At 51.3% G+C, this 51,079-nt stretch overlaps 1 protein-coding gene and 1 pseudogene across 4 annotated transcripts; both read right to left on the bottom strand.

Moving 5' to 3' along the window:
• Window positions 1-10,616: 10,616 nt before the first annotated feature.
• On the bottom strand, window positions 10,617-47,484 carry Sh3bp2 (SH3 domain binding protein 2). 4 transcript variants are annotated; one of them, XM_036201653.1, is made up of 13 exons: window positions 47,377-47,484; window positions 21,085-21,224; window positions 19,915-20,017; window positions 18,577-18,694; window positions 18,107-18,177; window positions 17,061-17,149; window positions 16,668-16,736; window positions 14,374-15,025; window positions 13,596-13,704; window positions 13,300-13,355; window positions 12,914-12,995; window positions 12,340-12,399; window positions 10,617-11,808 (listed from the first exon to the last, which is right to left on the bottom strand). In XM_036201653.1, exons 2-13 carry the CDS (start codon window positions 21,218-21,220, stop codon window positions 11,671-11,673), a joined length of 1,683 nt encoding a protein of 560 aa, XP_036057546.1. In that variant the 5' UTR covers window positions 21,221-21,224; window positions 47,377-47,484; the 3' UTR covers window positions 10,617-11,670. The 4 variants fall into 4 exon arrangements, with proteins under 4 accessions (XP_036057546.1, XP_036057548.1, XP_036057547.1 ...); XM_036201655.1 differs by lacking the exon at window positions 47,377-47,484 and adding an exon at window positions 40,247-40,463; XM_036201654.1 differs by lacking the exon at window positions 47,377-47,484 and adding an exon at window positions 38,197-38,386.
• LOC118592663 lies at window positions 42,000-42,153 on the bottom strand (annotated as a pseudogene).
• Window positions 47,485-51,079: the final 3,595 nt, after the last annotated feature.

The raw sequence follows: 51,079 nt of genomic DNA, 5'->3' as shown, positions 1-51,079 counted from the left end.
TAGCCTCTGTTCTAGGAACATTTCCCCTACCTGACTGTTTTCAATGACTCTTCTGACAGAGCCTCAATTCTCTTCCATCACTTCAGTTCCCTCAGCGCCCAGAAACAAGAAGACTTGTCAGTGAAGGCTTGCTGAAGGAGAGAGGGGTGGGTGGTTGAAACATGCTGATATATGTAGATATAAAAATAAGGCATGTAAAGGTGAAAGTGCACAATGTCTGAGACAGCAAAATGATGAATGGGATCAGGAGCTGATTAGATAGCGAAGCGATTTAGGAACAAGAAGAAACTGGGAAAGATTGAAAAGCATACCAAGCAGCCATAGGACTTCATAGGCCTAATATATGTGCCACTGGAGTCCTGGAAAATGGAGGTGAGGGCTGGGAGGGCAGAAATACTGGGAGATTCAAGCTCAGAAATTCAAAGGGCTGAAGTAGGAGTCCGGGAGATGGCTCAGTGGGTAAGGATGTTTGTTGCTCAAGCATGAGGACCTCAGTTCGAATCCCCAGCACTCATGTTAAAAGCAGGGCATGACCATGCACAGACTAGCTCTAGGTTCAATGAGAGACTCTGCCTCAAGGGAATAAGGGCAGAGAGTGATGGAGAAAAGCACTGATGTCTGGCCTTTCCACACTTACACACATACATGCACATATTCCACATACAAGCATCACATTCATACACACATACAGAAAAAAGAAAATGGAAAGTTTAAATAACCTCTAAATGCTACTGAGCCCTGAAGTGGGTTCAGCCAGATCGAGAAGTACCTGATCCAGACCCCATGTCACTCACTACTATAATCCAGTGTTTCCTACTCCATATATATGTGTGCTATTAAGGATGCTCTTGTCACAATGACAGAGGAAGAAAAGGAAGTTGTCCTGGTGTGTTGGTGTAAGCTGAAATGAGTCTAGGACTGCTGTGCCCCCATTCAGCAGTTCCAATGAAAAAGATGACGGTGAGGAGATGTCTCAGTAGGAAACTTTCAAGTGGTGAATGTGGCCATTCCCACCGTGTGGAAAGGAATGTGGCTTGGACTTTGAGGCCATAGTAAATGGCTTAGCTAATTGGTCAGGAGCCTGAAAGTGACTATCTAGAAGTTAGAGGATGGATTGCTCTGAGGCTTGTGGATGTGCTTATGGGAGCCAGCACAAAGGATGATCTTTGGGTTGTTTTTTTTTTTCTGTTTTTTATTTTTGTTTTGAGACAGGGTCTCACTATGTAGCCCTGGCTGTCCTGAGGAATTCCACTTTGTTGACCACCTTGGCCTCAAACTCACAGAGATCTGCCTGCCTTTGCCTCCCGAGTGCAAGACCAGATGAAGATCTGTGTATTGCGCATTGACTAGACAGCATCCACCACCGAGGCTCTGAACAAGCAGCGCGACAGCTCACCCAGCTGGCGTGAACAGGCCTCCATCCTTCACAGTCATGAACCGGCCTCAAGAGTCAAAGTAGCCCTGGAAGCAGGGTGAAGATGGCACAAGCCATGTGATTGCATGTGATTGTTTTTCCTACATGCATGTATGTGCACCACGTGTATGGCTGGTGCCATTAGGGGTCAGAAGAAGGCATCAGATCCCTGGACCTGGAGTTACACATAGTTGTGAGCCACCATGTGGGTTTGGGAACCAGCCTGGGTCCTCTGCAAGTTCAACAAGTGCTTGTAACCTCCGAGCCATCTCTCCAGCCCCAAAGATTTACGTTTTTATTATGTTTATTTATGTGTGTGTGTGTGTTTGCATCCATTGGTGCCAGAGGAAGCACCAGAGGAGACTGTCAGGTCATGCAGAGCTGGAGCTGAGGTAGTTATGAGCCACTCGACATGGGCGCTGGAAAAAGAACCCAGGTCCTCTGGAAGAACAGCAAGAGCTCCTATGGAGCCGTCTATCCAACCCTCTAAGCACTCCTTTTAACAGAGGCTGACACAGCTATTGATACTACCAGATTTCTAACCTGTAAACATCAAAAACTATATCTGAACCCCTTGGCAAACCAACCAACCCTTGGGAACAAGGTGATTACACTGAGTCCTGTCCTAGAAGGCAAAGCTGGGTGTGGGTGTGCCTTTTCTTCCTACAGTACTTTAGCAAGTACTGTGACTGAAAAACTTACAAAAGGCGGGCTAGAGAGATGCCTCAGCAGTTAAGAGATCATAATGCGCTTGCAGAAGAGCAGAATTTGAGTCCTAGCACCCATGGCAGACAGTTTAGAATTGCCTATGATCCAGCAACAGGCTATCCCACACACTCCTCCAGAGTCCATGGGCACCTGCACTCAAAGGTGCAGAAACCCACATGTACACATACACATACATACATACTTTAAAAATCAAATAATTCAGCGGGGCAGTGGTGGTGCACGCCTTTAATTCCAGCACTCGGGAGGCCGAGCCAGGCTAGATCTCTCTGAGTTTAAGGCTAGCCTAGTCTACATAGTGAGTTCCAGGCCAACCAAGGCAACACAATGAGACTCAAAACAATGACCAAAAAATTTAAATTATAATAAATCTTTGAAAGAATTTACAGAATGTCTGATTTGCTGAAATGGAATCACGATATACATGCCTAGTATCAAAGCTTTTATGCAAAGGAGTCATTGCTATAGATTGGCACTCACTGTTCTGCCACGTACTGCACCATCCAGAAGTCATTCTGCTGGTGTAATCCCAGTACTCAGGAGGCAGAGGCAGGCAAATCTCTGAGTTCCAGGCTGGACTCCAGAGCGAGTTCTAGACAGCAAGGGCTACACAGAGAAACCCTGGCTTGAACTACCACCTCTCCCCCCCACACACACACACCCCAAAAAAAGAAAAAGAGGCAGGGTAGTGGTGGCACACGCCTTTAATCCCAGCATTCAGGAGGCAGAGCCAGGCAGATCTGTGAGTTCCAGGCCAGCCTTGTCCACAGAGCAAGATCCAGGACAGGCACCAAAACTACACAGAGAAACCCTGTCTCGGAAAAACAAACAAAAAGAAACAAAGAAACGAAAAGACAAAGAATAACTGCGTCGAGACTCAGATGAGGCGCTGACATGGAGACAACACACTTTTCTCTAGGAAGTACTACACTCCAGACCAAAAACCAACTTATGAGGCTCTCTCCCCAGTAAATGTAAGTTCCATTAAGTTCCCTTAGGTCTAGAGGTCCTCGTTACCAAAGAGGTCCTGTCTATTATGGGACCCAGTAAAGTTGAAACTGGCTGCTACCAGTAATAATTAAATGTACAGACAATAATTAAATGTATATTTTAAAAAACCTATTACAGTCAGTTATTCCAGCCAGTTTAGTTACTGTCTTCAGTGATTCAGTGATTACTAATTTACTTTTGTGATCAAGACTTTCCTTTTTTTAATTTTTTTTCTGAGACAGCATTTCTCTGTAGCATTGAAGCTTGTTCTGGAACTGACTCAGTAGACCATGCTGGCCTTGAACTCACAGAGATCTGCCTACCTCTGCTTCCCAAGCGCTGGGATCAAAACATTCACTACCACCGCCCAGCACGGATAAGAGACTTTCTAACTAGGAGAAGGGTGGCGAGGAATAGAATGATTTTTTTTTTTTTTTTAAGATTTATTTATTATGTATACAGTGTTCTGCCTGCAGGCCAGAAGAGGGCACCGGATCTCATTATAGATGGTTGTGAGCCACCCTGTGGTTGCTGGGGATTGAATTCAGGACCTCTGCAAGAGCAGCCAGTGCTCTTGACGTCTGAGCCATCTCTCCAGCCCTAGAATGATTTTTTTAAGTTGCTCAGTCTAAAAGAATAGAAAAAGAACAGCCAGGTGTGGTGGTGCACACCTGTAATCCCAGTATTTGTGAGTCATGGGAAGGAGGATCACCAACAAGTTCAAAGCTAACTCTGCCTCGACAGTAAGTCAGAGGCCAGCTTGGGTTACATAGCAAGACACTGTCTCTAAAACCAAAATCATGGGGCTAGAGAGATGGCTGTCAGTAAGAGCCTGACTACCCTGAGGATTCAAGTTTGAGTTTCTGCGTCTATATGGTGGCTTGATACCATTAGAAATCCAGTTCCAGCCGGGCGGTGGTGGTGCACGCCTTTAGTCCCAGCACTCTGGAGGCAGAGCCAGGCAGATCTCTGTGAGTTCCAGTGAGCTCCAGGAAAAGGCGCAAATCTACACAGGGAAACCCTGTCTCGAAAAACAAAAACAAAAAAAAAGAAATCCAGTTCCAGTAGATCCAGTGCCCTCTTCTGGCTCTGTGAGCACCAGGCAGGCACACACATGATACACAGACACACAAACAGGCAAAACATTCACACACATAAAGTTTTTTTAAAAAGCCATATTTTAAAAAATTCCCCTTCCTCCCCACAGAAAGAAAGAACTACACACATTGGTAGGTGCCTGTAGTCCCAGCTATGGCTACTTGGGAGGCTGAGGCAGGAGAGTTTTTTTGTTTGTTTGTTTTTTGTTTTGGTTTGTTTTGATTTGGTTTAGTTTGGTTTTTTTGAAACAGGGTTTATCTTTGCAACAGCTCTGGCTGTCCTGGAACTCGATTTGTAGACTAGACTGGCCTCGAACAGCATCTGCCTCCCAAGTGCTGGGATAAAAGGCGTGTGCTACCATGCCCACCTAAGACTCTCTTGATCCCAAGAGTTCAAGAGGAGCTTGGACGACATGAAAGAAGACTGTGGGAAAGAAGGGTAAGAAAGGAAAACACAACCTGGGAGGTGGTGGTGCACATCTGCAATCCCAGCACTCGGAGGCTGAGGCAGGTGGGGATCTACAGAGAAAATTCCAGGACAGCCTGGGCTACACAAATCCTGTCTCGAAAAAGAAAACAACAACAAAATGAGTGGGGTCAGGTACAGATGAATGAAGTCTTCCAGTTAAAAAGACATGCTATGTTGGGCTGGAGAGACGGCTCAGAGGTTTAAGAGCTCCTGTTCTTGCAGAGGAGTTGGGCTCCCAGCAACCACAGGGTAGCATAGCTCACCATCCATAACTCAGTTCCAGGGGATCCATCATCCCCTTGCAGCCTTCATAGGCATTGCATACACGGGATGCACTTGACATATATACACTCACAGACATAAAATAAGACTAATTTTAAGACAAGATACAACTTTCTAATAAAAACAAAGAAAACATTTGACAATAGACAAAAAGAAATACAAAATACCAACAGATCAAACTTAACAAAATGTAAGTAAAACCATAATGACAAGATTACAACATCTTATTTCCAAATCTTACAGACGACCCTAATGAACAGAGAGGTATTTATGACTCAGAAGACACAATATTATGAATTTTCACACTATGTCAGTTTTCCCAGGCCAGTTCATAGCTGTAATAGATTCCAATAAAAATAACAAAGAATTGTTATTAGAACTGATGAGCTGGTTTTAAACTGTATATAGAGGCTAGCCATGGAGAACGCACCTGTAAGCCCAGCAGTTGAGAGGTAGGAGCAAGAGCATCGGGAGTTCAAAGTCATTCTTAGACACACAAGTTTAAGGCCAGCCCAGGATATAGGAGACCTTGTCAAAATAGCCAAAAATACTAAGAATGGTAATAATTTGTCTGTAGACACGTGCACAGTGGCAAATGTCTACATCCCCAATTACTTAGGAAGCTGAGGCAGGAGGATCATTTAAGCCCATGATTTTGATAACAGCCTATGTAACATATATAAGATCTTATCCTTCAAACAACTTTTTTTTATTAAAATAAACTGTGCATGGTGGATTAAAGAATCCCAGCATTGAAGTAGCAGAGGCCAGCCTGGAAGCAAATTCCAGAAGCTATCTCAAAATAAATAAGCAAACAACTTAACTAACTTAAATAAATTAGTCTTGGGGGAGGGGCCCACAAGGCCTCTCCCTCTCTGAGAATCTATGCAAAATTAATGGAGGCTGGAGAAGGGTGAGAGATTTTCTTCACTGGTATAGCCACTGCCCTACCAAATCAGAGAATATACTCAGATCCTCAGGCTTGGTGGAAAGCATCCCACGGAGTCATCTCACTGGCCCTCAACTGTCTTCAAAATGAAAACTGGCTTAATCGGTAAAGTGTTTGCTATACATGCATGTGGGCCTAAGTTTAATTCCAAGAAGCCAGGCATGGTAGTATTCACTTATAATCTCAGAACTGGGGAGTGGAGAAGACCGATCTGGCTAAGAATTGAGTTGGAATGTAACCCATTGGTAAAGTGCTTGCCTAGCATGCACAAAGCTTTGGGCTTTACTCCAGGACAGAAAAACAAAAGTAAAAAATAAAACAATAAAAATAAAAACTGGTTGGGGATTTAGCTCAGTGGTAGAGCGCTTGCCTAGCAAGCACAAGGCCCTGGATTCGGTCTTCAGCTCCGAAAATAAATAGATAGATAGATAGATAGATAGATAAAAACTGATTATCAGAAGATGCCACAGTTAGTCCAGAGAAGCCAGAGTTGGAGAAGATATTTACATCACGTCACAGATAATATCAAGACTATCAGTATCAAGGTGTAGTGGTGCCCACCTTTAATCCTAGCACTTGAGAGGCAGAGGTGGGTAGATCCAAGGCTTGATCAAGTAAGACCTTTTCTCAAAAAAAAAAAAATGGAGAGGAGGGGGACAGAGATAGTTCAGTGGTTAAGGACACTAGTTGCTCTTGCTGAAGACCTGGGTTCAGTTCCCAGCACCCACATGGAGGCTTACAACCACCCATAATTCCAGTTCCAGGGATCCAATGTCCTCTTCTGACCTCTACAGGCACACACATGGTGCACATACACTCACACAAAACACTTAAACACACTGAACAGTGGTGGCACATGCTTTTAATCCTAGCACTTAGGGAGGCAGAAACAGGTGGATCTCTGTGAGTTCAAGGCCAGCCTGGTCTACAGAGCAAGTTCCAAGACAGCTAGGGCTACACAGAGAAACCCTGCCTCAAAAAACCAACCAACCAACAAACAAACAAAACACTCAAACACATAGAAAAAATAAGTCTTTAAAAAAGCCTATTGAGTAATAAGAAAAAGATGAACAGCCTGTAAAAAATGGGCAAGATTTGCATAGGCACTTCAGAGAAGTCAAGATTAGCATGGCAAGGCTAGAAAGGTGGCTCAGTGGTTAGGAGCTCTTCCAGAAGACTCAGGTTCAATTCCCAGCAGCTCAAGACTTTCTGTAACTCCAGTTCCCAGGGATCTGACACCCTCCTACAGACATACATGCAAGAAAAACACCAATGCACATAAAATAAAATTAAATAAATATTTAGAAGACTAGCATGGCTAATAAACATATGAACTTGTTCTCAACCTAATTACTATATAAATAAATGTAAAATAAAAAATAAAAAAGTTTTGCACTCCTAGACTGGCAAAAATAAAAGTCCTGGCAGCCCCAAGCACTGGCAAGGGTGTAGAGCCAAAGGGGTTTTCTCAGCAGCGTTCTTGGAAGGCAATGAAAGACCCTCAAACACTAAAGAAATTATGTTTGTGTGAATCATGGGCAAGATGGCTGCTAGCAGCACTGTCAGTAATTGTCCCAAAGTGGAAACTATCAGACATCCATCTACAGTGAAATGGCTCTGTGGCCAGTGATACAGTCATACAATGGCACTGTTTCAACAATGAACTTGAACAAAGTTAGCTATGCGTGGCAGCATGAATAAATCTGATGATGAGCCAAAGGAGTTGGATGCCAAAGATTGCATCTGTATGATTCTGTTGCTACAAAACACAAAAACAGGAAAATACTGGGATGAGTGAATAACTGGGTGGTGAAGATTCTTCAGAAAAACAAGAATATGAGATTCACCAGAGCCAGGGCTGAGGAGGGGAGGATCATGACAAGGAGGGCCCATGGGTGTTAGATACTGCTCCTTAGACGCTGTAGAGACACCCTCCGAAGTCTGCCACACTGCACATTTACATTTTCTTTACATTTCTGTGTCTTTTATTTCACAGGAAATGAAGAAGGAAAGAAGTTACCTCAGCTCGGAGCAGCTCGGGGCATGTGAGGGATATGGCTCTCAGGCAGTGCAGGGGCAGCTGTCAGGATGCTGAGCGCCTGTGAAGGTTCCTTGGGCACTCACAAAGGATGTGCAGAAGGATAGATGAGTTAGAGGTCTGCTCTACCTCTCCAGTCTCCTCCAGGGAGAGACAGGAAAGTACCTTGAGGGAACCACCACACACATGTTCTTTCACAGTGTGGTGTTGTGGCACTTCTAGAGGCCGCTACCCTGTCTCCAAGGAAAGGTTTCCTCAAAGACTCCATAGCCAGGCAGTCTTATCCAGGTGGAAGGAACAGAAGATGCAGGTAGATGCTTGTAGGATGTATGCAAGGGGTCCGGTGAGGATCAGATCTGTGATGCCTTCCTTGCCCTTCTCCAGACATGTGGATTTGGTTCACATCCTAGATCTGCTCGCTAGGCCCTGGCACTGCCGAGGTCATTTCCCTCCAAGGCTTCCATCACTCTCAAAAGCCCCTCCCCCATTAGGTCGCCCTGGCCATCTGTACTGGGGATATTGGTTCCATCAGTAGGGGACACTCACAGCAACATGGTCCAGAGTGGGAGCAACTGGTACTTGTATAAGTTTCTAGCCAGGGGGCTGGGGCTGTATGTAGCTCAGTGGTAGGGCATTTGCCTAACATCAGCAAGACCCTGGGTTCCATCAGTGTAAACAGTAAATGAAAACCCTTTTACCAATGAACAGTAAATGAAAACCCTTTTAGACAAAAATCTAAAAAAGTAAGAGAGAGAGAGAGAGAGAGAGAGAGAGAGAGAGAGAGAGAAATCCAGAAGACAGAAAGGCTCTCCACACTCTCAGATCAAACTCAGGAAACATACAACTGTTCCTCCCCAGGGTTGCTTCCCATGATGCCTCCTCCCCTCAAGCCCCAAACAGAAGCCATCTCTGAATACATCATGACAGCAGGCGAGTCAGGGAACCCGCTCTGGGCTTTGTTTTCTCTCAGTAGAAAGAAGAGTATAAGGTCTGGCAGTGGTGGTGCCCGCCTTTAATCCCAGCACTCAAGAGGCAGAGGCAGGCGGATCTCTCTCTGTAGCCTGACCTACCGAGCTAGTTCTAGGATAGCCAAGGCTATACCAAGAAACCCTGTCTCAAAAAAACAAACAACCCCCCCCAAAAAAGGAAGGAAGGAAGGGTGATATAAATTTGTCCCTGGGGCTGGACCTGAAGCTCCTGTTGCCCACACCTAAACCCTGCCTCACACATTGGGAACCAGAAGGCAAAGTAAATTTCTTCCCCCAGAGCTATGGCTCCTGGGGTGGGTGAGGGCAGCTTCAAAACTCTGAGGGTAAATAGAGCCAACCAGATTCCCATAATTAGTGGTTGCTAAGAGGTGAGTCAGGGAGCAATGAGGAGTCACGGTTTTGACATAGAGCACTAAAGCAGTGCCAGATCCACATGACAGAGAGAAATGAAGTTGGGGTTTGAACTCAGGCTTCTCTGAGCCCCAGTTCTCTCACTTAAAAATGGATCTACTTTTCCAGCTCAGTATCACAAATGCTGAAAGTGTTCAATACACGGTAACCACCACATTATGAATTCCTCTTTGACGCTGTAGGGCCATGGCCAGGACTCCCATCACCTCCTGTACACAATCTGGCAAATGAGGCCCTGGACTTGGGGCAGTTCAAAGAGATGGTCAGCTGCGCCAGCTGGTCCAGAGTCCCAAGAGACAAGTCAAGGCTGTACGGAACCCTTAGGTGGGCCTTGGATGTCCATAGACCTCAACTGTTTAGTCAGCCTAAAGGATCCATCACATGCCTCTGGGCCAAAGAACCCTCAAATCCTTTAGCCCAGGGCTTGAAAGGCATGTAAGCCACTTAGCTGGTCCCCCAAACAGTGCACTGTGCTGCAGTGCACACTCAGCAGACTCCTAGACACACGATCAAAACTCATCCAGTTCTGTTTTACATTTTACAGAAATGGACGCTGTAGTTATAGTGTACATGGCCCCAGCCCCTGACTGAGTTTAGAACGGAAGGCAGGGAGAAAAATAGCTGGTCCTCTAGGATTGTTCCATGTGCCCTAAATTTGACCATGGCATCCTGACCCTTCTCCCCCGGCAGGCTGAAAGGAAACATCTGTCAAGATGGATGGACTCTGGTTCCTGGAAGCAGATGGCCACTGGAATCCAATGTCTGTCATTCACTGCACCCCATGATGCTCTGGGGCTAAAGCCTCGTACTTCCACGAAATTGACTCACTTAGTCAGCTCTACACCTCCAAAATATAGCAGGAGTTTGGGTTCCAAACAAAAGTCTTTCTCATTAGACAGCAGTCCCTGGCTACTGGGCGCAAGCACAGTCCTTGATCTGGGTTCTATACAAAAAAAAATCTTTTCCAGGGGCTGGAGAGATGGCTCAGCAGTTAAGAGCATTGACTGCTCCTCCAGAGGTCCTGAGTTCAATTCCCAGTATCCATGTGGCAGCTCACAACCATTAATAACTCTAGTTCCAGGAGATCTGACATCCTCCTCTGACCCCCCCAGGCACACACAATACACACATACATGCAGGCAAAACACTCATACACAGAAAATAATAAAGATTGAAAAAAAAAAAAACAAAAAAAAAAAAAACCTCTTCTTCTCCAACATAAAGTACAGTGAAGGCCAGATGATGCCGAGGTCTTTGCCAGCCCTGACCTCCAGATGCATTTATTTTCACAAGAAAAGTTCAACCTAGACAGCTGTACCAAGGGTGCAGCATGACAGAATTTCATGAGGGGACCAATGGAGACCACCCAAACTACTTGGGCACCTGGATGCGACTATCCCCACCCGTCCTTGGCCCATCCAGATCCCACTCTCCCCACTTCCTGTAAGAAGTCTTCCCAGACCCGCCCCCTGGATCCCAAGCTCCTGGCTCCTTCATGCACAGCTTCCCAGACCACTGCACCATCACCAGCACCTCCTACTCACTGACCTGCTCTAGACTAAGCTCTGCCAAGCCAGATTAGGGGCTGCTCACAGCCAACAACCAGCTCCAGCACCAGGCCAGTCACACAGGAGGCACTCAGTAACTGCTAACTGGGGCTTTGAAGTTCGCAGCCAACACTGTTCCAGATGGATCCTGATCTATTATTCAGCTATGTTCCCCAGTCAGTTCACTTAGCGGCTAGTGCCCCAGAAGACTGAAGACCACCCATCAGGGCTGCTGTCAGTAGCTCTCTACCTGGACATCGGTGATGCTCAGTAGAGCCTACTGTCCCCTCAGTGCCGATCAAACCCTGGCCATTGAGACAAGTCATCTCTGATTTATTAAAAGGCGATGGTCCCTCCTTGGGCCTGTGTCTTAGCATTCCTATGGGTCCTAGGACCAGCCTTCGGCCCCCTCCGACTACCCCAGCCTTGCTTGGTCCCAGCCCCCACTACAGGGTGGGTATGCTATGGGGACCGGATTTTGTGTCGTCCAAGCCCGGGCAGCACTTAGTCGTCGGCCCTAGGTTCTTGAGAGGTGGGACATGGAGGGGCTGCATGGGCCACATCAGCCAGCCCGTCCTCTAGGAGTTTGGCCTGCTCCAGCCTGGGACCCAGCCCGTTCACTGAGGCTGGGAGTCTTGTTGATGAGGTCTGGTGTCAAGCCAATTCCTGCTCATCTTCCAATGCAAGCCGGTCTCCATCTATGTGGCAGGGCTGTGGCCCCGTGGCTGCTTCCACCCAAGAGCTGTGTAGAACGGATGTCACCTGGGCCCAGTGTAGCCGTATGGGTGCCGCAGCAACAGGCTTTGGTGGCTGGGCAGTACATGAGTGTGGTAGTGCTCCACCATGCTGCCCACACTTGTAAACAGAACCTCACCTTCCAGGTAGAACTTAGAATCCTGCAGAAGAGCAGAAGATAACAGGCTTAGCAGGGCCTGACTAGCCCATTGCTTCAAGCCTATATCCCCCTCCTCTCCTTCCCTCTCCCTTCCCCCATTTCCTCAAAGGGGAAGGTCAGCAGTAACAATGGCACTGATAGTCAGGCTTGGTCCCAGCTGTCCACATCCCTCCCCTCCCTGTCTGCCCACAACGTGACTGTGTTTCCAAGCTCTCCAGTCAGTATTCTTGCATTAACCCAAGGGTCCAATGTGAAACTTGCTCTCAGGGCATGGTCTGTGAATAAAACCAAGGGCCAAGGAGAGCTGCCTAATACTTCTTGAGTGAGCTAAGGATAAAGCAAGGTTAGGAAAGGAGGGAGGCTGAGGCCATGCAGAAGAGACAGAGGGCAAAGGACAGGGCAGGGCTGAAGTTATGCAGGTACCAGTCCGGTTCCCCACTGCCACATCTTGTGAGGGGGACTCCCTTGGCTTTTGCTAAGCCTGGAGGCCAGTGTCCCCACCCTACCCTCAGAGCAGGGCCCAGTCCCTCACCTTCTCAAAGATGCGATAGTTCCTCACTTTGTTCGAGGATTCATCCCACACGACCAAGACCTACAGGGAAGGAGATGTGGAGCAGAAGGTTTAGAGGAGGCTGCCAGGACTGGCCAGAGCCTAAGAGGATAGAAACAACTCAAGGAACAGATGCTGTAGCCCTTGGGGGTAATGGGAACCAGAGACCAGCGGCAGTCACCTGCACAGACAGCCCCTCCCCCTGGGGGTCCCGCTGCCCTTACAGAGCCCCTGGTCAGACCTAAGTAGCTGGAACCATCTCTCACATGAGTGAGGTGGGTGAGGTGTCACATTAACACTTGGACACTCAGCCTCTTGCTAGTTCCACTGCCCCACATGGCCCCTCTCTTTCTCTGCACAAACCCCATCCTAATCCACGCTCCGCGGCTCCAGTGGAAGGCAGCCAGAGTCACCCTCAACCTGTAGAAATCATTTTGTTTTGGGGACAGAGAGAGGGTGCTGCTGGGCAAGGACCCCAAAGAAAGAATTCGGGTGAGGTGCCAACTAAGAAGAGAGCAGGCTCTGGTGGTACAGCTGTCCTGGAAGAGCAGCCTACCTTCCCTGCCTTGGTGGAGGAGTTCCGAATGCAATACAGCCCATCCTGAGGCTCTCCACGGGGATTCGTCGCTTTGAACAACCTAAAATAAAATAGCTGTGTTGGCGGGTGGACCTCCCTAGACAGCCAGCTTTCATAAGTACCTTCTAGCCCCCCTCTCTACTACGCAGCTTTCGGCCCACTCTTGGTCTCAGGTTGTAATAGAGGATTTAAGCAGAGGGGCTTATGAAAACAACGACAACAACAACCCATTCAGACCCACTGCTATCACATTTCCTCATTCGGGCCACATGCTTGAGCTTGGGCTTGCCCAATACCAAAGTGAGTAAGGGGGACAAGGGACCTCACACTGTCACAGCAAGGACAAAGAAGCACCATGCACTAACCTTTCTACCTCACAGGATTCTGTGGTGTTGACAAACACGGAGTTAGGCAGCGGCACCTGAAAGAGGTCAACAGGGGTCACTGTCAAAGCATGAGTGAACCCTCCAAATATCACTGCTCCCTCAAATGGCTGCCACCTGCATCAGGATACAGGACTCTGCATGGTATCACCTCCCTCAGATCTAGAGTTATGGAGGCCCTTGTTCAGGATAGCCAGCGAGGGCCCCTGGCCTACAGCTCTCCCATGTCTGCCCATTTGCTCACTGGGTGGGACCCTGGACCCTCCACTCCGTCTTGCCTTCTCATAGTCCTCATCTGAGTCATCCTCGCCAGGGTCAGCCTGTGAGGGCTGTCGGGCCTTTTCAAAGGAGAAGCTCCTGAAACTCTGTCCATCAGGGGGGGATCGCCTGGAGCAATAAAGAGGAAGACACAAATATGATCACCCTCAGACACAGGTCACTCCTTCCTCCCCTCCGCACATATTCCTACTTAGCATCAACATCTTGGTGCCAGCTTCTCTGGCCCTGTGGCTGTACCTGCTCAGGACAGCAGAGCTCTGAGACTCGTGCTCACTGTCCAAAGGAGGCAGAAGTTATCACAGATCTGAAAGCCTAACTAGGAAATCAGGACTACCATTCATACAGGTGAGCACCTGAGCTCAGGTGTTGTCATAGAGTGGACAAGTGCAAAGATCTACTCTTGATTGTCTTTGGGACTCTGGCAAAGTCACAGTTCTCTCAAAGCTATGGGGGGGGGGGGCGCGGTGAACAGATGGAAAGAGGCAGAACAGTGCAATCTGATCCCAAGAGATACCTATGATAACAGTCCACTGCATAGGCAGCAGGTGGTCCTCTTGAGCCTAATCTTCAGGCCTTTGGGGAGAATTAACGGAAGTCACACATGGCCTGAGACATAAACACACATCATGATGGGCAAGGATAGACTTCACCTGTACCGCAGGACCAGCCAGGAGTAGGGGAGACTGGGGTGGAGAGGAGGGGTACCGGATAGAGACTAGACTAGGTTGAGGGGACCTACTGGCTGGCAGGCAGAGGCACTACCCTAGCCAGACTCACTGGAGGTTGGGGAGAGGAGTCTTTTCTGGCCTAGGCAGCACCGCAGGCCGAACTGTAGCCTCAGGGATGGGCATCTTCTGCACAGGAGGCCTGGGGGCCACAGGGGGCACAAAGAGTCCAGGCTTGGCTGCCTCTTTCGGGGAGGCTTCTTCAGTTATCTTCAGGAACTTGGGCTTATTGGCAGGCACGGGTGGGGGCTCAGATGTGGGCGGCCCTCGGGAAGACAGGTGAAAGCTCTTGAGTTTGTCACAGTTCCTTGAGGTGGCAACGGCCATGGCGGCAGAGCTGGAGACAGAGCTAGTCCCATGGCCAGGGGTCCAGGGTTCCGGGCTGGGGTTCACACTGTCTCGGAAGCAAGGTTTCCGGAGGCTGGGTATGGTGGGTGCATTGCCCAGTGGTGGGTCACTCATCCTCCGAGGGGTAGCAGGCACCCTGAGGCCAGGCTCTATTCGCCTCAAGCCCAATGGGTCCTTCTTAGCATCCTCAAGGGCAGGGCCAGCATCCGGAAGGCTTCGCTTAGGCGGTGGGGGTGGAAGTAAGGGGCTTGGGCTTTTGGAGGTGAACGAGTGGGCACGGGGCAAGTCAGAGAAGACTGGCTTCCGAGGTACGGGCACAGGGGGTGGCGGGTAGGCTGGTGGATGTGTCAGGGAATCTGCAGAACACAGACACACACAAAAAGCAAGTTGGCATCACATAGAGGCTGGACACCACAACCCTGTACTAGCAACAGGCAGCAGGAGCCAACCAGGTATGCATCCCTCATGGCCCTACCTTCAGGCGGCCAGCAGCAGCTGACTCAGTATACATCCTTCATGGTCCCATCCTTGCCCACCTAATGGCCAACATCTAGCCCTCCACCCGGCTTTCCCTGGGTCCAGACCACCAGTGCTACCTGGCCCTTTCCATCCATCCCCCTGAAGGCAATCCAGACAGAGTTCCTACAGCCTCGATGTCACATTCAGAGCTATCAAGGCTCCCACAGGGTGAAGTCTGAACGAAGAGGTGAGTAGGAAGTGTCAGAACCACTGGCATGAAGTTGAAAGCCTGCATTTACAACAAGCTGAAGGCACCGTGCGATATCTAGCCCAGATGTCATATGGGCCATCAGGAGAGCAGGCCCAGGATCAGTGGGAATGAGAGGAGTGAGGCCTGAGGCCCAGGTATCCCTCAGTCTCAACGAGGGGTGGAGGGGTGTCCCTCAAGAGGTAAATACAGGAGACAGAAGAGCAAGAAGGGGCCAGAGTGCCAGGGACATGGGGGAATGAGGCCAGTGATGAGCAGGGAGGTCTAGAGAGGAGGAGGGGGAGTGTCGGAGTCAGTGGGGGCTGCAGGGACTCTGCATGTGTCTACCTACACTCAAGGCAGAGACTCCTCCTCACTCTCCTACTCTTTGGTGGTCAAGTTGAGGCCTGAGGCAAGAAGGTGTGGGAATAGGAAATAAAAGGCATGGTCTGATACCTGAAGGAGTGTCACTAGAGTGGACCCCAGGGAAGGGAGTAAGGTCCAGTGCCTACAAACCAGCCGGAGGAAAGTGAAAGGAGAGCATGGGGAAGCAAAGGTCAAGGCACTGGAGGATGGGAAGAGAAGGTGGACGATCGCTCCCAAGACATAAGGATGGACAAGACAAAGCTGGAGTGTTCTAAGAGGAGGAATCGTGGAAAGTACAAGGTAGAAAGAGGTAAAGGTCAGAGGGCAGGACAGAGACACACCCTTCCCACTCAGGCCTGGCCTTCCCTGTCACTCCTACATATGACTGTCCGTACACTCATCTGCCCCAGGACTGCTTCAGGTGGTGCAGTGGACACTGCTCTATAGCTGTGGTCCACAGGGAACTTGTTGCCATGGCAACGGACCTGCCTCAGACCAACCCCCTTCTCGATGTTCCTTTATTTTCAGTCTCAGCCTCCAGGACCACCCACAGCTTCACCTGACCCTCCATCCACACAGAGTTAACCAGGGCGGTGGCAGGAACGGACAAGCAAAGCCAAGCATCCCTGAATCCTGAGTACCTGGGTCACGGAAAGGAAGCAGAGACCACCCAGAACAAGACCCACAGCCTTTGTAGGCATGGTGGTACAAGACTTTAATTCCGTTCTCAGGAGGCAGAGACAGGCAGATCTCTGAGTGTGAAGTCAGTCTGGTCAGATTCAGGACAGCCAGGGCTACAGAGAGACCCCCCCATCTCAAAAACCAACCAAACAAAAAGACCCACCAGCGTAAGAGAGGCTCCGTTCTTAGTTCCAGTTCCCAGTCTCTACCCACCAGAGACCCCCAGACCCAGCCACCCTACCTACCCTCAAGCTTCATGGGCCCCGGGGAGTCAGGTTCCAAGTACGAGTCATCCTCATCTTCATGCTCATAGTCTACACGTAGTGAATGGAAGATGAGACACAACATAGCCCAGGTCCGTGGCATGCAGAACAAGATGGCATGGCCCACTGTGCTTTGGCACAGCGCTCCACTCATGAGAACAGGGCACTCAGGAGGCATGGGGTTGAGGACGAGGAGGAGGTAGGATTTGAAACCTGAACTCACACTGCTGGAGGTCAGAGGCAGAGAAGCCACATCGCTCTGCCAGGGGACAGGGCAGGGAGCAAAGCTCAACCATGCATTTCTCTGCTTCTAGGCAGCCCAAGTGGGTTCACTGTCAGCAGTCAAGTGGATACATGGTGCAGAGATGGTCTTACCTTCATTGTCTGTGGGGTATGGAGAGAGGCTGATATCTATAGGTCGTTCAACTGCACCATAGAAGCTGTCAGTGTCTGAGCTAGAGTCACTGAAACCCAGAGCAGGGAAACAGGTAATGAGCACTAGACTAGTGGTCTCCTTGCACTCACATGTAGTGAGTGACCTGTGCACACACATACACTCCCAACAGACACCACAGATGTTGACATCCATTTGGGGACCCATGGGCACATATAAATATGAGCACATACAGATACAAGGACAACCCCTCACACACCTCATATAGACAAAAGAACACAAATATCATATAGACAGACATTTGGATGCATATACACAGGTGGTTCAAGGACAGACATAGGGACTGGAGCTTGGGACCACTTATGGGTGCCACCTTCCTGCCTCGCCGTGGTTTCTGCAACCCTGACTGGCTAGGTGTCTGGGTCCACATGTCTACCTCCTGTCCAAGGAGGCTCAGTCAACCCTGGGCTGAGATGTTACAAGATGCCAAGCTAGACTGACAGCCAGGAGCTCTGGATTCAGTCCAGAACCTCAGGGCAGCCTTGGGAATGCCCAACCCTCTTTGGATCACAGTTTCACTGGCTATGATAGGACTGGTGTATGTCCCCTAGAGAGTCCCTGTTGTTTGCTGGGCCACCTCACAGGTGAGGATGCAGAGACCAGGACTGACTGAGCTCCCAAGGGACAGAGTGGACACAGGGAGTTGGGAATCCAAAGCTCTGAGCTGGAAATGCTAGGCCTCCATAGTAGGGAGGGAAAAAAAGCACACGTGAGCCCCAAATAGGAGTTACAAGTACAACAGAGTGGGACAAACAGTTAGAGACTAACAAGAACAGAGACGGTGCAATGCACACCATGCACACAATATGTCAGCAGCATGTACTTCCACACACATGAAGCTTGCCTGGCACCTCCCAAAAGCCTTTATGGAAGTGATTATAGGCCAAGCCCCCAGGGACTGGAAGGGAGTCCTAGGAGCCAAGAAGCCCTAGGGCCTATCGCCCACCCATCACATCCCTTGGTGTACCTGGTTTCTAAAGGTAGCTCCTTCTTCTCGTGGAAGTGGCCGATTTCCTTGCGTAGCAAGGCCATCCAGCTCTGTGGATCAGGAGCAGCCATAGTAAGAATGACGCTGCCCAGAATGGGGTCCCACTTCACTCTCCTCCCGCTGTCTAGCTGCTGTGCAATAATCACTAAGGTCCAAGGAGAGGAGCCTAGCTAGGTCCAGCCTAGACTGTGTGGCTCAGAGTTGAAATCACCCTCCTGGGGCTGCAAGCTGCCCCTCAGCCCTTTTGGGGCTCTACCCTGCTAGCACATTCTCATGGTGTGTACAGGCACCAGGCTGTGGGCCTAATCCATCTGGCCACCCACACACCAATCAAGCCTTTTCTCCTCTAGGTCCTAGCCTAGAGGTGATGGGAGGCCAGATCCTGGTAATCAGTGTGCCACTTCAGGCAGGTCCTGCCAGGCCCCTGAGGCCCTGCTACACTCAATCACCTTGCGCTCATCCTCAGAGGAGGCTGAGAAGAACCACGTGCGATGCTTCTTGCTGATGTGAATGATCTTGAATGGGAAGACGTTGTTGGATGTGGTCTCCTCGGCTGCCCGCATCACTCTGAGGGTACATTGCCAAAAGTCACCGGATTGTCCACTCTCAAGAAATGGGCTCATCAACCCCACCCCTGAATTGATTTCAGCACTCAGCATCATGCCCTGGAGAATATGGGCAAATCTGAACAGTCTCTGCCTGCTTATGCTCTCAGTAGCATATAGAGATGCAGCCGGGTGGTGATGGCGGCGGCGCACGCCTTTAATCCCAGCACTCGGGAGGCAGAGCCAGGCGGATCTCTGTGAGTTTGAGGCCAGCCTGGTCTACAGAGAGAGATCCAGGGCAGGCTCCAAAGCTACACAGAGAAATCTTGTCTTGAAAAACCAAAATCTAGATGCTTCAGAACAGCAGTGTACGAGTGAGCACCGGAAGGTGCTGGGTCTGTGAGGACTTCCCAGGGGAGCAGTGTGCAGAGCTCAGAGACATGATCCCATCATTCTCATTGCTCACCAGTGTCATTTCATATAGATACTACTCCCCAGCTCTGTCCCATGCAGCCCCTGGACTGCCTCTCGGCTCTGTGGCCTGCTCCTGGGTGCAGGGCTTTCTCAGACATCAGTCTACATGGCGGAGTCCTGCTGGCTGAGCACTTGGGCAGGGTACCTGCCTGGCCTATCACAGGTCCTGGCCAGGACCCCCCAGGCTCAGCCTACCAAATGGGTTGGACAATCCTTGGGGCCCAGTCACATCTGTCAATGGGCTGAGTTCATGGCTTGGCTGGCACAGCAGGAGGGCCACCAGTCTGGGCAAAGTGACTAGGGAGAGAGCTTTGATTAGCTAGTGCCTAGGACTGGACTAGGGACCTGGCTTGGCTACTTCAGCAAGGCTAGCTCATCAAGGCTATAGTCAGGGGGAAGCAGGAGCCCAGAGCAACTTCAGAATAAACAGAAGTGACTGGGCCCTTTATGGGGTAATGAAAGGCTCAGACTAAGGCTACAGGGCATAGAACCTGGCTCCCTACAGCCCCCAAGGCCACAAGATAAACTCAGGATGACCAACAGGCCAACATGTGGGCATTAGCTCAGGGTATACCTGCCCGTTAGTCTAGAAGCCCTAATAAAAGCCTACACATATTATCCCACCCCCTGCCCTCAGCAAAGGCCAGAACATGAGGTGACATCCCGCAAACAGATGAAAGCCATCTCAGGAAAGCCAGGAGGATGAGAGGAAAAACAATCGGCATGGGGGTTGGTCAGCAGACGGGATGGACACTCATGGACACTCACCGGTTGTAGCCACTCAGGGAGAAGGCACCCTGTGGGGAGGCAGATGTGCTCGTCTTGAAGTAATAGATGCAGCGTTTGTGGATGATCACAAAGCGTAGGGGCCCTGGGGACAATGCAGCAGCAGGGGTGAGCCACAGAGCCACCAGTCAGCTCCACTCTGGGGCTCTCCCCAGAGGCCCTAGACAACTTTCGACCAGCCCTCTGAGACTGTAGAGGGGTAGAGCAGGAAGCTGGGCTAGTGTGCTGCCCCTCCCTAGGGTTTTCTGTGGGGTCAAATACAGATAAGTTCACTGGCCCACTGGCCAGTCTTGGGACACCACTCTGGGGAAGGCCTGGCCACACAATGAAAAGGGGTTGATTGAGGTCTCAAGGGACAGTAAGAAAGGGTGGAGCCTGGACCAGAGTCCTAAGGAGGCTACGGCAGCCTTGCTTAGAGCAATAGGGCTGTTGGGGGAGGCAGGAACTGGCAGGACAAGGAGAGCAGGGCTAAGGTACCCAGAGCTGGCTGATGGGAGCCAGGTATGGAGCTGGGCTCTAGCTCGACTGTTCCTGTCCAGAACACACCCACCTAGGCCTGGGGGAAGGTTAGTTATGGCTCTTCCTTGGAGGCTGTCCATACATCGTATAATTGATGTGCACAGAGTCCAATGTCCAGCCTAGAGCATCTCAGCTAGGCAACACATGGGCAGGGAGTTCCCAGCACAGGGAATTGCAGGGCCAAAAGCATGGAGTGTCTGTGGCTGACCAGAGTTGGGCAAGGCTCTAGTACTCTTTGCTTTCAGCACCCTGACACTTGTTCAGCTGGCTCCTGATCCAGCACATGGGTTCATTCTGTGCCACATGACCAATTGACTCACCCACAACACACACAAGGCAAGACCAGCATTCAGCATTGAGGGACCAGACCTATCAGGTCCCCCTGAGGTCCTCCAGGCCTTGGCTGCAGATTAAAGCGCTCATGGTCAGAACTGTATGCCAAATGCTCATCCTATCTCTTTGCCTGGCTATCCTATGTTGGATCTCTTGACAAGGTCCAGGCTAAGGAAACTGACATCGGGTTCACTAGGTGTGCCAACTACCAGAAAAGGAAAGAAATCTCAGAAGACCCATTAAAGCAGGAGAAGCAGGACTATGTCCTCCCTTGGAGATTCCCATGATTCAGAGACTCACATTTGAGCAGCTGCAGCTGGGTGCCACCCTTCTTATGCAGGTAACCAGCCTTGGTCACACCACCAGGCATGGTCAGCAGATTCTGGGCACCAATGGCTTTCATGGGGACAGGCCAGTGCATTTCCTCGGCCTCCATGAAGCTGCAAATGAGGCAAAAGAGAATGGACTCAGTTGGGGTAGGCAGCAGGAAACAGCTTGGTGGGGGATTCTGGGAGGATATTTCTGAGATCTAGAAGGCAGTGTGGAGGGGTCAGATCAGTGGAGGAGGAAACTCTTCTTAAGTCTCCAGGCTTCTGAGTGAGACTCTGGGGGTGACAGTGCTACACAGCCTGTCCCCAATCCTCTCAGCCACATACCTAACTCCAGGATGCTGAGCACTATCCCGAGCATCATGAGTTCACTGAGCTCATAGCCCCATAAAGGCTGGGGTAGTAATGACTGAACTCAGGAAACCCTAACTTGGATCCATCAGGCCTTATGCTACGGCTACCCAAGGTTCCTAGTTTGGCTTTCTGGAGGATCTCCAGGCTCAGTTGTTAGAGCTATAAAATGGGAGGGCAGAGCAGACTCCTTGTCACCAGTGCCATGAGGACCATTTGGCAGGTTTGCTGGTATCCACTTCATCAGCCCAGGGTATCAGCGCCCAGAGGCTCCTTTCTGTGAGGAACCCCAGGTACCAGTCACACCTGCCCCCTAAACTGGCACCATTTCGTCAGTACCACCACTCACCCCATGAGGTCCATCTTGGGACTCCAGAGGAGGCGCAATGGGGCAAGGTCAGTGTCTTGCTCTGAAGAAGGTGGGGTGGCTAGGGGCAGGTCCAAAAGGGCAGGCTGCTGGGACTCCTATTTCTATAGAGCCAACCCCCAAATACATACGCAGAAAACACTCCAGGCCCAGGACGGCTCAAGCCTATAAGCCCAGCATTCGGAAGGCTGAGGCAGGGAGATCCAGAGCGTTAGAAAACACAGATAAAAAGATGGAAATCAATCAAGCGCCTGTCAACTGTCAGGCTCACTCCATCAAATGTGTGTTAGGGAATTAAGTTCACAGGCTCCCTCAGCTTGGCCTCTGGAAGGGTCAGTTGGCTACCTGGCCCCCACACACCCCAGATCCATAAACACCCAAAAGCATCAGCCCGTGGTCCGGGCCAGCAGGGGCAGAGGCAAGATCAGGGCCATTGGTCCTGAAACAGAGGCGGAGGTTTGGAACAATGGCGCGACCACACCCCCTGCTCAGCGCCAGGAGGGGACCGTGGGTCCCAGCCCAGCGGTGAGGAGAGAGGAGGGTGCCCCCCCACCTCCGCCCATCCAGTGGAGGTGCTGGCAGATGGACAGACCCGGCATCAGGCTTGGAGCCCCCCGATCAGCCAGCTGTGGCGGGCCCACGCTCGCCTTTGTTCTGGGTGGAAGCTGGAGTAGCTCCTGAGGCCCCAGGGACTTGCGGTCCCGGGTCGTGGTGCAGAGGCTGGGGGCTCAGGTCTGTGGACTAGGGGGGTCTGAGGTGAGTGCGGGTGCTCAAACCCAAGGCTGGGGTCCCAGATCCCGAGCTCCGGGATCAGTACTCACGACGTCCACGCGGCGGACACAGCCGGCTTCCGGGGGGCGGCCAGCGCCCGCCTCCCTTGTGCGCAGCGACACAGTCCCGGGCCGGGCCCACCGGCCGCAGCCTCGTCCCCGGAGCCAGTCTCCCGCCAGCCCCAGCTCCGTGGCCGCGACCCCGGGCCCGCCATGCTTGTAGAGCCCCAAGGCCGGGGCGGCCGCTGGCTCCTCCCCTCGTGGGCGGCGGGGTAAGGGCTAGGGGCCAGGTGAGGAAGCGGACCCGCCCCTCTGCACGTCAGTTTCTCCACCCACTGCACTGAGGGTGGTGGGCTACAAGCACTGGAAACTTGTGCCTATACAGTCCAGAATCAAGAGCCATCTAGACGAACAAGGAAGCCACCGATGCAAATGAGGAAGTCCAGCTCACATCCCCAACACCAGAGGATCCCGAAGTTCCCACCTGTGGATCTCCATCCAGCTCACCTCTTGGATATGAGTTTCTGTAAAATGGTACCCTACTTCCTCTGCTAGAACCCCAATCATGTCACCTTGCCAATATCACTCCATGGACCTCCCACTGGACAGAACTCCCCTGAAGGAGTCAAGGGTCCAGCCCTTGGCAGCTCTCAACTACTGGGGTTACTCTACGTACCAGTGCCAGAAGAGTGTCCCTGGCTGCCCAAGTCTGGTAAAGCCCTTGGTGACCGCTTAGGCATCTTTCCTCCTCCATCTCCCACCATAATACAGGCTGTCCCCCGCCATGGGCCACCTGTGACAGAGGGCAGCACACTTGTAGCCCTGGCTGTCCTGGATCTCGCTCTGTAGACCAGGCTGGCCTCACAAAGATCCACCTGCCTCTGTCTCCTGAATGCTGGGATTAAAGGCGTGCCAGAAGGAAACTTTCTAATCCTGACAAAGGGCATCTAAGAAAAACCTACGGCTAATACTGTCGGAAGTGACAGGCTGAGCATTTTCCCTCTAAGAACAGGAACAAGGCACGGATGTCTGGTCCCATTGCTTTTCAACATTGTACTAAAAGTGTGGCCAAGAGGTTAAGAGGTGGTTGGAGACATGGCTCAGTGGTTAAGAGCACTCACTGGCTGGCTGCTCTTCCAGAGGTTGTGAGTTCAACTCCCAGCAACCACATGATGGCTCCCAGCCATCTGTAATGAGATCTGGTGCCCTCTTCTGGCATAAAGTTGTACAGGCAGATAAAGCACTCATTTACATAAATAAATAATAAAATCTTTTTTTTTAAAAAAAAGAGGTTAAGGTCAGAGGTTAAGAGCACTGGCTGCTCTTAACAGAGGTTGTGAGTTCAATTCCCAGCAATGACATGGTAGTTTATGACCATCTATGATGAGATCTGGTGCCCTCTTCTGGCATGCAGATAGAACATTGTATACATAATAAATAAATCTTTAAAAAAAAAAAGTGTAGTCAAGGTAACTATATAATAAGAAGAAATTAATGGGCTAGAGAGATGGCTCAGTGCTTCAGAGCCTGGCTATTTTTCCAGGGGACTTGGGTTGAATTCTCAGCACCCACCTGGCAGCTCACAGCTGTCTATAGCTCCAGTTGCAGGAAATCTGGCACAGTCTTCTGGCCTCCACAAACATTGCACACACATATGCCCAGATGATACATAAAGGCAAAATACCCACACACACATAAAATAAAATACAAATAAATCTAGTATCCAGATAAGAAAAAAAGAAGAAAATGAAGTAATGATTAAATGACTTTATGTAGCATAAATTCCAAGGATCTGAGAAATTATCAGGACTAATAAGTGAGTTTTGCAAAGATGGAGGATGTTAGATGAATATATAAAACTCCATTGCATTTTGTTAGATGTACTCACAACAAACAAGTCCAAGAACAAACAAGTTTCAGTGTTCCCTCAAGCAGTTACCCACGACTGGTGAAGGCTGCATGTCCCCAGCCTTCCCTCTACCTGACACTGACATAGTACGTGGTCCATTATCCCCCATACTTAGCGTTCAGGTCCAGAGTGGACATGCAGGGTGCCTCAAGTAAGAGACTGTGGCTCCTGGTGAGCAGTTAGACTAAGGATTGCTGAAGGAAGCTGGAACAGACCCACTCCCCACTCCGATCCCTCTGGAGCTGCTGTGAGATACAGCCTACCTCCTCCTGGCTCCAAGCTTGGGTGGGGTCAGGCACAGGAGCAGGCCAGTTTCAGCCCCATCTTCTTTCATCTCAGTGGCCAGCAGGAGGCCTGGCTACTACCCTACTGTGGACTGATGGGAAGGTGGCCACTGACTAACCTTGTGGGAAAGCCAAGTTACATTCCACCTTCACCTCTCCTAGGAACGTCCTCACTTCAGAGACAGAACCGACATCACAACCCCCCTCCAGAGGACAAGCCCTGCCTGACACCAAGTGGGTAAACTGGGGTGACTCCTGCTCAGCAGCCCAATGCCAGACCAGGCTGCGTGCAGAAAGAGGATGTGGCACTTGAGGGTATCGTGCTGGGATAGGGTTCTTGGAGGATGTTAGCCCAGCTTGCAGACTACACTCCACCTGTGCCTGGGAAAGCTGAAGGCAAACCAAGAAGCTTCTGTGGGCGGGATGAAGGCCCTTGGTTGGCCACTAACTGACTTCCTGCCTAGCCACCTCAGTACCCAGAGCACTACTCTGGTCCCAGGGACCTGGTAGTTAAATTCAATTCGTTCATGCTGGGGAACTAACAGCTCATGGGACGGGAAATCATCATGGTCCTCTTCTCTGTAGGAACAACAGCCTCAGTAGGCTGAGCCACTGTGGATGGGAGCTTTGAGAAAGAGAACGGAGACATAAGAGTAAATCTCACTTAGCCCTCATCTTCTGATGAGTCCCCATAGGCAGAGGAGCCATGGAACAGTCCACTCCTCAGACTCCTCAGGGAACCTAGCAGCAAATCCCCTCCCTGAGTGGGAGGCTGAGGTAGCAGGGTCAGGACTCATTTGCAAGGCTCACTGTACATCATGGGCCCTTTAGCTTGTAGCTGTAGGCCTCTGCCTGCACCAGGACTTTGGATACGTGTGGGCCAGTGTCAGTGGTTGTGGCTAGAGTGCCTGAGACCTTATGGAAGGTGTGTGATCATTGTGTGTACACATGTAGACATGCATTTGAGCCTGTAAATGTGCTTGTATGCACACCAGGGAGGCTGGACACCTGTCACACATTCTCCAGGTCAAGCCTCTCTATTCCTGCACACATCTTCTCACCTTCTCTCGTGGTTGATCTTGATTCAGGCGCCTCTGCTGCGAGAGGCTGTGGTGATATTTTGTTTATGCTTGGACAAATAAAGCTTGCCTGAAGTTCAGAGGGCGGAGCTAGCCACTAGATAACCACAGGCAGGCAGGCAGGCAGGTAGGCAGAGGCAGACGGATCTCTGTGAGTTCAAGGCCACCCTGGGCTACACAAGATTGATCCAGTCTAAAAGAGAAACAGAGCCAGGCAGTGGTGCCATACACCTTTGATCCCAGCACTAGGGAAGTGGAGACAGGAAGTGATATGGCTGGGTGGAGAGAGGAATATACGGCAGGAGGAGACAGGAGCTCAGCATCCTCTCAGTCTGAGAATTCCTAGAGCTTACTTCTTTCTAGCGGCTGACTGCTCCGCTTCTCTGATCTTTCAGCTTTCATCCTGATATCTGACTCTGGGGTTTTTATTATTAAGACCAATTAGAATTCATGCTACAAGAGGCTGTGGGAGGATATGGACAGAGCAAACAAATAAAAACCACTCATGCCAGGAAGTGGAATCACATGCCTTTTTGACCCCAGCACTCAAGAGGCAGAGGCAGGTGGATCTCTATGAGTTCAGGACCAGCCTGATTTATTCAGCAAGTTCCAGGACAGCTGGAGCTATTACACAGAGAAACCCTGTCTCCAAAAACCAAACCAAACCAAACAAACAAAACAAAAAAACCACTCAGTGCCACAAAGGCAGCCTGAACAAGTTCCACTAGATGTAAGTTCTGTGGCTGTACCTGCCCTAGGGCTCTGTGAACATGCAGAGGTGAAGGGTCATCTCCTACAAGGATCCATACATAAGCTGTGGCAGTGCACACCTGGTTAACATCACAGGCATTGTACTCACACGATGTACATGTGTGCACATTGGTACGTGTGCATATACACATGCATGTATGATCTTATACATGAATTCAGGATGTGGCCTGTGAAGGTCTGGGCTCTGACAGCCCCTGACACCTGCAGATATGTCTGTGTGAAGGAACCAGTTCCTCTGGTGACCACAACATCAAGGACTTACTGTTAACTGTGACCAAACCTGACTGCTCTTTGAGAAGCTGCAGGGCAAGGCAGGACTGGGGGCTCCAACCCAAGGGAAAGGAGACCAGGTACCACTGGGGCACTTGTGCGCACACATGTTCTTGCTCAGGTATACATAGGAACACATGATCTCATAAATACCCCTCATATCACACATACACATACACATGCACACACAGTCATTGTGGAGGTCTGAGTGAAAACGGCCCCCAAAGGTGACATATTTGAACACTTGGTCCCCAGTTGGTGAAACTGTTTGGGAAGGATTAGGAGGTGTGTCACTAGGTGTGGACTTTTGTTTTGCTGTTTTTTCAAGACACAGTTTCTCTCTGTAGTTTTTGATGCCTGTCCTGGATCTCTCTCTGTAGACCAGGCTGGCCTCGAACTCACAGAGATCCACCTGGCTCTTTGTCCCCCCCGACCCTAGTGCTGGGATTAAAGGTGTGCACCACTGCCACCCAGCTAAAAACGATGTGTTTTTTAAAAAGCACAAACTCATGTGTTCACACTCACACATACTTACCATGTGCTTACTCACACATGTATGCTAATAGACACATTTGTACTATACACATATGCAAATCACCTATTTATTCACACTCATATATACGTAAGCAACACACACAAAGACACATTCACAGTCTAAGACCCTTCATGCATGGTCCCTAGAGGCTAACCCAGCCCTCTACTGGACAGCTCACCAGCCTTCACAGGGCACATATGAACTCAGTGCTTTATTTTACACTTTACAGACTAGGACACTGAGGCTCAGAAGGGCTCAGGACAAGTTGGGCAGTGGTGGCACAAACCTTTAATCCCAGCACTCAGGAGGCAGAGGCAGGTGGATCTCTGTGAGTTTGAGGCCAGCCTGGTCTACAGAATGAGATCCAGGACAGGCTTCAAAACTACACAGAGAAACCCTGTCTCAGAGAAAAACAAAAACAAAAAAAGAAGGGCTCAGGACTCGCACTGGGGGACCACCCCATATCATCATCCCAACACCCTGGTATTCCAACCAGAGTCATCCCCATATCGCCAATGAAGATATCAAGGGTTGAAGACGCCAATAACTCATCCAAAGCCGCATATGGTGTATTTGTCTGGTAAATCAAGAGCACTCACTACACTGCTCCCTGCCCAGCCCACTGCCACAGCTTGACACACTCCCCTTTGGCTGCCCCAGCTCACACTGGCTCATAAGTTCTCCCTTTAGTTTCCCTTTCTCTTTCTTCCTTCCTCTTCCTGGAATCTTTCTCTCTAAGAGAATCAAAACCAAAGTTCTTGAAAGGCCTAGTGACCAGCTGGACCAGGTAACTCGGGGGGCGGCCCCAGGGGCTGCGGCCCTGTCAATGTCAGAAGAACAGCTGTCATCCATTTTCTGAGGCCTTGAGATTATCCACTTTATGTCAGGTCCTTGAGCACAGCAAATTCCCATACAGACATCCAGAACTTCATACAGCTCCCTCTGTCCCCTCAAGTGCGCGCGGATGCGCGCGCGCGCGCACGCACACACACACACACACACACACACACACACACACACACTGTAGACACAGAACCTAAACACCAAGGCCACCTCAGACAGGGCTTACAGTGGGAAGGGCTCATAGGCCTGGACTTCCACTCCGGCAGGGTAGCTTCTACCTCCCCACAGCTGCTGCTGAGTAACACAGAGTCTGAAGAGAGTTCTAATGGCCAGTTCCCTCTCTGGGCTCCGTTTGGATCATTCAGATCTAAGGGCTAAGTTGACAGAGGCCAATCTCCGCAGAGACTATGCTTCTCACATAACCAAGTACCATTAGTCCCTACCCCAACCGTGATAAGGGCTATGGTCTCCCCAACCCACCCAAGTCTTGTAGTAGCTAGGCCAGTGCCACCCCCAGGACCCCAAACCCAGCTGTTCAACTCACCTCATGGCATTGACCCAACACATGGCTCTACTCCTTCCTGTGACCTGCTGGGGACAGGAGTCCTTGAGTCCAGAAAGGCTATTCAGCCCAGGGGCTTTGGGGAGGGACTCCAACCTGCATCTTCCAGGCATGTGAACCCCAAGGCTCCTGGCTGCTTCAGCACTGCCCAGCTGCAGAGCAGCTCAGTCTGCTGCATGGGGGTGGGGAGCTGGGGCCAAAAGGGCTTCCTCCCTGTCTGGGACTTCCTGTTACTGGGCAGTCCCAAGGAGAAGGCATTTCATGACTTCCACATAGCAAGGTCCTAAAATCCACCTGGGGCCCAGGGCACTTCATCAGCCTGCTGGGTTTTGGCCCCCACTCACCACTGTAGAGCTTACTCAGCTCTGTGTTCCTACAAAGGGAGCTTCCTGCTGGTAGCCACCTCATGCTATCAGACTGTGAAGTCCTTCACAGCCTGGGGTCTGGCCTGAGGAAGCCAGTGCTGACACCTGGGAGCTCACTCCCTCACCAACAGGCTGCTCCCTGCTAGGTCCATACTCTGCTGTGCCTCATACCTGGTGCCTATGGCTTTCAAGACGGATGTTTCTGCACCCTTTGACATCAAGGAACTGAGGGACTAGAACAGAGCTATGAACCAGATGTCAATCTCCTTCCGACAAGGACACTCCTGAGTCACCTCGCCACCTCAACGCAGCTAACATCTGTCTGGCTTTCTGGAAAACACTGAACAGCCTCAGCGGACAAGCACACTTCTACTGCTCCAGTGTCTCACTTAGAATAAGGCTCTCCCAGGCATCTCTGCTCCCACAAGCCCAGCTTCTTTACCTGCCCGAGCCCTCCCAACCCCCACTAGGAGCTCCAGCCCAAGCCACTGGGTACCTCTGTTTCTCCTCATTGAGCCCCAACCCCAGGATAGGAAGAGGTGGATGGAAAAGGGGGCTTTCTGGTACTGAGGGGCCAACCTCACGGCAGGACTGAGTCCACATACTACAAGGTTCCCAAGTGTGGTAGAGTCTTCACTGTGCCCAAGAGGTTTCATGGGGGGCACCCTCCTACCCAGCTTTCACCTCTGCCTGTGGTGAAATGACCCTGAACACCAACCCCGTGATTGGCTATGCAAGTACCTAACCATCCACAGGCAAAGGCCTGCACTGCATGTCAGCCACTCAAAAAGGGCAGCTCGCTGGTGAAGGAACTCCTGTCTTCTCTATGTCTTCAGCCCCAGCTCTGCTGCCAAGATCTCCAGGCCACCAACGGGTCAGCTGGCTAAAGAGCATTGGCTGTCTCCAGGAGAGCAGAAAGCTTCAACTTGGCTGTCTGGGCATCCTTAGGGTGGACACAGCTCCCTAAGCCTACACCAAGCTCTGCCCTCTGAGGTGTTCAAAGGTAGCCCCTACCTGCTGCAGAAAGCTCAGGCAGAGAATGAATGGGATATGGGAATCCAGGCCTCCTCTCACTGCCTTTTCCCCTTTCCAGCACGGCTGAGCTAAAGGAGCAGGTGAGGAGCCCCTGGAGCATCCGGCAATGAGCACAAACCAGTGAGGAAGGCAGTTCCCAGAAGGCACGAAGGTGTCCAGGAGCTCTGGGCTCCAGAGCACATGCCAGGCCCAGGGCAGTTTCCTGGAGACAGCCCTAGGTCTGAAGGAGGAAGAACTTTGCTAGAACAGAGGCAGACTGAGGGAGTCACAGTAGGAAGGACTCAGGATGAACTTCACGGGACGGCTCAGAGACTCAACAAGGTAGCGAGGGCCGAGGGAGAGGAGCGGAGATTCTTGAATCCTAACCATAGACGAACCAGGAACCAGCCAGCTCTCTAAAGATGTGTTCCCCCTTACCAGATAGATGGGAGGATGGATATAACCTAAAGTAGAGAGGCGTGTAGCAATTCCATGCCCCGTTCTTGTCCCCACACTTCTAAATGCAGTAGAGGTGGAAGTGGGTGGTGGTTCACACTCACTCGGACCCCCAGCCAGCTCTCCAACAGAGAAAGCCCTACCACAAGAAGCGGAAGTATGAGCTGGGACGGCCTGCTGCCAACACGAAGATTGGCCCTCGTCGATACACACAGTCCGAATCCAAGGAAGGCAGCAGGCGCGCAAATTACCCACTCCCGACCCGGGGAGGTAGTGACGAAAAATAACAATACAGGACTCTTTCGAGGCCCTGTAATTGGAATGAGTCCACTTTAAATCCTTTAACGAGGATCCATTGGAGGGCAAGTCTGGTGCCAGCAGCCGCGGTAATTCCAGCTCCAATAGCGTATATTAAAGTTGCTGCAGTTAAAAAGCTCGTAGTTGGATCTTGGGAGCGGGCGGGCGGTCCGCCGCGAGGCGAGTCACCGCCCGTCCCCGCCCCTTGCCTCTCGGCGCCCCCTCGATGCTCTTAGCTGAGTGTCCCGCGGGGCCCGAAGCGTTTACTTTGAAAAAATTAGAGTGTTCAAAGCAGGCCCGAGCCGCCTGGATACCGCAACATCCAACCCCAAACCCTGCCCTGTAAGCCTATAGAAGGAGTTAGAGCCCAAACAAGAGGCAGACCACTTTGAACCCTCCCCAAATCCCAGCCCCTAGAAGTCCTGAGCTATGTAACCTCAGCAGGCCCCTTGGATCTAGGCCTCAGCTTCTCCAAGTGCCTTCTCATCTCCCCAGATAGTAAACAACAGTCATGTTCTCAAAAACAGAAGACGTTTAAGAACCCCCCATGAGGATCACTCCATAACCTTCACCTCATGCTGCACCATGGAGGTGACCCCACACCATAACCCAAGCAGGAAGACGCATGTGGCTGGGCTGGGCTGAGGCTGCCATTGCCAGGGTTAGGCACCCTTGACTTCCACTCTACCCTCCTACTCTGGACTGGTGCCTTAAGTTCCCAAACTTGGGGATCTCTCCCACACCAAGCCAGACACAAGGCACTTACCAGAGAAGATAAGAGCTATCCAGCAAAGCTAACCCAGGCGCCCAGAATAAAAATGATGAAGAATTTTCACTCAGTACCCTGGCATGCCTCAGCCTGCTCAGGAGTGAGGCAAGCCCTAACACAGTGTATGGTGGTTTGAAAGAAAATGGCCCCCGAAGGGAGAGGTGTTAGGAGGAGGTGTGGCCTTGTTGGAGGAAGTGTGTCACTGTGGGGTGGGCTTCGAGGTCTCTTTTGCTCAAGCTTCCCTCAGTGTGACTGTCAGCCAACTTCCTGTTGCCTGAAAGATGTGGGACTCAGCCACTTCTCCAGCACCATGTCTGCCTGCACACTGCCATGCTCCCTGTCATGACGATGATGGACTGAACCTCTGAAACTATAAGTGAGCCACCCCAATTAAATGTTTTCTTTATAAGAGTTGCTGTGGCCACAGTGTCTTTTCACAGCAATAAAAACCTTAACTAAGACACAGTGGAATGATCTAAAGTGCTGGCCCTGCCCTGGCACCCAAGCCCCACAGGAGGGTGACCCTGTGACATCAGTACTCTCCTGAGATTCAGACAGGATGGCACAAACTTGACCCCACTCCTAGCACCCAGGACCCTTGTGCTCAGTCTGGTTTCTGCTGACCACCTGTCTGCACAGCTCAGACAATGAGTGTATCAAGGGCAAGGAGGAGAATCTTCCAGGCTTGGGATGCATGCTGAGCCCAGGCAAGACCAGGACAGCTCCAATGGGCAACTTCGACCTCTCAAAATAAAGTGTTTCATATCAGCCCCTTCTATAGAGCTTATGATCACTCCCCTGCCAGTCTAAGGCCCACCCACCCAACCCTTCATGACCTGGAGCTCTCTCCCCTTTCCAAGCCCCATTCTGCCCACAATGAGGAAGGGCTTCTGGGATTCCTGGGAAGTCTGTCCTGGGTAATCTAGTAGGTGGCCTAGGGGGCAAGGTATTCCTCTGGGTCATGTGGTATAACAGTCTAAATGACAGCCCTCCAAAGGATACATCCATATTTCTGTAACCTGTAAACATAACCTAGGTTGGAAGAGGGTTTTACATGTAATTTAAAGTTCTCATCCTGGAGTGGCCAATGGCAAACCTCCCTTAAGATGACATTGGAAGGGTTGGGGATTTAGCTCAGTGGTAGAGCACTTGCCTAGCAAGCGCAAGGCCCTGGGTTCGATCCTCAGCTAAAAAAAAAAAAAAAAATGACAATGACATTGGAGCTGGTTGACGGCTCACAACTCTAATCCTAGCATTTAGGAGGCAGAATAAAGAGGTGGGTCTTTATAAGTTTGAGGCCAGCCAGGGTCACATAGTGAGACCTTTTTTAAAAAGATGACACAGGAGACCATGTAAACACAGGAGACTGAAGTGAGACCTCCCAACACCCGTAACTACAGCAAACAAGGAAGGCTCCCTCTCCCAGCCTTCTGAAGAAATGCAGCCGGGCTTCCACCTTGGCTTTGGACCTGTGATTGCCAGAACTGTGAGGGGATAGCACCTGTTGTTTTCAGCTCTCTGGAGTATAGGACTCCATTAGTGTTGCCCCAGGAAGTGAGACTGAATGGAGCCTCGCCCAAGTTCTTGATGATGCCCAGCTGCCTTCGCTTTGGTCTGACCCACTTCCTGATACGCCCTGTCAGAGAGAGGCTAGCTCTGCAATGCTGCATGTATCTCAAAGGGGCAACCCTAAGCTTGCTTCCCTGGACTCCACATCCCTGCAGAAGCCTCTCACGGCTCTCGTGAGTGGGCCCAAACCCACCAAAACTCTCGGCGTCTCTCTCACTCCCAGACTTGCTCTTCTTTGGCTCAATCAAGTGTTTCCACTACAGGGCAATGGCTAAGCCAGCTACCTGGCCAGGGGATGTGGTGAGACCACCACTTCCTGCCCCAGGACTAGCCATTCCAACACCTACATTTTGAAACTGAAAGCCACCTCCTTCAAGACTAGAACTACCCAGGACCTTGCCCTTTGTCTGGAATCACATCAGTAGCTCAGCCCTCACCACCACTCTCAGCAAATGTGACTCCAGCACTCCTCATGGACCTGGGTCCCACTAAATCCCTAGGGACCCAAGAGATGGGTGACGAACTGCTAGAAAATGGGTTTAGGCCATACACAAGGCCACATATCCAGTGTAGCTATAACTAGCACATCCCTGAGCCATGAAAGTGTGATTCAGAGCTAAACTGACGGGCGCAAGAGTCTTTCACAGATTTGATGTCCATTTTGGCTGTAGCTGGGTGAGACCAGCTGCAAGGCTGAGCCAGGGTGCTAGGCTGCTACCACATAGTAGAGCATCCAAGAGGGCTCACTATGTCCTTATGTTCTGGGTTGTTTGACCAGAGTCTTCCTTTCCCAGGGCCTGGACCCAGGATTATTGTTCCTAATAAGGTGCCTGAGCTGGCTGGGGCATGTCTCCTATGCTGAAGGCAAGCCGGGAATAATGTGATCCAGGGCTCCTGGAGACCCTTCAACTTGAAGCAAGCTTCTGCTTTGGCCAGGAGGGGGCAGCACACTGGCTTCAAGGAAGCCGCCTGGGGAACAGTTCCATGATGAAGGCGACCCGGCCCAATATGGTGAGGGGTGGGAGGGGCTGGGGGGAATGAAACAGGCTAAGTCTCCAGGAAATGCAGGCTAGCGTGATGCCTGATGCCAGCCCGCTCTCCTGCCTCAAACCACAAGCCAGCAGAGGCGTTTCAGGATTCACACTTCAGTTCATCACAAATACTGACAAGTTTCCACTTTTTAATTGCTTGAGAAAAAACAAAAACCAAAAACTTTCTAGAGTGCTGACGTACAGGCCAAGTCCACCCCCGAGTTCCTGGTACCTCACCCACATCTGCAGCCTGCATCTTTCATGACCCTGCCCAGCTTGGCTCAGAGGAGCTCACTACTCCCCGACCCAATGAAGCGAGCCTGGGCATCCCAAGGACCCAGGCAGTAAACACTAGGAGCTGCCCCCCGAGATTGGCACTGAGTTCTGAGTACCCCACCTACTGAGAACTTCTTCACCTAAGTGACCACTGTGAACAGACTGGTTCAGAAATTAGACAGCAGATTCACTGCGGACAGCTCTGGCTCCATCCCCTTCTCCAAGACTTGTAACTCACTCTGGGTCTCAGTTTCCTCTCCTGAGGGATAGGTCCCACAGCTCCTGTGTGGGCCATATAGTGAGGTGATGGACAGGCTTACTCCAGGATACTAGGCTTCCACTGACAACACCTTTATCAGCCACACTGGAAATCAAGAAAGTGTCAGAGGAGTGCTTTGGAAATGCTCAGTGTCAGTCAAGACTTTCCCATCACATCCTCCTAGGTCTGGTAGATGTTCCATCATCCCCACTGCCCCTGGCTGAACTGAATCCCCACAGTGTCAGATTTGACCCAAACACACCAGACTCAAATTCCATCTCCACACAGAGGAATGCTACCCTTCCAGCTACCCATGTCCAGACCACTGTCCCTTCTGAAGGACATCTTCTAGCTCCTCACAGAGTCTGGCTTCCCTGTGTTCCTGCCCTCAAAGCTAATGCTGTTACCTAGGTATATTCTCCCCCAGCATTGGGTACAGAGACCTCTCTAAGTCAGCCCTCTGTATGTCCAGTGTCTGATGTATGTTCAGTATGATGTAGATATCAGATTTTTTTTCTCATAGACCTTGTCTATGTCCCGGTAGCTGGTGCCCCAGTACCCCATTGCATTCAGTTTGTGGTGCTCATTTGCCAAATGAAATCATCTAGACAAATGGTTCTCAACCTGTGGGTCATGATGCCTTGGGGGAGGGGAGTCAAATGACCCTTTCTCAGGGGTTGCATATCAGACATTCACACTGCAACTTATAACGGTAGCAAAATTAGTTATGAAGTAGCAACACAAATAATTATACAGTTGGTGGTCACCATAGCATGAACTGTATTAAAGGATCACAGTATTAGGAATGTTAATAACCACTGATCTTGACCCATGTGCCCACCTTCTTCATCCTAGGAGGAGGAAGGGGCTCTGTTTACATGAAGGATGTCCTTGAAGCCATGCATCATGGAGCAGGCACCAATTCTTCCCTGGGGGAGCTTTCCCTCACAGTGTCGGTGCTGACAAAGCAAGGACAGTACCCTGCTGGGACAGCTCCCACTCATACCTTGCTCCTGAACTTCCTGCCGATCGTCTGAAGACCACCGGAATAGAGTTAGGGACAAAAGCCATGGACAACAAGTCAACATGCCTGGAGGGAAACGCTGTCTCCTCTGAGATCAGAGTCACGCCGACCACCAGGTGGACAAAGAATGCAACCAAAGGAAGGGTCTAGCCTGCTCTACCTCTCCAACACCCAGCAGCTGATTGGATGGAGCTCCCACCCACCAGCCCCTCCTGGGGACACCTACATCATAGCACAAGATGAGGCCAAGGCATGGGGGTCAGGAATACAGAGAGGATTCTGCCCACAGCTGGAATGGGGAGGCCCAGGAATCTTTCTATGTCACAGTCACCTGTGCCACAGTTAATATTCTGTCCTCTTCATGGAGACCCTGAGATAGCCTGAAAGCTTCACAGTCCCCGGGCCCTTAGAAGACATTTCTTGCTAAGCTTTGTTCAGAGTGGCCCCAGGGGACACCCCTAGGCAGAAAGTCCACCCACTGTGAGGACAGCAGTGCTGATTTCCAGTATCTGCAGACAAGGCAGGGCTCTGGATAGGAGGCCAGGGACCTGATGGTCATACTGGAAGACTGGCAAAGAAGCAGAGCTCCAGGACTCAGTTTCCCCCTCAACAACTGAGAAGCCCCAGGAGCTGTCCGGCTCAGCACAGAGGGTTCAGGCTTCACCACAGTCACAGTGAGGCAAAGACAGGTGCTTCTGAAGAGATCAAGTCCCCATCTCTCATACTCAGTGTTACTGGGAGCACCACTGTTTATGGGCAAACCCCACACCTTGAACCCCGGGATCCAAGCTGGCATCACTCTCTATCTGGGGCTGCCTATTAATAATCCGTGGAAGTAGCCTCCTCTGATTCACATCCTCGTGACATCCATTCCACCAGACACGGTGACACATTGCCAGCATCAATCAGGAAGCAATCTTTCATGTGAGTTAGCCAAGCAAGAGGATTACACAGACAGTGTCTCAGATAGAGGAAATTTTGTGCAAAGGCCTTGGGGTCAGGACAAGAGAAGGTGCACACACCTTCAGACATGCAAGACAGAAGTGCCATGCTTGGGGTATAGTACTCAGCTGAGTCACACAGGGTCTAAGCACTGGGGTCTAGACACCAAGCAAACCTATGCTCCAGTCCCATCTTTGTCCCTTCGTGCTGATGCAAGGCACTTCTCTTCCTGAGACGTAGGCTTGTTGAGAATGGTACTCCGAGGACCAAACCAAACGGCTCACAAAGACTTCGTCACAGGCACTTGGCCCAGGACCAGTGCCAGAGTCCTTGGGGTGAGGGCACCCTGCTGAGCTCCAATTCCCAGCACAGGGCACAGAGACAGTGAGAGAACACACTGGGCATATTGTGTGTGATCATGGAGTTCACCTTGGGGGTGGGGGGATGAAGTAAGGAAGACAGTCAGAGATCCACCCCCATTGCTTCATGCCAGAGCCATGGGCAGAGGTCAAGGGTCAGCCTTGGCACACTGAGTGAGCACCTGATGTGTCCTGGTCTGGAGCTACCATACCAGACCTCCCACTGTAGCTGTTAGGGTCTCCCAGGATAGGCCTCCAGAGACACCAGCCCTGATTCCTGTGGCTGCTAGTGGCCTTGGCCTGCTCCATCATCTGTTACTCAGCACGGGTATTTTTCACATCATGTTAGCCTCCTTAGGCAGCACAAAATCAATAAGCTTCCTGGATCTGCTCAGCCTGGACACTTTCCAGGACTTTGCCTTAGTGAGTTCCGGGACCCAGGGTCACCAAGCCTGACCCTCATTCTTAGCCTCTCTGTACCCTATGGGTTCCTGTGGTTATTCTGGCCCCTGTCCACCCTGCCACCGGCAGGGCCCATTCAGGCTGTATCAGCAGACCAGCCCTTCCTCTGCACACTCTCCACACGTTACCTGTCTTAACCCACTGGATCTCTCCCATTCCCCACCCTCAAACATTACTATTTTTAAGCTGGTCCAAATTGTCTTTGGTGCTATTGCTTAATTTTTATTCTCTGAGTTTGTTTTATTCCTTAGTCTCTTGGGTTTTATCACTTTTTATTCCTAAATCTTTGCTGTTTGTTTTCTATGGTAGTGTGGTTCCTCATACACACACATGACAGGCAAGAGCTCCACCACTCAGCTATACCTTCAAACCCCCTTTTTTTTGTGGGGCAAAGTCTTGCTATGGTGCCCAGATGGCCCTGAATTCGGTCCTCCCTAGAGGCTGAGACAATAGGTGTGTACCTCTGTAGCAGGCTACCCCTTAGTAATTTTTAGGACTCCTTTTAAGGTAACATCTTACCCTCTCACTGGGTTCCTCGTGGGGTCAACCACACATCAAAGGTAGCACGGGTGATGGTCCAGGCCCTCTGCTGGGGTCTCAGAAGGCAAGAGGCTGTGGGGAGCTGTAGCCAGATGTAGGTCTCAGATTGTATAGTCAGAGAGATATGGACAGGGACTAGGGGACACACAGGAATAGCTGCAGAGAGGGACCAAAAGCAGGAAGGAGGTGCAGGCCAGACCCTGGCTTGCGGAACTGAGAACTGCCTGTTCCTCCTCAGCTGGGAACCCAGGGCCTCAAAGGCCTGGTGATGGACACCATGACTCACAGCCTATTGCTGGCTCCTGTCCTCATCCTTCAGCATGGGTCCAGCTGACCTAGACATTCCCAGGCACCCTCACACTACCCCTTTGTTTGAAGGCCCAGTGAGGACAAGGGTCTGGCTGTGGGCCTTTGTGGGTGGGAAAGGGACCCAGACCTGGCTTCCTCTCAGCAGTTTGGTCTAGTTTTTGACAGTCAGAAGAGGACTGAGGAGGAGGAGGATCTCCTTTTCTCTACCTATCCAGTGGCCCTACCCTGTCTCCTTACAAGGCCAGGCCTCCCATACCCTACCCTCTCATGCCTTGAGACTGTCTGCCTCAGTCATAGCACAAGGCAGCTGTTAAAGATGCCTGGGCTTGGCCTCAGGGCTCAAGATCTTTATCTAGTACTCTGACATCCCGGCCCCTCTCACACTGGCCTTTGACCTCCTTGTTTCATCCTTACCCACACATTTACACCTGGCCTCCCACCCTAGGTAGATGCCTAATGTTCAGGCTGGATGACAGTGCCCTCAATATCCTCAGGCAGCAGGAGGTGGGGAGGCTTCTGAAGATGGAGGCTCCCATTGTTTCCTGAGTCTGGTTCTCCAAGCCCAACCCTCCTTCAGAAGGAAGACTTGTCCAGGCTGAGTCCTTGACTACCATAGCCTCAGATCCACGTTAACCCCAAGTCCTGTGCTCTCCCACCTTCACAGACTCCCTGCTCCCACCCCTAATGTGGCGGTGCCTGGTTGTGTCACCCCCAACCCCCAGGCTCCCAGAAGTAAAGTGGCTTCTGGTGGTCCGCAGAGCCCAGGTCTATGCTGCTATGTGTCGGTCTCTCTTCCTGGCTACAGACCATCCATAGGGGCTGTAGCACAGCTCTGTCAGTGCTGCAGACACAGCCTCAGGATGTCAAGTCTCCCAAGAGAGACAACTGCCATCGTCAGCAAAGAAAACCCTAGCGGGGCTGTGTGGGGAGAGGGCTGGGTTGGGCAGAGCCTGAACCACTGGACCCATCTCTCACCAGGTTTGCTCCCTATCCAAGGCTCCCTCTGTGGAGCTTCACCCCTCCCTGGTTACTTGACATCTCACCTGTCCATAGGCCTCCATAGGTCTGCTTTTTCACCCAACAGTCAAACTCCACCCATTTCCTCAGAGGACACTGCTGCAGAGTGGGGATATTGGGATGGTCTCCAGACCCCAAAGTGGGTTATTTTTCTGCCAGTCTTCTGAGACAGGATCATACTACGCAGCCTCAGCTAATCTACAACCCGCTATGTGAGCCAGATGAGTCTCAAGCTTGTAGCCATACCCCTGCTTCTGCCTTCCAAGTGCTAGGACTAGAGGTACATCATGCCCAGCTCCGAGTGCTCCTTAAAAACACAAACCAAAGCACTGAGGGCAGGGCTCAGTCAGTAAAGGCACTTTCCACACAAGCATGAGGGCGTGAGTTCAGGTCTTCAGTCACCCACATCAAAAACTGGGTGAGGCGGTGCGCATTTGTAATTCCATCCTGGAGGGTGGTCAGAGACAGGAGGATTACAGGGGCCTGTTAACCAGACAATTTAGCCAAATTGGAAAGTTCCAGGTTCAGTGAAAGACTCTGTCTCAAAACTAAGGTAGAAAATGATAGAGAAAAACACCTAATATCAACCTTGGGCCACCACATGCATGCACACATATGGACACATGAATTCCCCCTACAAAAACACAGACACATGTAAACATACATACAAAAATACACACATAGAAAAATCACAAAACACAACCTGAGTGCTCACAGGACCCACGTCGGCCAGTACCATTCCTTTCTTCCACCTCTGACCAGCAATCTTTTCCTGCTCCCAATACACAGGGTACCTCGTGTACCATTCTTGGGGGGCTTCAGTGGGCTGAGGTCTGGGCCTGGAGTGGATCTCTTCCCGTCTCTCTGGACCCCAGTCCAAGAATGGCTGCCCCCTTGCTGCCCAGCAGAAAGAACCCTGGTTGTGGAAGGGATGTCTAAGCCAGGGCCCAGAGGTGGGGGCAGGGGAATGTCCTTTCTTCACCCTCTTCCTCCTCAGGCAACTTCCTGTCTCCGGAGTGGGCACAGCCACCACCAACCACAGCACTTCACCCTCCTGGTGACATCTTTGAGAAAATGGGAAGGTTGGTGTCAGAGATTGAACTGTCCTAAATCTGAGCAGTGAGCTGGGGGACTCAAGGCCGAGCTCTGTCTAGTGGACCCAACAGCGGTCTCCACAGCAGGCAAACCAGGGCCAGGCCCTCTAGTTAGAGCATGCACCTCAGGTCAGGCCCCTGACCTGGGGCAGCTATAGCCTTGGGTCTGAAAGGGAACGGGCTCAGCTCTAGAGAAGTCCGGAAGGCAGGCTATTCCAGATGGCTCCTACCCTGGACTCCACCCTGGAGTGGAGTGCCTTCTCTGTAGAAGTCCCAACCTTGGCATGTGCCAGGCTCAAAAGCTGGAATGGGGTTCCCCAGAGCCGCACACTCACTCCACTAGCAGAATTGGACAGACAAGCAATGAGAAGATTGGGCAGGAATTCACAGGGAAGGGTGGCCAGCCGGAGGTACGATATAAAGTCCTGAGGCAGAGTGGGTGAGGGTCACAAGGCAGTGGGAACTCCAGCTTCAAGCCAAGGCCTAACTCTTAGAACTGCTAGCTCTTGTCAGTGGGGAACCCTGGACAGACTGACACCAACTATGGAGGTCTTCAGACCCTACATAGATCTAGTTCCCATTGGGTCACTCATGTACCCCAACCCCATCACATACCCCATGAGGCTAGACCTTTTATGTCTGCCCTATTCAGAGAGCATGAATGATATCCAGCTCACACAGCACGGTCTGATAGAAACTATCTGAACCAACCCAACCCCAGGAGGCCATTTTCTGTGTTCCTAGAGATTTCTGACAAAGAAGGTAATGGCAGCAGGGGACTCAATCCCTTGCTCTGCCATGGTCAGACACACACAGTTGGCCTCGGACCTGCCTGCCAGGCCCAGATCCCCAACACTGTTTGCCTAGCCATGAGGGAGAAAAAGGGTCAATGTCAGTCACTTAACTCAGCTCCCCTTCCTGGATTTAAAGGGGGGGGGAGAGCAGACAGGGCCAAGGTACTGTTCCTACTGTGCCTCCTCCTGCTCAGTGCCTGGCACTGTGCTCTAAGGCTGTGCCCCCACATCTGCCAGCTCAGGCCTCCAGGCTAGCTTTTCCAGATACCAACTCATCCCACCCCCTAATGGCTACAAATTTCATCTTCTGCTGGGACCTCTTACAGATGCCAGCTCTTGGCATTCAGCACCTCAGAACTCTCTGGTAGGCAGCTTAGGGGACACCAGGCTGACCCCAATGTTGGCCTCAATGTGTATCTTTTCTTCTTCTTCTTCTTCTTCTTCTTCTTCTTCTTCTTCTTCTTCTTCTTCTTCTTCTTCTTCTTCTTCTCCTCCTCCTCCTCCTCCTCCTCCTCCTCCTCCTCCTCCTCCTCCTCTTCTTCCTCTTCTTCTTCTTCTTCTTCTTTAAGGGGAGAACATGAACATGGTCTGCCACTACCAAAAGTTCTGAAGTCTCTGATTTGGGGAAGTCTCAGGGGTCAGCACATCCAAAGCACAATGGATGAGCCTTGCCCTGGGAAAAACACCTTTGTGATCATAGTATCTCCGCTACCAGGAAATATCAATGTGTGTCTTTCAACAGGAGCAGTCACAGAGATGGATACTGTTTCAGTTTAGGGGAGGGCCACATGGTTGCTCAGAGCTTGGCAACCATTTTTCCTACCAGAAAAGAGCTCCCTGTCAAGCTGGGAGGTAGTGGTGCATTTCTTTAATCCCAGCACTTGGTGGCAGAGACAGGTGGACCTCTGTGAGTTCAAGACCAGCCTTGTCTACAGAGCGATTTCTAGGACAGCCAAGGCTACAGAAACCCTGTCTTAAAAAAAAAAAAAAAGAAAGGAAGGAAGGAAGGAAGGAAGGAAGGAAGGAAGGAAGGAAGGAAATAATTCTGTCTCCTTACCTGCTCTGCTGCTGAAGCCAATGTGACCAGGCTTAGGAGTGGCTGGGTCCCTGATGCTGAGTACAGTGGCCGGGGGAGGGGCTGTGACAGAAACCTAGAGAGCTTGGAGAGAGGCCCCAGCAGAAGAACCCACTATTGTCTGAGTGGAAACTCTGCCAGCCCAGGCAGCCCAGCTTCCAGGATGACAGGGCCCTGTTTGTCTCTGGTGCTCAATGGAGAGTTAAATGCAGGTGAGGAGAGCGGCAGACCAACTTCAAAGAACCTGGCAGAATCCTCCACCATCACTGCCAGTAGCTGCCCAACCCACCCAGCCTGCAGGAACTTCCCTGCTCAGGGAGGCCCTGCACCTCTCACTTAGAGGCCACCACTCAGAGTCCCTTGTCGCAAGAGTTCCTGACTGGGGGCGGGGTTAGGAGATGGGGGGGGTGGACAGATAGGTCACATTGTATACAGTTATGAGGAGGCACACAGCTCAGGAGTAGGGTAGAGTACAAGGTAGCCAAAGATGGCCCCCTGATCACTAATCCACACAATTATGTCTTCAACAAAAGTTCCTTCTCAGAGAGTATGGTGGGACGGGCCAGACACACTGAGTTACTGCTTCGACCACCAATCCTTGTCCTCACCCCCGTGGGCCTGACCACTCCTATGGCCCAGGCTTGGCTTTGGGCCTGGTACACAGAGCATACAGCATGTGTGGGAGGCATACTGGTCCAGATAAGCAAGCAGCCTTCTGAAAGAGTCTGCCAGTTCCTTACCTGCCTCAGTATAGTAGGTAGGACCTTCTTACTATAACAGTGAGTGTTTGGCCTGCAGGACAGAAGAGGGAGCCAGATCTCATTGTAGATGGTTGTGAGCCACCATGTGGTTACTGGGAACTGAACTCAGGACCTCTGGAAGAACAGCCAGTGCTCTTAACCTCTGAGCTATCCCTCCAGCCCTTTTTTCTGGTTTTTCAAGACAGGGTTTCTACATGTAGCTCTGGCTATCCTGTCATGCTCTATAGACCAGGCTGGCCTCAAACTCAGAGATTCATCTGCCTCTGCCTCCCGAGTGCTGGGGTCAAAGGCATGTGCCACCACTGCCTGGTCAGGGACAGGTTTCCATCTAATACCACAGAACAGTTTATAATACCCTGAGGCCCAAGCTGGAGAAACCCTCCAAATAGACCTGTTGTCTGTTCAGGGATAAGAGCATGAATCCCAGCTCAGGCCTGAGGACACTGACTTGAGAGGGTATCTCAGAGGCCTGCAGCACTTGAAGTTTGGGGGAGTTCTCATTTAAATGTTCTAGTGGTCCCATGAGCGAATCCTGATCTGATCCCATTTCACAGGGAAGGTGCTGAAGCCAAAAAAACACAAACTGGATGAGGCCTGGAACGTGGCTCTGTCTTGGTTCTCGTGACAAGCTCTGTGCCTTTCCATGTTCAGCCTCTGCTCTGAAAACCCCAGGAAAGCAGCCTGAGCTGGCTCAGCCCGAGGTCACGAGGCCCATCTCTGGCCATGGCATGCATACCACTAACCTGGCAGATCCCAGGCCAAGGACCACACCCCCTTCTACAGGCTCAAGCAGGCAGACACCCTGCCCCCGTCTCAGAGTCCTAAAGCAGGCATGTTTGGCTATGGGCCATTCTACCAGTGGGTGTGCAGTAAACGTGATTCACAGGGAAGCAGGAGGCAGTTCTCGGAATCAGAGTTTGGCCCTTGGGCATGGGCGTGTATGCCACAAGGGTGCCTGTTAACCCTTAAGGCCTACTGGCCTCCTCAGGTGACTACCCTAAGTGATCAAGCTAACACTGTTCCTGGAGGCCAGGTTGCAAAAATCATTCAGGTGTGCCTGGAACCCGCCATAGCCAGATCATGTGGACCAAGAGTCGCCTCTGGATCCCGGAGTCAGTGATTACAGCACAGAGCAACACGAAGTCCAAACACTTTGTGCTGGAATCTCAGAAGTCAGAGAGTTGGGAAAGAAGAAAAAATTAGATGGGATGGCACCTGGGTGCCCATGATGCCCCTCATCCTGAAGCCCAGCTGGCTTTCTGTTTCCTATTGTCCCTGGGGTTCATGGGTGGGTGGAGGGGGAGACTGACATTGATTCCAAGTCCAGCCATGTAGCGGCACCTGCACTTTGCTTTACAAAACAGAAAAGTGAGAGTTGAGAGGTATAATTTGGGGCTGGAGAGATGGCTCAGCGGTTAAGAGCATTGGCTGCTCTTACAGAGGACTTGGGTTCAATTCCCAGCACCCACATAGCAGCTCAGGCCTGTCTGCAACTCCAGTTCCAGGGGATCTGACACCCTCACACAAACATACATGCAGGCAAAACACCAATGCACATAAGCTAAATAAATCATTAAATAAAGACAGAAGTGTAATTTGCTTGGGAGGTCCAGGGCCCTGAGTCTCGGCAGGAGGCAGCAGCATTTTTCTGGGCTTCATCTCCACTGCCCACTAAGCTCAGCCTGAGGGGCAGTGAGGGAGGTGGAAGGTGAACCTGTAAGGTTCCCACATCTCCTAGGCACCCCATACATGGGACCATCTCCAGTCCTTAAATGTCCCCTGGAGGACTCCAGAGGCCCACTTAGGCACTTTACTCTCAGAGGAGGTCTCGGGTTTGAAGAGCACTTTTTTCCCCCCGCTCTCCAACGCCCAGCTAAAGTGTTTTTTTTTTGTTTTTGTTTTTGTTTTTTAGCTGAGGATCGAACCCAGGGCCTTGTGCTTGCTAGGCAAGTGCTCTACCACTGAGCTAAATCCCCAACCCTCCTCCATGTTTTTAACCACACCCGGTATACAAAGGGCACTTAGGTCAATGATCCTGGCCTCTCTGTCCCTACCTAACAGTTACATGCCCAGCCCATAAGCCTTTCCCTCCTGGCTTAAGTTCCCCATCTCCTCTTCCCAGGCTGCCTACTTCCCCTGCCAAGCAAGGTTAGAAAAGAGCCATACATGTCTGTGCCCAGGGAATGCCAAGGACATGACCCAGCCAGACGATGGCAGTAGGGCAAGGCCTTACAAAATCTCGGAGCCTTGGCCCCTCATAATGGAGCTTTGAGGACAGAACCGTATTAGTCAGTCCTTGTAGACACAGGTGTTTGCCCACAAGCCCAATGCAGGCAGGAACCTGGAAACCTGCCCTTTGCCCCAGGCCTCTCCAGGCCTGGCCTAGCTTAACCTCAACCACAAGCAGAAATGGCTCAATGTCCCTGTGTGACCAGGACACATAGAGGAAGCACTCCCAGTATCTGAGTATCAGCTACACACCACTAGCAGACTGTGGGCACTCATAACCACCCTTGGGTAGAAAGTGGTTCCTGATCCTGTTATAGATGTCATGGAGGCACAGCAGCAGGAAACGCCTGATGAATATCATGTAGCTGGATTTGAACCCAGGACCCCAGCCTGAGTTTATGCTCTTCCTTCTGCCCCTCTATGACTAAAGCAGGTCATTTTGATTCTCTGGACTCCCTGGGCTTCCTATCCGTGGGCCTACATGTGCACATGCATCCACATGGGGAGAAAGAGATGCTGGAGGCTGACCCAGCACACCACTTCCTCTATCCATGTGAACAGGAAGCGCCAAGGCAGTTCTGGAGTCCACCCCCTTCCCTCTGTCTCTCTTAGCCTAGCCTCCTGAGTGGGTTTCTGTATATATAACTCTGTAGGGTGACATCCCCCCAAAGGCTAGGCTCCCTTTGTACGCCCCTCCTGCCAGAGGGCTTTGCCCACCAGTTCTTGTCTACCCTTTAGTTTGTCCCCTCTGCCAGGGTCTGTCTCCATCTAGAACCCAGAGCCAGGTCCCAGAGAGCCAGAAGGGGACGTGAGAAAGGAGGTGGACAGACCTGTGTGTTTCATCTCCGTGGAGCCACTCCCAAGATCCAGGAGTGGAGAGCTGGATCTGGGGTCCTGGCCTAGGCTTCCCTGTCAGGGAAAGAACACAGCCCAACTCCTCTTCCGGTCCAAAGGGACCTAATCCATTGAGGGCAGGCACTCACCTAGGTCACACAGAGTTGGTACAGGCCTGACCTGAACCCATTCCTGCTCCCAGCCCAGGACCTAACCCCTGGACCCATTCTGTTGTGAAACAATTCTGTGCATTTCACCATTGACTCAGCGGGTGACATTTCCAGAGCCCCTTCAAGTAGGATGTAGTATCCTGAATAGTCACATGTCATCCCCGAGGTCCCACACAGTGCCTGGGCCAGGGAGGTGTCTCAGGATTGCTTACTGGGGTCACCTGTCTAGAAGGCACAGAACCACCAGTGTCAAGGAATGAACAAACAGACGGGCAGAGAGGAAATAGCAGGTGCTCAGGGTCATGAAAGGGAGCAGAGAGAATTGACTCCAACGGAGCTCGCAACCTATTAACAGCCACGGCCCAGAGCCACAGAAAGGGCGGGCTGCAGGGTGGAGGCGGAGACCCCCACATGTCGGCTAGCCGACAACTTTCGACCACTCTTCTATCCTCTGAGACACTCTCTCTTCCTCAGGACCTGCAGATTCCCCCACACCCAGTCACTCCTGCGTCAGTCAGTATGAATCAGCTCTAACAGGTGGCTTTGCTCTCAAGCTTCGTGAAGCCTCTGAAGGAAGGCAAGTTTGGATTTCCAGAGGGAATGGAAGAAAAGCCACCTTCTGAGTCTTTGGAAGCCCCTCTAGATGGGCCCTGTAGCGCGTGCCAGAGGCGCCAGAGGGACGCAGGACACACGCGAAACACCCCCTCACCTCCTGGACTTACAGCCCAGACCTAAGTCCAGGATGCTGCCGCTCCGCCCTATGAACCCCACTCCCACCCCACAGCGGAACACAGGTTCAAAGGACAGGCAGGTCTCTGAGACACCACTCTGCCACACATGTCCACATCCCGTCCCGAGACCCCTGCGGTGCCTTACCTGCCGGTTCCCAGCCCACAGACCCTTCGTCCGGGAGGCGGATCCCTGCTCGGCTGCCCAGCTCTGCTCCGGGCTGGGCGGGCAGCTAGGCGCTCCGGCGCAGGCCCCGCCTCCGAGTTGGCCCCGCCTCCCAGGTTCAGGTCCCGCCCTCTCCCTTTCAGCCCGCCCCGGTCCTGGACTCGCTTCTAAACGTGTTACCTGCCCTGCTCTGGTACCATAGCGAAGGCTAACCATTCTCGTGATCGGAGATTGGTTGGTGGACTAAGAAGCAGGGTTTGTAACTAGCAAACGGTAGGTGCTCACTAGATCTCGGCAGATGTGCGCGCGAACACACACACACACACACACACACACACACACACACACACACACACACACACACCCTCTATCTGGTGGCCTCCTTGGAGGAAATATCTGAAATATCTGGCTTCTCTCTATGGGAGCAGCATCTGTCTGCTGGCTGCACCCACCTGCTGGGTGGGTCTGACTCAAATGTAGGCACCAGGTAGGGAACGTTTGCTGGGAACCTCTGGAGTCTTACTGGGGACTTTTAGGCTGCTACTGCCTCTACGGCTGCTACAAGGGCCAGTGCTAGGGTCCAGTGCTGAAGCCAAGGACACAGAATTCCCCTGGGTTTCCGGTGCACAGCCACTAAGGCCTTTGACTAAGCCCATCTGTAGACCTAGAGGACCCCATTTTTAAGGGGCAGGGACCTGGAGATGGATGACTTCCTTTGGAGATGATGACTTCCTGAGGGAGCCCTGGGGCCAGGCAGGGTGTGTGAGCCTGAAGCCAGACTAGCAGGACTTTAGAAAAGTGGAACCTTCCAAAGAGAAGGCTCACTGCTTGGGGATCAGGGAGGAATTATCCCCACGTGGACTGACTCCAGGTCCCAGAGGCTATGGGCCAAGGAAGGACAGGCTCTGGATGGGGGCCAAAGGGAGCTACCCCAGTGGTGGTGGGGAACCCATTAGCTGCAGAGACACGGGCTCCTGCTGTCTGCTCCAGACCAGGCTGAGGCTGGAGGGGCTGAGTGTCAGTGATTCATGCTGAGCTACTGAAGGGACTCGGGAACATCCAGCCTGGGGGTGGGGGGAAGCACTTTGTAGTTGCACAAGTGTGGGACATGTCTCTGTCCTCCTGTTCCAGGGCTGCTCAGCGTCTCCATTTAGCTCTTTCATGTGAGGCAACCTTGCAGCCAGAGAGGTTAACTGGGTGTAGGGGAAGTGGCAGAGGCCAGAAAATTAGATGGCCAAGAATTGAGACCAAATACAGAGAGATTGGTGCCCACTAGGAAAATACCAAAAAACCTGGAGCTTGGGAATGGAGGCAATAAGGGACATGGGAGAAGCTTCATCCAACAGGGCACTGAGTTCTCTGTTGGCGAAGGGATGGGGCCGTCTGACAGATAAAGGCAAGTGAGAGAGGAGCAGGGAGTGTGCCCAGAATCCTAGCCCTTCAGTGTAGCTGGTTTTTATTACTCTTTGGCTCTTTTGATTTTTGGGGGGCCCACCACTCAACTCCCAAATAAATCACACAAGGAGATTTATTACTTATAAATGCCCGGTGTTAGCTTGGCTTGTTTCTAGCCAGCTTTTCTTAAAGTATCCCGGACTACCTTTTGCCTCTGGCCCTTTCCTTTTCTTACTTCTGTGTATCTGACGTTCACGCTCACTCCGTGGCTGGCCCCTGGTGTCCTCCTCTCCCCTTTTTCCTGCTCATTCCTCCTCTAATGTTCTCCTTCTGTTTATTGTCTCTGCCTGCCAGCCCTGCCTGTCCTTTCTCCTGCCTCATTACTGGCTGTCCAGCTCTTTATTAGACCAATCAGGTGTTTTAGACAGGCAAAGTAGCATAGCTTCATAGAGTTAAGCAAATGCAACATTAAAGGATGCAAAACATCTTTGCATCATTAAAACAAATGTTCCACAGCATAAACAAATGTAACACATCTTAAAATAACATCCCACAACACACACTCGCTACTCCTGTCTCTGGCCCTAGGGCTGACCCCACTTGCCCACAGCTTGACTCTCATGGATCCCAGTGGTAAGGAGGCAGGTGCTGACTGGCTGAGATGCCCAACCTCTGGGGTACCCCATGTCCCCATCTCTGTCTGCCCAGGTATCACCTCTATGTAGCTGAAGTTGTCTGTGACCCTCTGCTGCCATGGGTTGTTTTACCTTCTCCTGTGGAGAAGACAATGAGCAGAGCACTAGGCTGTTTGGCCCTGAATCCTGCACTTTCAGCCCCACCTCTGTCCACTGTTGCCCCCATCTCACTCAGTTGCCTTACTCCTGAGACTTGGCTCAGGGTTGGACAGGGCAAAAACACATCAAGTTCAGTTAATCAGATGCATGGGTCCATAAAGGGCCTGCTTGACCCTGAAACAATTCAAGGCAAATCCTGGCCCTTATGGATAATAGGAAATGGACAACGATGCCATCGGATCACAGTGAAGCTCTTGTCCCCAAAGCTGAAGGAGGGCCAGCAAGGAAGTAGAGCAAAAGCAGACATTGGTGCCACCTGCAGGAACCTGACTGAAGGCAGATACAGGGCTGGCTTCCAGATGCCAAGTTCAGAGAAGGTACCTAGAGAATATCCATAGAAACACAGCTCAGGTGAGGCCTGAGTAGCTAGATACCCAGAGCTCCCAACTAGAGCTGAAAAGATGGAAGGGTGTGCAGGACAGACCCCATGCTTCAGATAAGCAGAAGGGATGCGACACCTCCTTTTCAGCCAGAAAGAGGGGGAAGCAGGCCTCTGCAAAGCACGTATGTAGTGAGCCATCCCCCAGCATGCCTATCTCTTGCCTGCTGAGGATCATGCTGCTGACTTGGTGGGCTGTCCCAGGGCCCAGAATATGCAACAAAATAATTTTATGGTTGGGAGTCACCACAACATGAGGAACTTTATTAAGGGGCCACGGCATTTAATACAGTTCCTCATGTTGTGGTGACCCCCAACCATAAAATTATTTTTGTTGCTACTTCATAATGGTAATTTTGCTACTGTTACGATCGTAATGTAAAATCTGTGTTTTCTGATGGTCTTGGGTGACCCAAAAGGGGTCGAGGCACACCGGTTGAGAACCACTGGGCTAGCGAGCTCTCTCAGTGAGTAAAGGCACTTGCCATGCAAGCTTGGCAACTTTAGTTTGAGCTCTAGAAACTGTGTAAAGGTGGAAGGAGAGAACCAACTCCACGAAGTCACCCTTGACTTCCATGTGCACACTGTAACATGTGCCCTCCCACCGTCATGTGTTCACACACACACACACACACACACACACACACACACACACACGCACACACACATATACATACAGAAGTTTGCCACATTTTATAAGACAGGGTCTCTCTATTGGTGAAATTATTAAAGCCACTCCACATAGTTAAAAGGGAGGTTTTTTTTGTGGGGTAACTTACAAATGAAGGGATAGGTTGTAGGGTCTGGGAAAGGGATGGCGCAGTCCGGCAGTGTTCTCTGGAGAACTCTGCTTGGTCTACCTCCAGTGTCCAGGGTCCTAGAACCAAGAGAAGCCTCTCCTCTCGATCCTGGGTCTTCAGCTTCCTCCCTCAGCCCCGCCTTGTGGGCGTGACCATTACCGAAGCCTCAATGGGGGTTGGAACTTCCAGGCCAAAGCTGGAATGGCTACCCACTACACTCTCAGTTAATGTATAGCTCACCAATTCAGTTAGTCTGG

This window comes from Onychomys torridus, chromosome 10 (genome assembly GCF_903995425.1).
Source record: "Onychomys torridus chromosome 10, mOncTor1.1, whole genome shotgun sequence".
Taxonomy (NCBI): domain Eukaryota; kingdom Metazoa; phylum Chordata; class Mammalia; order Rodentia; family Cricetidae; genus Onychomys; species Onychomys torridus.
This window is presented reverse-complemented; position numbering and strand designations above follow the sequence as displayed.

Coding starts and splice junctions, on each gene's coding strand:
- Sh3bp2 (XM_036201652.1), bottom strand. CDS start 22,816: ATGGCGGGCCCGGGGTCGCGGCCACGGAGCTGGGGCTGGCGGGAGACT. Junction 18,695..19,914: donor TCCCTGAGTGGCTACAACCG/GTGAGTGTCCAT, acceptor ATGTACCCTCAG/AGTGATGCGGGCAGCCGAGG. Junction 13,705..14,373: donor ACTCCTCTCCCCAACCTCCA/GTGAGTCTGGCT, acceptor TTATTGCTCCAG/GCGATCCCCCCCTGATGGAC.